Source organism: Pinus tabuliformis, chromosome 7 (genome assembly GCF_031772625.1).
Source record: "Pinus tabuliformis cultivar Carrire ecotype Pingquan chromosome 7, CPIR1, whole genome shotgun sequence".
Taxonomy (NCBI): Eukaryota; Viridiplantae; Streptophyta; class Pinopsida; order Pinales; family Pinaceae; genus Pinus; species Pinus tabuliformis.
The window spans coordinates 539,092,198-539,164,286 of NC_142293.1; the positions used below are offsets into that span (position 1 = coordinate 539,092,198).

Sequence of the window (72,089 nt, forward strand, 5' to 3'; positions counted from 1 at the left end):
CTAACTATTAAACCCCCTCAGCATACAGCATACATTTATTGGGCTCGAGATCTGGTGGTCCGGCCGCAGCCCTTGCAGGCGCCAGCTCATATGTTATTTAAATGACCTTGGTCCACATCAGGACAGGTGGCCATCCGGCCATGTGACATCTCGGGCTCGGGTTCCTTGGCCTTCCCGCTTCATTTTCCCGCTAAGCCTGAACGGACGAGATCTCATCCTGGAAATGGAGGGCGAGGATGAGTCTGAGGGTTAGAGTTATTACATAACCCCTTTGGAGCAAGCTCGGGGTTCATTTGCTTGCATTGGTCTTTCGGCTCCGCCTCGGTGCTTAGACGTTGGTTCAATTCTACCAGGGTTACCTTCACTACTTGCAACCTCACCAGAGGCCGTGAGGTGCCCCGCTCCAAATCTACTCAGGTAAATACTTATGCTCCGCATTTACTGGTTATTGTTTACTGTTCTACTGTAAGGTAGCGGCCACTATTAACATGTGCCTTTTTACTGTTAGCGAATGCAGGTGAAATTGTCAAACCCCTTCTAAGGTGTCGAGGTGACTGGTCTCGGCAGTCCAGCCTGCTCAGCGGTTACAGGTAGGCTCTTATCTAATGCTTGCTTTTTCCTTCATTCGAGAGCTCAGAACCCCTCGTTCCTGAGCTATTATTATTGTATTTTTGTTACAGACCGTCGTCGGTATGCCGGCTCTTTGCTTGGGTTTGCTGAGGTATTCTCTGAAGAGAACCCTCCTGGTTTGCCTTTATGTTTTTATGACTGATATGAGTCAATGACCCGTCTGCTAAGTTGTTGCTCTCAGCGGAATCCATGCATTCGATTTCATAAGCTTCATGGATTAATTTGGGTTTTGTGCTACCCTTGTGACATATCCGGACTTGGGTCTCTGTATTTGATGTAAGGCATACGGTATCGGCCTAGCTGTAACACTCAGTTCCGGGTTAGCGGAACCAGGTTTCTTTTATTAAAGTTGTCTCCATTTTTCGTTGTATGTATACTTGTTTCCTTTCAGAGACACACTGTCGGTATTAATTTTTTTTCCGTGGAAGGATGTATGCACATGCTGCTCTGCTCGAGCCCTCAGGACGGCTTCCGTTTTGCGTCCTTGGTTAATATATATTGATGCTTAGACACAATAATTTGATGCATGTTGAACTGTTTATAAGGTTGTTGCTTATTATCGTTGGTTCTGTATTTGGATATGGATATGTTGTGCGTCTCAGCGACGACAGGACTCACAACCTCCTTAAGATATACTGTGGTTTCGAATCATTCATTTGATATATATATTTATGCATTCGTTCTGTTATATTCATGCATTTATGCTGATATATTCATGCATCTGTCGTTTTCACTAGCTTTTACAATGAATGCTCTCGGTTAGTTATGTAGACAATACCATGCTGTTTTTCTTATTTCACAGTTGTTGGAATATACGAATGTCCCGAGTTTAGTTTTTCTGTAAACTAATTCCTTTGTTATTTTATCGACAACGCTGGGTTTGATAAACCCTGTTTACAATCGATTACAGAATAGTTCTTTCTGTTCACACAGCTGTGAAATTTATCTTTCTGTCTGGACTAGCATGTTATTCTCGCGTTCCAGCTATTCTCTTACAGAGCGCTGTATATTCTTCTATTTCTTATCATTGAAGTTATAATCCGGCTACAGCCGGGGTTTCTACCCGAGCTCTGGGTTTTACAGGCTCGTTTTTGATGGCACATTATATGTATGGTTTAATATGTTCAAGGCATTTTGGTCTGTGTATTTCGGTATTGGCTTCTTCTGCGCTTATAATACCTCTGTCATTCCGCCTGTTTCATGCCATATTTCTCCATCCTTAAGCAGTCATTTAATTATCTACACCTTGGTATTCTTTTTATTAACCGCAAGGTTAACTTTAGATCAGGTCTATCAGCTGATAGCCTGTCCCTTAAATTAATACTACACTTATGCAGTTCTAAGAACAATATAACAGTTCTAAGAAACGAAACACAGTTTTTGTTTAACTACTGTGGGGTCACTGTAAGTTTCCCATTTAATGCAAAAGGACTCTGAGGTTTGAAACTGTACCTGGTTCACCAGATTCATAAATAGATACTCAAGCAAGTCACCTGTGCTTCGAGTCTGCTCGTCCACCCAGCCATGAGATCCATCTCGCAGACGGAATTCTCTCCCCCGAGCTATCTTGCAGGCCTCAAGCCCTCAACAAGATCTGTGCACCTTGTGCCTGGTTATCTGGTCCCTACCAGACTTAACCCATTTTTCTTTTTATTTTCTTTTCCTTTCCTTGGAAAAGATCTCTTCTGTCTATCCCAACAGCACAGAACTTCCTCCCTACATCCAGGACTTTTCCTGTTTGGGAGGGCAGTTCCAATCAGTTATTACAACTGATCTCTTTCTTTGAAATCCACCTCCCAGAAGCTGCCAGCATTTCAAGAAAATATTTAATTTATTCAATAATGTAGTTTATCACAGTTTTGTTTTTTTTTTTAAACATAAACAACAACTACTATATTGTCTTTTACCATAGTAAAATTCACATTTACATTTACTGGGGTCATTATATATTACATAATAAAATATCATGTTTTGATTGTTAAGACCAAAATTGTAATATGAATCCACTTTATCTATTATACTCTATAGATACAATTATTTTTTCATTGGGTTGAGAGGCACACTACAACGTAGTATGGGGTAGATTTCAAGTAAAAATGTAAACATGTAATGTTTAACATTTAACATTTTTAACACTAAAAAAAAGGTATGGTAAATAAATAAAACATTTTTATATATTTACTCTAGAGGTATGATAAATAAATAAAAATATAAATAAACTAGAAGTATGGTAAATAAATAAAAATATAAATAAACTAGAGGTATGATAAATAAAAAAAACTCTTTTTATATTTACCCCATAAACCTCTTTATATTTAAGAAAACTCAAAAAAGAGGTTTTATTTAGGTGAAGCCTATGTGCCAAATACCATGGGACAAATAATTATTAATACCATGGGCCAAACGATAAATAAATAAATATAAAATAGGTATAAAGAGGTATGGTAAATAAATAAAAAATATCAAACAAGATTATAAATCAACATCTAATTATATACCAAGCCTATGGGCCAAATACCATGGTAAATAAAAGAGATATGATAAATAAATAAAAAGTATAAATAAACCAGAGGTATGGTAAATAAACAAAGCCTCTTTTTATATTCACTCCATAAACCTCTTTATACTTACTAACACTCAAAAAATAGGTTTTATTTAGGTAAAGCCTATGAGCCAAATACCATGGGCCAAATAATAATAATAATAATAATAATAATAATATCCATTTTTAAGGCCAGAGCCAAGCCAGACACCAAATTTGTGTATGAGACCCCCTTGTTTGTGGGACAAGCGACCCACCTCCGCGCAACTATTTGACTGCTAAGTCTACGAAGGCATACATACTCTACCCCCCTCTGGTTTTGAACCTGTGACCTCTTAGGAGGAAACACATGCTCTTAACATTAATACCATGAAAAAAAAAACATTATTAACCCTAATATTAATATTAAAAGATTAATAATAATAATACTATTAAATATAATATTCATATTAATATATTATAATATTAATATTATTAAATTTAATAACTTTGGATTAATACAATATTAAATTTGTTATATTATAATATATATTAATATATCATGATATATATTAACTCTAGATATATATGGGAGGGAAGAACAAAGACATAGAGTGATAGAGGTGGAGAGATAGGGGGAGTGACAAGGGAGAGATGAAGATAAACTGAAGGAAAGGGGAGAGGAGGAATGAAGAGAGAGAGAGAGGGAGAGGAGTGAGAGAGGTAGAGAAGGAGAGAGAGACACAAAGATGGAGGGGGGAGAGAGAGAGAAGGAAAGAGGGAGGGAGATAGTGAGAGGATTGGAGGGCAGAGAGAGAGAGAGAGAAATGGGGGAAGAGAGAGGGAGGTAGGAGAAAAAGGGAGAGATAGGAAGGATGAGAGAGAGGAGGAGAGAGGGAGGGATAGAGAGATGGAGTTGGACGGGGAGAGAGGGATGGAAGAAGAAAGACATAGAGAGTGAGAAGTGGAGAGAGAGAGGGAGTGACAAGAGAGAGATGAAGAGAGAGAGTGTATGTTTAGGGGTGAGATAAAGAGACAAATAAGGAGAGATAGAGAGAAAGGGGGAGAGAAGACAAGAGGGAGGGCTATAGTAACATACTGAGAGAGAGAGAGAGAGAGATGGGGGAAGGGAGAGGGAGGTAGGAGAGAAAGGGAGAGAGAGGAAGAACGAGAGACAAAACTTGAGAGAGAGGAGGAGAGAGAGGAAGTACGAGAGAGTGAACTTGAGAGAGAGGAGGAGAGAGGGAGGGAGAGAGGAGGAGAGAGGGAGGGACAGGGAGAGGGAGTTAGAGGGGGAGAGAGGGAGGGAAGAATAAATACATAGAGAGTGAGAAGTGTGTCAAGGGAGAGATGGAGAGAGACTATGTATGTTTGGGGGTGAGATAAAGAGAAAAAGAAAGAGAGATAGAGAGAATGGGGGAGATAAGGAGAGAGGAGAGAGGGAGGGATATAGTAACATAGTTAGAGGGTGAAGAGAGAGAGAGGGGGAGGGGTATAGTAACAGAGTTGGAGGGTGAAGAGAGAGAGATAGAGAGAGAGAGAGATAGGTGGGAGAGAAAGAGAGAGAGGGAGGAAGAGAGAGAGGATGTGAGAGAGTGGAGAGAGGGAGGGAAAGAGAGATGGAGTTAGAGGGGGAGAGAGAGGGAGGTAAGAAGAAAGAAATAGAGAGAGAAAGGTGGAGAGAGAGAGAGGGAGTGATAAGGAATATGGAGAGAGAGGGAGAGAGGAAAACAAGAGGGAAGAGAGATAGAAGCAGGGAGAGGGAGAGAAGGGGAAGAGAGAGAGAGAGAGAGAGGGAGAGGAGGATGGAGGGATATATAGATAAATTAGATAAAGAGAGTGTATGTTTTGAGGGTGATATAGAGAGACAAGGGGAGATATAGATATAGATGGAAAGTGAATAGAGGGAAGAAGAGAAAGATGGAGAGAGGGAGGGAGGGACAAAGAGATTGATAGATATGGAGTGAGAGAGTGTGTGTGTTTAGGGGGGCAAGATAGAGAGACAAAGAAGGAGAGATGGAGGGAGATATAGATATAGATGGAGGGGGGAGAGAGGGAAGAAGATTTCTTGCACTATATGCATTGATTTGAATGTAGATGTTGATTTCTAATGATATTTGATTTCTTGCATTAGATGCATTGATTTTAGTGTAGATGTTGATTTCTAATGATATTTGATTGCTTGCACAAGATGAATTGATTTCAATGTAGATTATTTCTAATCCTATTTGATTGCTTGCACTAAATGCATTGATTTCAATGTAGATGGTGATTTCTAATCCTATTTTATTGCTTGCATTAGATGCATTGATTTCAATGTAGATGTTGATTTCTAATAATTTTTGATTGCTTGCACCAGATGCATTGATTTCAATGTAGATGATTTCCAATCCTATTTGATTGCTTGCACTAAATGCATTGATTTCAATGTAGATGGTGATTTCTAATCCTATTTGATTTCTTGCACTAGATGCATTGATTCAGTGCAGATGTTGGTTTATAATCCTATTTGCTTACTTGCACTAAATATATTCATTTGAGTGTAATGTTGATTTCTAATCCTATTTGCTTTCTTGCATTAGATGCATTAATTTCAATGTAAATGTTGTTTTCTAATATTATTTGATTGCTTGCATTAGATCCATTGATTTCAGTGTAGATGTTGATTTCTGGTTTGATGTAATTGGATGTATGATGGTACATTAATTTTAAGGTGATTGGGTTAACATTGTACATTGATTTCAGTGTAAGCTTAAAAAATTATTGACACTGTACATTGAATTTTGTGTTATAATAATTCAACCTTATTAATATTGGAGAGAAAGAGAGACAAGGTATGTTGTTTACTACAATAGCTCAAGTTAAAGATTTAAATGGTTTATGATTTAATCTTTCATTTTCATATAACCGATATGAAAAGATGACAAAAGTAACAAGGGTGATAATAAGAATAGTAGAAGAAAATAGTTTGAGATTAATCACAATGAAGACTATTTGTAATTGACTATATTATTATTATTCACATTTTCTATCATTCAACACCATTACGTGGTCACTTTACATTCAAATTTTTTATTTCATCATTAAAGTTATTAACAATATTTATCATGTCAACAAACTGAGGTAACTAAGAAAATTTACAATTAAATTGACCACATTAATCTCAAACATATTTAGCATATTTAAAATGATTATATTAATATTAGCTGAATTTACATATTATCAATAAAATTAATCATGTGTTCGTTAGATTTTCTTTGGTTGCACACGGCTGAAACCAACCTAGATCCATCTTATCTCTGGATCTATCAAGCGCTAAGAGGGATCAAATCTCTCGAGGTGCAAACCTTTCCTGAAGTTTTGCACTAAAAAAAGAGGTTTACACGTCGAGAGATTTAATCCCTCTCGGCACTTGATAGATTCAGAGTTAAGATGGATCTAGGCTGATGTATAAAGTATTTGTACATGAAAGGGAGGAGCAAGAAAGTTTTTAATGGTTTTTTTTGGGGTAAGTAATGATATTTTGAAATAATATTATTAATATATTCTCTTCTATAAGATCAAATCTCTTTATATGATTTTCAAAATGAAAATTTTCAATCACTTGGTATATAATATTCCATAATAAAATATCAAGTTATCATTATTAAAACCAAAATTGAAGTATGAACCCACTTCATTTATCATACTCCATAGCTATAATTATTTTTTCATGTATAAAGTATATGAAGGGGAGGAATAAAGAAAGTTTTTAATGTTCATTTTTTAAATAATGGTATTTTGAAATTAATATTATTAATGTTAAGTAATTTATAGATAAAATGGTGAGAATATAAGTTTTATATTATCTTCCATAGGATCAAATCTCACTATAACATCAAGAATACATTTAGCTACTACAAACCAAGTATACTAATAACTTATGATTGCGTTAAAAACACAAAAAAAATTATTTAGAACTTTAGGATGGATCACATAATGTTTCTTTGGTAGAGTTTTCGGGTCAACAAGTGTGGCTCATCATCAGCGAATGATGAGCCACATGTGTTGGCCTGAAATGTGGACTAAGCAACATTATGTGATGGATATGGAAGTTCTAACTTAAAATTTCTCACTTCACAAAAGACACAACTCTTTAGCCCATGGATATTTCCCATGGAATTCTTCTCTAATGTGGCCTATTTAAAGGCTAACCATTAAACCAACCTAGATCCATTTTAACTCTAGATCTACCAAAGCGCCTAGAGGGATAAAATCTCTTTTCACTCTAAAAGAGTTTGTATTTTCAAGAGAAAAATTTGATCGAATCTAGAGTTAAGATAAACCTAAACTGATTTAGTAAGAACCAAAATGTGAGATAAATAAGTTGAAAGACCTACTCTTAAAACCTTATTACAATTCTTCAATTTCCAAAAACTCATTTTAATAAAATTAAATTAATAAACATCTCCTTAAATAAAGTTCTTTGATGTCTCGACTCTTATTAAATTAAAATAAAAATCACTCTGACCCATTCCCAACTCTATGATTAAAAAATAGTAATATGATGATGATTTAAGCATATTGAACAAAACATAATAATAAAATGATGATGTATTAAGCATATTGAACAAGAAATTTGATTGAAAAAAAATAGGGGTGAAGAAATAATTAAATAACTCTTCCATCTCACCAAGGCACCGTAATCCCGATGCCATAAGTAACTTCAACCATACAATCTCTGCAATTACACACAAGCTACTTTGTATACTTTGATCGAATTTCTCAGTTGGTCAGAGGATCGATTCCTCCTACGTTTTCGTTAAATAACAATGATAAACACTGGTCATGCCTTCGAACTGTGGGGCCTGTGGTTTCGTAGGATATGATAACTTTTTACATTTTTGCATACAATTGTTAAGTGAAATTTAAACTTATTTCGATCGCAAATTTAAACAAGGGACGCTGTCCCTGCCTTGAGAACTACGCTGGATTGGATTCGACTGACTCAAAATTGGTTACAAAAATTGGGAAAGTCTCATTCATTTGCATAGATGCTTGTTGTCTTGTTTGTGTTCAAGATCCAATTTACTCTGAAAAGAAAGTATTTGTTGCCATAGTTGCCTCCAAGAAGTGAAAACAACACCTATTACGAGACTTGACACTTACATATCCATAGAAAGAAAAAGGTAAGATTTAACTTTGTCTCTTATTAGTATAGAACTATTCTTAGGTAAGATTTAACTTTGTCTTTTATTAGTATAGAACTATTCTTTCTGCCTGATTCTGTTTCTAACTAGATTTTTTATTGTCTCAGTTCAATGGAAATGAGATTTATTATTGTAAGTTAACCTCAACATTAGTGATAAGAAATAGAAGTTATATCTAGATTGAAAACTCATAGTGATTATTCTCTCTATCCTACTATTCATAGGTAGATCTCTGTAGGAAAGAACACAATCTACACAATATCTATTAATTAGAATTGTTTGAGTTTAAGAAGGGAATATGTCAACCTGTGTAATAGATTTGGAAAATGAAATCTATGTTTGTGTTATAAATTATCTAACCAAATTCCTTTTACTACAATAACATAAAATAAAATAAAAATTCCATGAAAAAAGTTCGAACCTCAATGGAGTTGTTGTTATTGTAATCAAAATAATTGAAACTTGAAAGAGTGAAAGTGTGGGTATGGCTCTTCCCAGCATGCATGGACTGCATCGAATGATATTGAAATAGAACATTGAACATGGTTGCAATATTGAAAATCCATTTTCAATAATTGAAAAATTGTTCAAATGGCCAACTATGAGTTTCAGGCCTTAGCTTCCTTGCTTACCTAAGCAGCCTTTTGCTTACCTGAGCGGACGAAGTTTACTTGAGAACTTGAAGTGGAATAGTGACAGAACCATTTTCTTTATTAGTGGGGGAATCCATAAGTCCATAATGGAGTGTAGGAATAAACAAAGGAAGTACAACGAAACCAAAAACCAAAGAATTACAAATCTGCAAGATGTAGTCTGAGATGAAAGGTCTCTACGAAGGGGCATTGGAGTTGCACTAGGTAGAACATGTCACAGCTTGTAGGGCAAAGCGCATAGAATCGGATGTCAAGTTGGAGAAATTTAATGATGTCAAGATGGAGAGGATAAGTTTTCTAAACATCAAGTTAGAGAGGAGAATTTTAATAAACATCAAGCAAGGTAGTTATAACAAATATTAAATGTTAGTGATGTAATGCTAGCATTACTTCACTCAAAAATAATGTCATGCTCATATCCTAATGTTGATATTGTAATGCCAATTCCAATGTGTGCCTAAATACATGTTCAATGTGGGTCTCTTCTAGCTGACCTCAGGAAGAGGCAAAATAAGATGGTGACCTAAAATCTTGGCTATCAATAAAATGTGGCAAACACAGACTTTCATTAAAAGTAAAATGTCATTGAAACCTTAACTTGAAACAAAGTTTTGATCATCGATTTTTGTGTAGAGACTAATGGAAAATCTTCAACTGATTACTATAGTCCCTGCTAGCCTTGAGGGTAGGGACTAAAAATAATTGAATGGCCAGGTCAATTGGAACAAGAAACGGGGAAAAAATAACCTCACTTATATACAAAATTCTTAAATATTCCCAAAATAAATACAAAAATCCATAATACAAATAAGATCTCTAGGGTGCCCCAATGAACACCTAAAACTGTGGAACTAAACAATTAAAACTTCAACCTAGATTGGAGAAACCGATAGCTACAATCAGATTGGGGAATCCATCATACTATTTAATTAAGCTTAGTTTTCCTAAGCAACTACTTCATTTTGTTCCTTGTTGTAACTGAAAAACAAAATGTAATAAAACTAATATAATGTATTGGAGATCTTTTAAGATAGGAACAATAAATAGGGAATGTATCTTTAAAATTTAAATCAAATTTGTGTTAAATATTTTATTTTATGTTACTATAATTAGGTTTTCTTAAGATTTTTCCAGAAGAAGAAAAATCATCCTTTCATTAATATAAAGGAGTACATACATATGTTAGTGCCTATACACAAACATAGCATAAATACACACAAAAAGTTCTATAGTAGCTCATTAGAGTGTTGTTTTTTTTGTTTTCTATTTTTTTTTTTCAAATTGTTCAATGTTGTGTCAATTACTTTAGCCCAATTACTTTTTCATTAACAATGCATCCAATTATTAGCAATGTAACCAATCATAAATTATAACTGAAGATAGAACGATATATGAAATGACAAAGAAGACAACAACACAAACATAAGAGACAATAGATTGGTCCAAGACCAGGGAAAAGCTCCAAAATGGGGAAAACCTTTCAAATATTCTTCTTTAATAGTTCGTCATAAAAAATTTTCAGCAGAGAGTATAATGAGCTCAATACGGATCTACAAAACAACAGAGAGAAACCCTTTATCCATCAGATCACTGAAGCCAACTGAAGGTAATTTTCAAACCCTAGGTCAAAACCGTGTATGCTCTCAGAAAAATTCACTGTGTATGTCTGAAACTCCTTGGACGCTCTCTCAACCACTATGTGAGGGCATTTGTGGCTACTTGGATGCTCTCAAGAAGACTCTGTGTGTGTGTCCAGGGTCAAACTCACCCAAATCTCCTCCAAAACCCTAGACGCTCTCTTCCAGTTACTATGCATGTTTCTGGGACTGCTTGGATGCTCTCAGGACCACCTTGTATGAGCGTCCGGGGACCAATACTACCTGATCTACCTCTGAGACCCTGGACGCTCCCTTAGGCTTCTAGGCCAATGTTTAAGGCTTCTTGGATGCTCTCAGAGTGGGTGTGCGCTAGTGTTTAGGGATGAAAATACCCAGTTACATGCTTGCATTCGAGAAACAAAAAATCCTAGATATGTGAGAGCTTCACGACTGTCATTTCAGACCCTTGCACAAACTCCTTCTGTTAGACCTGTGCGAACCAAGATAAAAGAGAAGAATAGAATATGACTTAATCAATATGTAAAAATGAGCTTGAGGTCACTTCTATTCATAGGATTTCATGAGGGCCCAATTTGGGTTGAGGCTGACCTAACCAATTTCACATGTGCTTAGGGCTGACTCATTCCATTATACATGAATGAATAAATAATTCAACAATCAACTTTCACTTGACCAAATAGGGTGATCTTTAGGTCAATTTTGGACCTCTCGAAAAGAGGAATTTAATGCAAGCATCATCTTGGTCATATGAGTTGTACAAGGTTGAATTTGACCTGAGTTTAAAAAATTAACACTCCCTGTCAACTAGGAAGAATTCCACCTGTCAATATTTGTCAGTTGATTATCACATCATCCTACCATGTTGTCATTGTGCTTTGGCTGTCTCTGTTCAACTCTATTTGCTAAAACTTTCTTGAATCTAAAAGAAGAAGCATCAGGGAGCAATATATTCCACCCAAATCAAGCAATATGATAACTCATCATACAGGGGAGCACATCTTCGACCCTAGAATCTCATCGGGGAGCTCATTCTTAACCTATCTCAAAAGGCGAGAAAATATCAACCTAATCCTATTGCATATCGATCTTCCCAACAGTTACCCTCAATAGTCATGTGGTAGAACACCTACATCATAATCGACTTGGGTTGTACACCCCAAGTACACTCTTAACGCACTGGCCAAATGAAGAGCGGTATTCGCGACAAGCCCTGCTTTTGGGTATGATGCCAATTAGGGTATACTCTGCAAATACCATTCAAGGGAGCAACATTCTCCAATCCTATGAAGATAGGGGAGAAACATCTCTAACCCTATGGGTAACAAATAGGGGAGTACCCTATTTTCCACAGATCCCTCAACCCCAGGAGCTTTATATCTCAATTTCTCACCCTGGGAGATCATAAAGGGTAGGAAGAGTTGGCTCAGTGTCCTTAATTAGCACTGCCCCTTATCTAGAGAGGCCACATCCATTGGTCCAAGCTTCTCTCTGGAGACCAAGAACATTCCTTTCGGTAATGCCTTGGTGAGAATATCTACAATCTTCTCATCTGCCGAAATTTGACGATGTTTAACAACTCCTCTTTGCACCATGTCTTGAATAAAGTGATATCGAATCTCAATGTGATTGGACTTGGATTGAAATAAGATATTCTCTTTCAAGAGGATCCCACTCTTGTTGTTGCAATATATCATTGTGGTGTCTAACAACTACAGTTTTACTCCATAGTGTTATAGAAATTTTTGGGCCCTACAACCCCAAGCATGAAATGTCCATAAACCAAGGGCTCCTAAGTCCCTAAAAGTGTTGTTCTAACCCCTAAAGGAAAAAGGTCAATAGATTACAACTTCTCCCAGAAGTTCTCCATGAGAAACTGCTCAGAATTGGTCAAAACAGGATCATTGCAGCTGCTCCACTGGCTAGGTGCGTTGCATCTCACCCAAATACACTGTGAGGGTGCGTTGCATTTCAAAAGGCCCTTCTGTGGGGTGCGATGGGCAAGAAATGACAAATGGCAGTGTCATTCCGCGAGGTGGAGAGGCAATGGAAGCTTCCAGAATCTTCTCCTGTGACACTTGCCTCACTGAATTCGACCAAGGATGAGTAAGAGGCCATCAGTCTCCAAGTGGAAGCAAGAACTATCAGAGAGAAGACACTAATCAAATCACAAGCTGACTCATCCCCCTTACAGATATCTATATATGGATCCCTCATCCCAGAGATCCAGAGGCTGGAATTTTGCATATTGTAAGGAATTGCTGTTGGTTTCTTGAGACAAACATCAGATTATTGGGTGATCTAAGATTTTTTTGAGGTGAAGAGGGGCTTCTTTGCTAGGAGGTTGATGCTGGGTCGGAACAACTGGTTGTAACTCCTCTCGGCTCTTTTCTTGTTTATCAATAAAATCTATTTGAGTTTTCCTCCATGCTTTTGTGTTATTGATGCTTGTTACATTTGTATGGTCAATTTACATCTTATCCTAGATTGTTTATGATTATAGATCCATGTCTTTGTATAGTGCTATGCTTCTGTGATCTTACAGGTACTTTGTGAAGCTGGGTTTGCAAGGGAGCAGGTAGTTGAGGACTATCAAAGAAGAGAGGGATCAAATCAGGAGATTAGCGCAAGACAAAGGTTGGTCTTTCTGTTCCTCTCTATCTATAATTCATAAAGGAAAAACAAAAGTAGCTTTTCTCTGTTTGTTTCTAAGGCAGCTGTCACACCTTAGTGGGATAGAGCAGTTCTATATAGACAATTTTCCCTGTAACAAAATGGCGACTCCGCTGGGGAGCTAATTAGTTAGTTTGTTTATCATTCTTTGTTGTTTGTTTCATAAACTTACAAGTAGCATTCGAACTGCATTTGCCATAACAAATGCAAAGTAGACAACTGCTACTTTAATCCATCTACTGGATCTGTTTATGATTTAAACGACTGATTCACAAACTATCTGATTGCCCTTGTGATAGCTCTTAGATCCTTCTTAGATCTACCCCTGATTGTTGCGTTACTGATTGCTTTTTGCTCGGCCAAAACCCAAGAACTGAACTACAAACTGTGACCTGGAACCCGAACAGAGTCTCGTTTCTGGCCCAGCGCAGGTACTGTTCAGAGATTGTTAAGTTATGGTATGTTCTATGCTTATAACAGTTTACTTCTTTTCTTATTATATTCCACCGATTAGCAATCACATGTACATAAAGTAAAGTGCAGATAGAACATTAAACGATCGACAGAAAACAAGCCAAGACAAGAGACACAAGATGTGGCGGCTAGCCAGGGACAAACCCCACAATGTGTGGGGAAACCCTTTGATCAAATCCTCTTTTATCTTCAATAATCCAGCAGAGAGAAATAGTACAATAAATCTGATTCATATCAGCAGTAGCAAACCCTAGATCAGTGGCATCAGCATTAGCAGCTTCATTATCAAACTAGGGAAGACCATATCTCACAAACCGACAGTCGGATTGACTTCATTCCACCACCAAAAGTTTCGGCTTCCAGAGGAGGTTCAGATGAACCTACAGTGCAGTTCGGATGAGGAGATCTTCTAGGCCACGCAAGTCAATCTTTACTTCTGCAGTTGCAACTTCAGTTTCAGCAGTTTCCGGCTTCAAACTAAGGCAGTCGATATCTTGCAAACCATTCGTCGGATTGACTTCATTCCACCACCAAAAGTTGCGGATTTCAAAGGAGGTTCAGATGAACCTACAGCGCAGTTGCAAAGAGGAGATATTCTAGGCCATGCAAGTCAATCTTTACTTCTGCAGTTGCAGCTTCAAATTCAACAGCTTCCGGCTTCACATGTGTGAGAGAGAGAGACCCATTTCAGCGCAGTAGAGAAGAGACTCATATCTGCGCAGTAGAGAGAGAGAGATGTGATGAGATGAGTGATTCCAAATGAGGAAGAGTCCTCTTATATTTATACACAACGTTGGTGGGTGAATAGATGCGACTGTTGGGCTTCTGAGCCTACATGAGTTGTAGATCGGCTTGATAATAATTCCATAATCAAAATAAATTCATATCTCCATGAATACTTATTGGAATTGGATGATCTTTATATCAATCCTACACCTCTCGACGAGAGGAATCTAATAAAAATATTATTAGCCATGAATAAGATGACCCACATGAAGTTTTGCCCTGGTTTCCAATTTTAACACTCCCTCTCAACCATGGAGAACTTCATCTGCAATTTGTCTATCGGTCGTTACTATTCATCCATCAAATGCACTGCCTTGTACAACCTGACCCTTGCCCTGCTCTGCTCTATTTTGCCTGTTCTGCTTTGTCTTGTTCTACCCTGCACTGATTGTTGAGTCTTGAAAATGTCATTCATTTGTATTATACTTTCACTATTATGACCATTATATCACCTCCATTTCATCTCCATTTCACTACTATGTCACCACATTCATCCCACTTTCATTATCATTGGGCCACCTTTATGTTTTTCCAATATTTATTATTTCTAAGCCTTTTAAGTGAATTTGTGGTTAAACATTAGAAAATAATGTGCATATGCTTATACCTAACAAATGGGTTGAGGTTGTTGACATGTGTAGGTTGAAAGGAGGCTTCTAGAAGACCCTTATGTGGCACCCCAAGGCCAAATTCGAATTTGGTTGGAAAGAATCATGGGATCATGAGGATATGTGTCACATCTCCTAATTGTAGTGTAACTCTAAGAAGACATGTGTCTTATCAGTTCCTATTTTGATTAGGACTCTAGAGGAAGAGGGAGAGATTCATGGATTCTCACTAATGAGATGGCTCTCATCTTTTTGTATAAATAGGAGATCTCTCTCCTTCATTAGTTAGTCTTTTCTTAGTCCTTTTAGCTTGTTAGTCCCATGGCTTTTGAAAGCTTTTGTACTTTGTACTTTTGAAGAAATTGAATAAAGCTTTGATGTTCTCAACATGGAAGGAGATGTGAAGTAGATGTCATGGAGCATATTAGGATGTAAGTAGAGTAGATTTCATTTTGTAAATATTGCTTTGTAGAATGTAAGGTAGATTAGATTTTTCATTCATGCAATTTTAATTCATGCAAGTGTGTTTAATTTTGCTTTGATTTCATGACTAATGGCATATGTGATCATCTTGTCTATGTTGCTGACCTTTATTTTTCTAGTTTGATTTTCATTAGTATCATTTCTTTAACTTGCACTTTACTTTCTGTTCTTAGATATCAAGTTGTTCATCTATTGATGGTTATTTTTCCATAATCAAATAACTTTATTGGAGCCAAAATATCACTTAGTACAGCTTGGTTTAGTTTGCTTTAAGACTCACATTGCTGACTTGTTCATAACTGTTATCACATGATAAATCTAGCTGAAAGGCAAAAAGGTTAAGAAAAGGTTAAAGTAGTGTGATTTGTCTCCTTTATGTAGTGTCACTTAGATTTCACATTTCATTTTCATTTTAAATCAGCAGCATAGATACTGGGCCGATGTCATTAGTTCTTTATTTGATGTCTTTATTTTCCTTTAAGCATTTGATTTCATAGGTGGTAGGGGGCCCCTGCCTTGTATAGTTGTCACTTTAATTTCTTGTATTTCTTTTTCTGATTTTCATGTATATTAATGTACAGTTTGAATTACTGCATTTTATTTTCTTTTTAACATGTATATTATTGTACATAAATTGCTTTCAAGTTGATTGTAGATTAGTGATGCACATAGCCTTTTAATGAACTAATGACGTGATAGAATCATCTTGTCCTTTTGCTGAAGCAGCAAGGATACTGGGTCTCATAGTCATTCTCTCATTATTTGATTATTGCATTTTATTTTGATTGAACTAGTTGTATATTTACACTTTTGTTTAAATACTAACTCCATCAATAACATGTTTTAAGTTCTTTTGAAGTGCTAAGTTTTGGAAGTTACCATTAAGGACATAGGCATTGTCTTGAAATCTTTATCCATACTTGTCCTTTAAAAGTATTTTTAAGACCTTAGAAAACCAACAAGAACAAAACCCCAAAAACAAAATAAACTATAAAACAACGAAGTAAGAGAAAGGTTAACTAAGCACATATAGTGCACCACACTTCATCAGTTTACGATACCCGGATTGATAATTTATGTAGAGCAATTTAAGACATTAAATTGACTAGACATTTTGGCGCCGTTGCCGGGGAAGTTTAATTAGGAGACCTTATTTCTTACATCTGAAAAAAAAGGTTAATAATTCTTGAGTATGCTCTTCTCTTGCACTTTGTTTGATCTAGAGGATCAGAAAAATGATTGTTAAGTAAAAAAAGGAAAAATAATAATTCTTGAGTATGCTCTCCTCCTGCACTTTGTGTGATCTGGAGGATCAGAAAAAGAATTGTTAAAAAAAAAATAGGAGACAAAATAACTTCATCACTTCAATTGATTCAAGAAAAAAAAAGAGAAGAGAAAAAATAAACTTCATTTCATTTCCATTTTCACTCCATACCATCCATTTCATCAATAAAAGTTATTTCCCCATGATCATTTCCATTAAGATTGCCTAACTATCTCTATCTAGCTAAGTGGTTGCTGTGATACCGGTTTCCGCAGCTGACACCGGTTTCCGCAGCCACCACTCTGTTTTTCATATTTACAGTCAAGATGTTAGTGCAATAAAATGAAAATGCAGGAATGACTAAACAATATAAAAATTCACAATTTCAGAGAAAAAAAAGAACTTCAAGTTGGACTATGCTCATCGAAATGTAAATCAACGTCTGAAGTTGTGTAATGAGTATAGGTTCCAGAAAGCTGAATGAGTATTGTGTCCTTCCTGAAGGCCGAATGTGTATTGGTGGGTGTTGTTATTCTGTGCCCGAATGAGCGAGCAATGATGATTCCTCCGACCCCATAAAAAAGAGGTTTAGCTCAATAAAAACAGCGAACTATTTACCCTGCTTAGGCCTTTGCCCCCACTACTGGTGATGCCCTTACCTCCGTAGGTTATGCATCTGGATTTGGATATTTATATGGAACGGGGCGAGAATCTTCTTCTCAATCTCGATCTACTGAACCAACTGAAGAACCATTTGCTGGATCAACGGCTTAGTGAACGGAATAATCTGCTCCATCAACCGAATCCAAAGCGGTAAACTCCATTAAGCCCGCTGAAGAGTCTCACCTTCACCAACTCCGTAGATTGAGAATTAACTCGCTGATCAGAGAGATTGATAAAAAGTGTCTCTCTGGCTTTCTTATAGGAAAGGTTGACCTTCGGCACATACATGATAGATGGAGCGGCACGAGTCAATGGTGTAATGAGAATGAATGACGAATTGGAAAGATCTTCACAGGCCGAAGGCAGAACAGTGAGAACAGTAAAACTCAGAAAAACGTAACAGCAGAAAAAACATCAAACTTCAAACGTTCGATTTGACCAAACAGAGACGAATTTAGAAAAACTAAAACATGGGTTTTCTTTCCAGGTGGGTTAATTAGATAACCCAGAAACCGTTTGAGGAAATTCGTGGCGGTCTGGGAGAAATCTTCGGTTCTTTGGAGCCTCTTTTTTGCCGCCGCGTGAAGAAAAACGTGAGTTAACTGATAGTTTGATGTGTTCGGCGTACCTGAAGAAGGGGAATTCAAATTCGGTTCTATGCTGCCACCTCTACCACGTTCTTTGCCCATATGCCACCCATTGCAATTCATTTAAAACCGCTAAACAACAGTTTCAATTGAACACGACTCCCCGTTAAACAACAGTTTCAATTGAACACGACTCTCTGTCGCTGCCACCGCATAACTCCCGATACCTATTATAGTTTTAACCATTGTTGCAGGGTTTTCATCTACAAACATATTCTAAAGCCCGATATCGGTGTACATGTTTAGCTTGCTTGGTTGATGGTGAAGGGCATCCAGAACTCTGAGACGCTGGACCAAGGTTATGGTTCCAACAAAAGTAGCTGAGAAGTTCAAGACGCCTGATATGAGTCATGTAATGCTAAAGGAACATCTACAGCTGCACAGGAGGAAGATGAGGAAGTAGATGACACTGGAGTGGAGCCCAAAGACATTAAACTGGTAATGACCCAAGCTGGAGTATCGAGAGTTAAGGCAGTTAAACCTCTAAAAGCTGCTAGTGGAGATATTGTTAGTGTGATCATGGACCTTACAACATAGGTGTATAAACTGATATAGGCAACGAGAATGGAAAAGGCTATTATATGGAAGATCAGTTTGTTTACACCTTAACTTTCTTTTGGCAGAGTTACTACTTGCAGACAAAAAAAAAAAAAAAAAAAAAAATATTCAAAATTGATGATAAACTTTTTTAGTCACTTTCCGCAGCCAGCACAGGGTTTCCGCAGCTCACACAGGGTTTCCGCAGCCAATCCCAGATTCCGCAGCTATTTTGTTAAACTCTAGGTTGCAGGTGTCATCAAGAAAAACAAGTCACATGGGTAGCTGGGGAAATGTTGGTACATGGATGGTGTCCTATTCATTCGACCAAATTTGATGAAAAAGACCCCGGTCAAAGGGAAGTCAAAATGTGTGTTATCCCAAAGTCGCCACACTAAGTCGCTGCATGTCAAGAAAAAATAATAATTTTGAATCAATGAAATGAACAAGTTATTTTCTCACTTTTCTGAAGGTATTGATTAATTTTGGACTGATAATGAAAGATGAATGGCTAAATTTTTATTCAAGATTTTTAGCTACAGAGCTGTTCCCCAATTCCGCAGCCAGAAAAACCTCATTGTTCAAATCAGCCTATCTTTCTCATACAAAATCAGATTTTGATGATTTAAGTACCATTGGAAAGATCTCAACAAGATCTATACAATGAGAAATATATCATTAGAATTTGAAATGGCAAATAATGAAATAAATTGCTGAAAAGAAGCAACATCAACTTGAGGCACTAATTCCAAAGCAGGTATAAATTCTTTTGATTTTTCCTTTGAGAACTTGTTTCATTAATACAAATTCTTAGTTTTGTGTGTAAATATCATAACTAGAGAGATTGATCACCTCTCTCCTTTGATAATCTTACATTCCATTGCAGAAGAAGTATCAGTTTTTTGCAGGTTTCAGGAGGAAGGACAAATGACTACAAGAGAATGGTGTCTCTCTAAGAGACCAATTTGTTTCATAAGAGGATGATCAGCAACAAAGAGGAAATATGCTGATGTAAAATCAGATCCAAACACTTGAAAAACTTTCAGATACTATTGTCTCCATCACATCCATCCATCACATCCATACTTCATAATAAACCATTCACCTTATTCCACTCCATACTTTTCATTTACATTCACATACACTTTCCATCTCTTTTTGTCCATTCATAACCCACAAATAAAAGAAAGAGGCTCATTCACATGCTTATTTCCATTGCCATTTCTGTTCTCCATTTCCATTTTCCATTTTCATTTTCCATTCCTTGTCATTTTCATTCCGCAAATAAGCCCTGTTCAATGCAAATTATTGAGTCCATAGTCCTTTGAGTCTAAGTTCTTTGTAAAAACACCTTGAGGCTTGCATGCCTTAATGGCAAGTCCTCATGTTGACAAACAATGGGAATACATTAATGTCCCTTGTTCGTTAGATCTTCTAGGTGACTCGACATCAGCAAATTCATTCGTACCTAGCAAGATGTGTTTGGGCATCTTGACTCTCATTGTCATCAATGGTGAGAGTTCTCGTGTTGACTAGTGGCATCCATTAATGGCCACTAAGCCAACAATTTCCTACTATGTTCGACATCAAAACATCTTTTCACATAGTAGGAATTGTGCCAATGAGTTTTGAAGACATGAAGACTATTATTTTCAGCATTTTGGAGCAGATTCAGCAAGTTTTAGTAGAAGCAATAAAAAGTCATCTTATCTCTCTATCCATGACTCCTCTTGTTCAGCCACTTGAAGAAGAATATGATCAGAATTTTTCAGCCACCACACATACAACTCATCCACTCCAAAGGGTAAGTGAAGGTACGTCATTTTCTAACTTTTGACCATAGAATTCCATAAAAAGCTAGAATGATAATTGTTGGAAAAACATTTCTCTTCCTCATTTCATAAAATTGCCAATACCATCAGTTGGGGGGGGATACATTCATATTCATATCTTGCCATGTCCATATCATATTCAAGAGCTCACATACTTCCAACATATATTAATTATTACATTGCTATTATGAGCATACAATGGCTTTTGAAAAAGTTCTTAAAGGATAAATTGGACACAAACAAAATCATGGTTGTCACACAAGAACCAACCATCATGCAATCCAATAAAGATATACTTTGCAACAATAGTCAAAATATCATTATGCAAAGTTCAAAGATCAAAATAGAAGGCAACAAAAAAAAAATAAAAAAAAAAAATGGTTGTAGCACAAGAACCAACCATGTTGCAATTCAAGTGAAACACTTTGCAGAAATATGAAGTTATCAAATGATATCATGCAAAGTTAAGCCAAAGCTCAAGGATCAAAAGAGTTAATGTAATATATATTGCATGAGGACATGCAATAGCTTCAGTTGGGGGGTATGTTGAGTCTTGAAAATGTCATTCATTTGTATTATACTTTCACTATTATGACCATTATATCACCTCCATTTCATCTCCATTTCACTACTATGTCACCACATTCATCCCACTTTCATTATCATTGAGCCACCTTTATGTTTTTCCAATATTTATTATTTCTAAGCCTTTTAAGTGAATTTGTGGTTAAACATTAGAAAATAATGTGCATATGCTTATACCTAACAAATGGGTTGAGGTTGTTGACATGTGTAGGTTGAAAAGAGACTTCTAGAAGACCCTTATGTGGCACCCCAAGGCCAAATTCGAATTTGGTTGGAAAGAATCATGGGATCATGAGGATATGTGTCACATCTCCTAATTGTATTGTAACTCTAAGAAGACATGTGTCTTATCAGTTCTTATTTTGATTAGGACTCTAGAGGAAGAGGGAGAGATTCATGGATTCTCATTAATGAGATGGCTCTCATCTTTTTGTATAAATAGGAGATCTCTCTCCTTCATTAGTTAGTCTTTTCTTAGTCCTTTTAGCTTGTTAGTCCCATGGCTTTTGAAAGCTTTTGTACTTTGTACTTTTGAAGAAATTGAATAAAGCTTTGATGTTCTCAACATGGAAGGAGATGTGAAGTAGATGTCATGGAGCATATTAGGATGTAAGTAGAGTAGATTTCATTTTGTAAATATTGCTTTGTAGAATGTAAGGTAGATTAGATTTTTCATTCATGCAATTTTAATTCATGCAAGTGTGTTTAATTTTGCTTTGATTTCATGACTAATGGCATATGTGATCATCTTGTCTATGTTGCTGACCTTTATTTTTCTAGTTTGATTTTCATTAGTATCATTTCTTTAACTTGCACTTTACTTTCTGTTCTTAGATATCAAGTTGTTCATCTATTGATGGTTCTTTTTCCATAATCAAATAACTTTATTGGAGCCAAAATATCACTTAGTACAGCTTGGTTTAGTTTGCTTTAAGACTCACATTGCTGACTTGTTCATAACTGTTATCACATGATAAATCTAGCTGAAAGGCAAAAAGGTTAAGAAAAGGTTAAAGTAGTGTGATTTGTCTCCTTTATGTAGTGTCACTTAGATTTCACATTTCATTTTCATTTTAAATCAGCAGCATAGATACTGGGCCGATGTCATTAGTTCTTTATTTGATGTCTTTATTTTCCTTTAAGCATTTGATTTCATAGGTGGTAGGGGGCCCCTGCCTTGTATAGTTGTCACTTTAATTTCTTGTATTTCTTTTTCTGATTTTCATGTATATTAATGTACAGTTTGAATTACTGCATTTTATTTTCTTTTTAACATGTATATTATTGTACATAAATTGCTTTCAAGTTGATTGTAGATTAGTGATGCACATAGCCTTTTAATGAACTAATGACGAGATAGAATCATCTTTTCCTTTTGCTGAAGCAGCAAGGATATTGGGTCTCATAGTCATTCTCTCATTATTTGATTATTGCATTTTATTTTGATTGAACTAGTTGTATATTTACACTTTTGTTTAAATACTAACTCCATCAATAACATGTTTTAAGTTCTTTTGAAGTGCTAAGTTTTGGAAGTTACCATTAAGGACATAGACCTTGTCTTGAAATCTTTATCCATACTTGTCCTTTAAAAGTATTCTTAAGACCTTAGAAAACCAACAAGAACAAAACCCCAAAAACAAAATAAACTATAAAACAACGAAGTAAGAGAAAGGTTAACTAAGCACATATAGTGCACCACACTTCATCAGTTTACGATACTCGGATTGATAATTTATGTAGAGCAATTTAAGACATTAAATTGACTAGACACTGATCTGTATTGTTTTGTTCTGTTCTGCTCTGCTCTTGCATTGTTCTGTTCTACTCTGCTTTTGTCCGAATTATGAAGAAGAAGAAATGATCGAGGATGTATCATACTGACTCAAAGTCAGTCTTAGAGTATGTACCACTGGTCCCAGACCAGTCTCAACCAACCCAAAGTCAGCATCATAGTGAGTACAACTCCAATGGTCCCAGACCAATATCATCCTCCACTGACTCAAAATTAGTCTCAGAGTATGTACCACTGATCCCAGACCAGTCTCAACCGACCCGAAGTCAGCGTCATAGTATGGTACAACTCCTACCACTAGTCCCAGACCAGTATCATTGATCCCAGATCAATGGAGGTCATCCTAGCGTAGGGAGTACGGTAGTTACAACAATGCGTCCATCGGTACTACTATGGTCCCTAACTTCATTTCCCTGCTCATTGATCAGATGAGAGGTACTTCCCATGAGTCCCAGACTGCATGGGTAGGATGCCTCGACAGGAGAACTAATCAATCCTGTCCTCACAGGAGAACACATCAATCCTGCTACAATTGCCATGGAGAACACATCAATCCAGGCTGCCATGGAGAACACATCAATCCAGGCCTCACAGGAGAACACATCAATCCTGCTACAATGTCGCCACGGGGTGTACATGTATACCACCAGGGGATAGTGAATAATCCTGTGGTCATATGCTGCTCCAAGAAGCACCCCGCACCCCCCTGGAGCTCTCAGAGCTCAATGCATCATACATGACCCTCATTGGAGGGTCTTTGAACAACTCCAAGTTGTTCACGGAAAGTCAGAAATTTTACTTTCCCAAGGGGTTTTGTCAGAATGTCGGCGACCTGTTCATCTGTACCGATATGATGGAGCCTTATAGCTCCCCGTTGCACCATATCTCGAATATAATGGTATCTGATATCAATATGCTTGGAGCAATCATGGAATACGGGATTCTCTGACAAACGAATCCCACTTTGGTTGTCACAAAGGATCACAGTGGTATCCAATGTGAATCCAAACAACTCACTGAAGAGCTTTCGCAACCAAACTGCCTCACAAGAAGCCATGCTAGCAGCAATATACTCTGCTTCGGCAGTGCTCAAAGCCACCGAATTTTGTTTCCTGCTCATCCAGGATATCAAAGCAGATCCCAAGGAGAAACAACACCCGGAAGTGCTCTTACGGTCCTCCACATTGCCTGCCCAGTCAGCATCTGTGTATCCAAATAGTCTCACATCTCTGGCAATGTATCTTAACCCATAAGTGATAGTGCCACGAAGATATCTCAGCAGATTCTTGGCACCAATCCAGTGTATGTGGTGGGGTTCAATCATATGCTGGCTCAACGTGTTGACTGCAAAGCATATATCTGGACGGGAGTTCACTAAGAACATTAATGCTCCGACGAGTTGCCGATACTCGGTAGCATTTCATAAAACAGGTCCAGCAGCACTACTACTTAACTTCTTGACGTCAAGCTCCATCGGAGTAGTTACAGGCTTGCAGTCCACCATTCCGAATCTTTCCAATATCTTCACCACATATTTTCCTTGAGATAGGAAAATTTCTCCTGGCTTTTGCCACACTTCAAGTCCTAGGAAGTAGTGCATCAGTCCTAGGTCTTTCATTTCAAATTCAGAGGCCAGCTCCCTCTTACATTTGTGAATGAGAGGGTCTGCACCTGTTAGAAAGAGGTCATCCACATACAACACCAGTATGAGAGGCTTGTCATCTTCAACCTTAAAGTAAAGGTTAGGATCGGCTTCACTCCTAGTGAATCCCAGCTTCATCAAGTGGCTATCGATCCTCTCATACCATGCTCGGGGTGCTTGCTTCAGCCCATAGAGAGCTTTCTTCAACCTGCATACATGAGATTTTTGATCATAAATCTCAAATCCTTCGGGTTGCTCCATGTAGACCTCTTCTTTGATCGAGCCATGCAAGAATGCAGTCTTGACATCCATCTGATGTAGGTTCCATCCTTGTGAAGCGGCAAGGGCTATGATCGAGCGGATGGTCGTATATCTGGCAACAGGTGCAAATATCTCATCATAGTCTATACCTTCCTTTTGGGAGAAACCTCGAGCAACAAAACGAGCCTTATACTTTTTCGTGCTTCCATCTGCTGCATGCTTTATCTTGTAAAGCCATATGGAAGTAACAACAGTCTTGTCCTGGGGTCTGGGAACTACTTCCCAAACATCATTCTTTATGATAGAATCATATTCTTCAGTCATAGCATCCTTCCATACTTGATGCTTGACGGCATCTGAGAATGACAAAGGATCATTTTGTATGATCGTGCTCATGATGGTCGGTATCCTTGATACCTATTAGGTTTCTTACTTTCACGAAAGGTTCCTCGGGGTGCAGCATGTCCTTCAGCATCATCAAGTAACCCCTTAAGCCATGAAGGCCTCTTCCTAGAAGAGGAAGGCTCATATGGAGGAGGATCAATCGGATCCATGGGTTCTTCTACATCATGAATTGATTCATCATCCTTTTCTTTCGGTTCCCTGGTGTCAGCTTCTTGAGAGCTCCTCAAAGTCGGAAGATTGATCACCTTACGGTGAATTTTTCTTCAGGAGTCTTGGAACCCAATGCTTGATGAGGGCATCGATTTTGTACATATACGGCAGTGTTTGCAGCTTCATCCCATAGAAAGTTAGGAATACTTTGATCATGTAGCATGGCCCGGACAGCTTCCATAATTATGTGGTTCTTCCTTTCTGCCACACCATTTTGTTCAGGAGTATATGGTGTAGTAGTCTCCCTCTTGATGCCAGACTCTTTACAAAAATCATGGAACTCATTAGATTCATATTTAGTCCCATTGTCAGTTCTTAAGATCTTGATCTTCTTTTCGGTTTGATTCTCGATTAGGGCTTTGAAGTGTCGGAACCAAGGGAACACTTCATCCTTCTTTTTCAAGAAGTATATCCAGGTCTTTCGATAATGGTCATCTGTAAAAGTGAGATAATATGAGTATCCTCCCAAGGAGTTCACATGCATCATACCTGATATGTCTGAGTGAACTAGTTGTAATATATCGGAGGTCTTGCTTTGACTTGAAGGGAATGGTCCCCTTTTGAGCTTTCCTTTGGCACATCCCAGACATACAACTTCTTTCTCTACATGGAATTCAGGCATCCCTCTTACCATTTGTCTTACATCGGGTAGAGCTTTGTAATGAAGGTGGGCAAACCTCCGATGCCAAAGTTCGGACTGAAGCGCTGTGTCACAAGACATGACACCTAGCAGACTTCCACCGACTTGATATAAAGAATCAACTTGAAACCCAAGAGTGAAAGCATCTTTAACATTATTTTTCCATATGCGTACCTTACCATCACTGAAGGTTACCTTATAGCCTTTGTCTTCCATTGCCGAGATGGATACCAGGTTCTTTTTGAGATCAGGTACATATAATACATCTTGCATACTATCAATGAGCCAAATTCCCATTGAGTCCGAAGGAGCGGAGGTAGATAGAGCAGCTGGTAGATAATATTCAGCCTGCTTATCGTCAACAGTGTTAGATTCATACCTGGAATTTCTAGCCTTCTTGAATGGTTGCCCTCTTCCTTGATTTCCCGCATTCCTTTTTCCTTTGTTTTTGAATTTTTCATTCCTTCGATTATCATGAGAGGGATTTTGATCATCGTCACGGTGAGAGTCCTTTCTATCAAGGCATTCCCTTGCATAGTGACCTGCTTTATTGCAAATGAAACATCATCCTTTTCTTCCACCCTTAGATCCAGCCTTTCTTTTCGATTTAGACCCAAAATTATTTCTTTTCTTAACATGAGAAGAAAAAGCAGCAGGCGGACCTTTAGGCAAGGGCATTTCCTGCTCTTCTACCCTTGTTTGTTCTTGAATGCATCTAGCCATTAATTCCTCGAAACTAGGAATTACATTATTGTTCAGAAGAGTAGTCCTGAACACATACCATTCAGATGGTAATCCTCCGAGAGTTGTGAGTGCCAATTCTCTGTCAGTAATGGTTTCCCCAATAGATAGGAGATCGTTCTTGATCTCGGTGATTCTTAAGAAGTATGCTTGCATACTTTCATCTTTACCCTTCTTGATTTCCCTCAACTTATTTCTAAGAAACAAAACTTGATTTGCATCATTAACTTTAAATAAACTCACCAGTCTGTCGTAGATTTCCTTGGAGGTGTCTAGATCAGAGATGTAGGCCACCAAGCGCTTGTCGATAGAGTCCCGGATGATCTTCTTTGTTTTGACTTCTCCATTTTTCCATTTGTTCCAAGCAGCAGCAGATGCATTTGATGAAGGCTCAACAATATTGCCTCTTACATGGTCCAACACTCCTTGATCTTCAAGGGTTGGATCGATAGACATCTGCCATCCGTGATAGTCAGCTTTCTCACGGAGCTTGTCTTCGGTAGGAAAGAGTGTTGAGGACCCCATAGTTCTTTTAGGATAGCCTTGCCAATCTTCTCTTCAATGATTGCTTTTGCTCTTGCTCGGGCTTTGTCTTCACCTCAGCTCTGATACCATGTTAAGTTATGGTATGTTCTATGCTTATAACAATTTACTTCTTTTTCTTATTATATTCCATTGATTAGCAATCACATGTACATAAAGTAAAGTGTAGATAGAACATTAAACGATCGACAGAAAACAAGCCAAGACAAGAGACACAAGATGTGGCGGCTAGCCAGGGACAAACCCCACAATGTGTGGGGAAACCCTTTGATCAAATCTTCTTTTATCTTCAATAATTCAGCAGAGAGAAATAGTACAATAAATCTGATTCATATCAGCAATAGCAAATCCTAGATCAGTAGCATCAGCATTAGCAGCTTCATTATCAAACTAGGGCAGACCATATCTCACAAACCGACAGTCGGATTGACTTCATTCCACCACCAAACGTTTTGGCTTCCAGAGGAGGTTCAGATGAACCTACAACACAATTAGATGAGGAGATATTCTAGGCCACGCAAGTCAATCTTTACTTCTGCAGTTGCAGCTTCAGTTTCAGCAGTTTCCGGCTTCAAACTAGGGCAGTCGATATCCTTCAAACCGTTCGTCGGATTGACTTCATTCCACCACCAAAAGTTGCGGCTTTCAAAGGAGGTTCAGATGAACCTACAACGCAGTTCCAAAGAGGAGATCTTCTATGCCATGCAAGTCAATCTTTACATCTGCAGTTGCAGCTTCAAATTCAACAGCTTCCGGCTTCACATGTGTGAGAGAGAGAGACCCATTTCAGCGCAGTAGAGAAGAGACTCATATCTGCGGATTAGAGAGAGAGAGATGTGATGAGATGAGTGAGTCCAAATGAGGAAAATTCCTCTTATATTTATACACAACGTTGGTGGGTGAATAGATGCGACTGTTGGGCTTCTGAGCCTACATGAGTTGTAGGTCGGCTTGATAATAATTCCATAATCAAAATAAATTCATATCTCCATGAATACTTATCGGAATTGGATGATCTTTATATCAATCCTACACCTCTCGACGAGAGGAATCTAATAAAAATATTATTAGCCATGAATAAGATGACCCACATGAAGTTTTTCCCTGGTTGCCAATTTTAACAGAGATTCTGGATTTCAGCTCACTTCCCGAGTGGACAACCTGTGCTGCATTTCAGATTCTCTATGTTACAGGTGCGCTGATCAGACTAGCTCTGTGCAGTTGTGGCTTCTGTGGTTCATTCTTTCCAGTTCTATTCTTGAATTTTCCTGCCTGTGATCAGTATATGTCTGTTTGAAACCCCTTTTCCTTGCTGTTATTCCGCCTCCTTTGTACAAAAGAACTGTAGATGTTTTTGTGTGTTTGTTGAGTCGTTTACAGTTCTCCTTTGCAAAAGTAGCATAATCGTACTGTCTTCCTTTGATTTGAATCTGTCGCAAGTGTCGATTTCAATCGTAGGAAAGAGTTTGATTGCTGTTGATGGTCGATTATCCTCTTACTATTGCTTTTGGTCTGAATTTGTAATTTTCTAGTGTCGAGAACAAGTATTCATTTCAAAATTGTAAGGTGTTGTGATCGTCTCCATTTTTGATTTCGAAAAGAAACTTGTTGATATTTGTCGCTTGAAAAGAAATTCAAATGTGTACATCAACTTTCTTTTTAGCATTCATATACTAAGAAAGTCGAAAACAAATACATGCATGTGCATTTGCATATAGACAGTCTGATTGGCTTGATTTAGGAAAGTGCATTTAGAGTGTGCTCTTTGCTCTTTGCGAAAAGATTCTGTCTTTCTTTTCCCTAGTAGCTAGGATTTTCATTGCATAAAGGAGATAAAAAGTTTGTTTATCATCTTAGATTGCATTTTAGGAATTACATCTACATCTCGTGATGAACCTGAAAGGCAAACTTCATAAACAAGATCAACTTAAAATAAATTCAATGAATCTAACAACGCTTTGGAACCTAACGCACAACATTTAGAAGTCTAGGCTAGAGACATATTCCGGCGTCGTAAAGCCTGGTAACTGATGTTCTCACTGATGGTTGGGTGATTCCTCCACTTTGAGACGATAAGTACCAGTATGGACTTGTGCTCCCACGTACCGTCGAGTATATTTTGGGATACCCCAATAGGCTTAATCCTTTATCCATAGGAAGCCGTGTCTGCCACCCTATCGATCGCAATGCACTGAACACAGCATTCGGGAAGATTGACTGCCGTACCGTAAAAAGTATTCTGCAGTTTTGCGTTTGGTTTGGTAATCCCTCTACCTAGATTTCTAGAGCAGTCCCTTTCATTCCTTTTCAGACTCTTTAACAGAAAAGGTCCATCTGAGAACTTGTCACTTCAGGCTCATTAAAAATCGAAGGAGACTAGAGTCATCTTTTGTTTTTTCTCGACTCTTAAAAATTCAAAAAACAAGTTGTGTCAAAGCGTCTAAAATTTATTTTAAACGGAATAATCATCACCTTTCCCTCATTGGTCTTCGAAATTAGTCTCCCTTCATCGCAAGTTCTTGTAGAATCGCTAGGAAATCTTTTGGATAGGCTAGATATGTCTGAACAACCGTCGACATCTAGGATTGTGTCATCCGACACGGCAGCAGTAGAACCTCCTGCTGCTACTCCAACAATGTTCGCCGGTATACCATCTGTCCCGGAAAGTTATTAACAACAAGCCGAAGTCCGATCAGGGACTGTTTTGACGACATGGTCTGTTCCTATTTCTTCATCCGAATTATCATATGGTATTTCTTATGTTGAAACTCAACAAATTGATCCAATGTGTCTTCAAAGGAAAATTTACCCTTTAAGTACTGGATGCCACCATATGGAGGGCAGTATGCCTTTTCATTGTTCCCTCCCGGAGAACAACTATATGGGAGTTTACAACAAAGTTCAGGTCAAACTGGAATTACATCCAACGGTTGGGTACCAATACCGCCTCAGCAACCAAGAGTTGTATATTCAATGCAACCAGTCCTCCCTATGTTGAATATTCCCACTATACCTGCTGTGGTGACTGCGTCGCAAGTACAAGCGCTACCTGTTGTATGTCAACCCCAAGTTTCTCGGGTTGCAATACAACAGGCTCTTGTCTCGACAACTCAATCACAACCTCAGGTTAGTGCCTCCTTATCTAGAGCGACCCAGGCTCAAACAAGTACTATGACTCCTCATCTTGGTCAATCATCCAGTATTGGGCAACAACAAATGGTCCAACAACCATGGCGAGTTCAATCTCAACAACCGCCATTCCAGCAATCATATCAAGGACCTGAGCAACAAGTCTTTGTAAGTAATGGGCAACCGCATTTCCAAAGCGGTTATCAACAACCATATTATAATGGTTATGCCCATCAACCTTATCAAAGTTACCAGCATCAAATACATTATGCTGGTATGCAAAGACCCACTGCTCAGGCGATTCCATCTTATCCTGGGTATGCTTCGCCTAACCTGAATCAATAGTTGCCCTTTGTAGCAACTCTAGAATTACTAGATCTAAACTGGCTGACGAATGATCCAATTGCTTATGCCCCTTGGTGGCCGGTGATTCCGCATAAACTTCCGTCAGATATTCCTAAATTTAATGGAAATCCGGGTGAAGACCCGTCGAATCATGTGATGACCTTTCATCTGTGGTGTTCATCTAACACTCTAAATGATGATTTGATTAGGCTTCGCCTTTTTCAGCGAACGTTAACTGGTCCAGCAACAAAATGGTATATCGAATTGCCTAGAGCTTCATTCGATAACTTCAGCACCCTAGCCACAACCTTTTTAACCCATTTTCAGTTACCAATAAGGTACGAAACAAGAACAGAGCTTCTTACCAATTTCAAACAGACAACGGCCACTCACATATCCGATCATATTCATGAGTGGCGACGTCGTCGTAGAATGGTAAAAACGTACATTCCTGATCAGCTTTTAGCTGAATGGTTTATTAAGTCATTATTACCTTCCATTACAGAAGATGTGGCAAAGGGAGGAGTCATCACTGAAGAGCAAGTTATTGCTCGTGCGCAATATTTAGACTTGATTTATACTCAGTCTGGCACGCTCTACGATAAAATCCCTGACGCTCCCAGACCAGAATTTTCCGTTCCACCTCCTCCTAAATCAAACAATGACTCTCATGCCGGCGATGGCGTGATTGGCGCAACAGACACGAAATCGACAAAGGCTACATCTAAAAAGGCCCGTAAGATTTCTAGTCAAAATGCAAATGAGGAACTTCTTGCCTCGGAAGTAAATGCCGTGTCGACCGACAAGGGCAAACAACTGAAGCAACCAGGGGGCAAGAAGAAAAAGAAAGGGAGAAAAAAGAAGCAGGATGAGTCATCTCCTGAAAAACCTTCTACAAACCCTTCTGGGCAAAGGAAACCCCCTACGGGGTGTCATATATGCGATGAGGATCATTGGACGAGAGATTGTCCACATAAAGCTGAAGTTAAGAAACTCTTTAAGAGTTCAAAAACCTCAATAGTATTGACTGATCCGTTTCCAAACCCGGGAACCAAACTGGTTGCTAATCAAAATGCTTCCCGATCCCAAGTGCTTATGTTGTCTATCTCAAAGCAGCAAAATGATGCTTTGACAAGGAATAAAGATTACGGGAATCCACAGCTGTCGAATAACAAGGCTAATGAACAACCTAGTAGTTCGACAACAACTTTGACCGAAGTTGTGCCACCCATCATTCCTGAACAAATGATAAAGTTGCCAAAGGGAGTAGTACACAAATCGACATTTAATCCTCATGCAAAAATAGCACAGAATTATAATATAATAGAGGACCTGGCCCAATCGCCGTCCGCTATGTCGACACTTGAAGTACCGCAAAATTGCCTCTCCCAAGAGCAAGCTTTATTATCAGCAATAGGTGGGATTGACCCAATGGATTCCAATCTTGTGGCCTTTGATCATAAAGGATATGATCCTCAGTTACCAGCTCAACTAGCTTTCCTTATTCAAGTGAAAGCCCTCAACAAAACTGTTCATCGAACAATTATTGATGAGGGGGCATCCACATGTATTATGTCGATGAGTTGCTGGAAAAATTTAGGCTCACCACCCTTGTCGCGATCGTCAACAATGTTAAAATCATTTGATGGATGATTATACACTCCATACGGGATTTTTAGTAACTTGCAAGTTGAACTGGGGGGTAAAACAGTAGAAATTGATGTTGAAGTAATCGACGGAAACCTCGATTACAACATCCTACTGGGAAGTCCCTGGATATATGCCATGGCCGCAGTTGTGTCGACCTACTTCAAGAAGATTTCATTTCCCTTCCAAGGAGGAATTACAATCGTCGACCAACAAACATTTCTCCCCAACAATTCACAAGTTACGGAAAGCATTCCAATGATCCATGGAAGCAATCATTCGCTCCAAAATATCGGAGTAGGTATCCTAAAAGACCTTGCCTTAATGGGTACTTTTGCCCTACCGCCTCCGAGTAATCTGGCAGAAGTGGCCACAGTGGAATATGAAATCTTCTATATCTAATGGATTCAGAAGATTCCTAAACATTTTGTCAGCATGGATCATCGCCATTTTAGAAATATCGTAGCAATCAATTTTCTTGGCCTGGGGGGCAAACCCAATTCAATGCTCATCAAGTGTTTGGATAGATAGGTCTAAGGAATATGGCACCTCTTCAAATCCTTCATCGCATGTACATTCAATAGACAAAGGAATCATTCATTCAATGATAGGAGAGGCACCATGGGAAGATTACCACCATTGCTCCCGTCTTCCAAATTACCATGAAGATTATTCCAGCAACCTTAATCATCCTTCAGTTTTTGATTCTCTATCAAATACTGTAAATATGGTGGATTTCGAGGATGGTTCTTATCTCGTGTAGACCTCGTTAAAAAATGAAACAAGGAGTCTTGAGGATGGTTCTTTTACTGTGTCAACCTCATTAAAAAATGAAACAAATCCCCTTTCCAAATATCAAAGATAAACCTTCATTCCAGCAAGAGTTGAATGCAATGAAGCTTGGGGGGCATGCACCTCGATTTGCGTTATTATGCTGGGGGCATGCAAACTTATCACGAGCAGTGTTACCACAAGGTTCAAGCTCGTTAAAAAATAAACCCGCCACGAGCAGTGTTACTGCAGGGTTCAAGCTCGTTAAAAAATAAACCCGCCACGAGCAGTGTTACTGCAGGGTTCAAGCTCGTTAAAAAATAAACCCGCATCGAGCAGTTTTAGCGCATAGTTCAAGCTCGTTAAAAAATAAACATAAGCCATGAGCAAATGTTTCCCCCCGCGTTTAAGCTCATTAAAAAATGAACTATTTCCTGGTAAATCATCATCGTGAATGTAGTACTTCAGCCTTTAAAAGCCTTGGTCGTGTTCTCACCATCACCTCCACTCTGTATTGGCCGATCATTCACCTCCATTTGATTGTTTACCCCTTTTGAGGAACAACTACGAAGAGTGATCTCACTAGCCATCCTTGTAACACTACCATGATTGGAACATTCCAAACCTTACCTGGAATCAGCTGCTACCCCATTTTATCACTCGTTCCTCAAAAGACGAGTCCCCTTTAAGCTCTTTTCAACTGACTCGTAAAATATGAAAAGATTGCCGAGCCATTGGCCTCTCCAGCTCGTTAAAGGGACAGGAAGTGCTATCCTTCCTCTAGATTTTAATCTTTTTGGACCTGAGGGATTATTACACAAAAAGATCGAGTGCTTGTTTTGTTCGGCTCGTTAAAAGTATCGAAAATTCATCCCTTCTGTATTGTTTTATACTTTTTCAGACTTAAGGGATTAGATGACGAAAAAGGAATTTTGGAGTTACCTTTACGTTCCTTTCTAGACTCTCTAAAATTGAAAAGGACCGAGTTATCTTTGTCGTTAAACTCGTTAAAAAGATTAATAGCGACAAACTTGTCTATAGACGAGAACGAGTTTCACTATCGCTAGGCTTGTTAAAACATAGCGATGGGTTTGCCCGAAGGGAAAATTATAGAACAAGCATATGTTATCCTCCTCAAGCTTGAAAAAAATAAAGAGGTACTGGTCAGCAATGACTGGGGAAAATTGGGATGAAAACTTAAAGAAACTTTGTTGGTAGCAAGTCGCTCTTGAACATGACACTTCCACTCTGTGTCCGAGTCAGGTTGGGTTGTTTCATTCACCGGTCACATCACCATGGTCACGCCATACCATCCACATTTGGGTTTAATGCTACCAATCCATCACATCAGTGTCGCCGATATGTTCAAGAGAAGTCATTAAGAGAGTTCACCTGTGTCTCACCCACTACTATACATTATACTCCATTCTTTCATGACCACCACCCTGAACCTTATATCACCAGATCGTTTTCACCTCCATTAAAATCATTTGCTCCGTTCCATGTCATTGATGTGGGATTCATTAAGGCCCTCCTGTGACATATCACTTCTTGTCGACATCATCTCATTATCCAAGAAGTTGATCTAGGAACACCCCATTCAGTACTTTGAAGCTTGCATGCCTCAATGGCAAGTTTCTCACTTCCGGCGACAGGTTTACATCAATGGCCTTCGACCGAACGATTTTGCGTGGTGTTCGACGCCAAGTCCTTTATTCACACCACGTGAATTGTACTGCAATACCTTGAGGTCATTATCATTATCGGTGATTCCTCTCGCGCTTGTTAACAGTTTACATCATTGACTGGTAATCAAGCGATGTCTTTCCATGTTCGACTTCAGAACATTTCTCACATGGATCGACTTGTACTTCGAGCGAAGATCGGACGAGATTGAAGACCCCAGATCTAGTTTCATCCATCCGGGCTGTGATATATATTCAGGGAAATAAATACATTAAATGTACATCATTGCTGCACAGATAATCATCCACTCAAAAGGATGATGGCTCTATCAGAATCATTAGTCTACACTCAGACGATTGTCTGTCCTATGTACATGAAAATGAATTTATAAAGCTGAGCATGGGAATGCCCGCCTCAGCCGGATCATGAAAATAATGTATTGTATTGTATCTTATTACAGGTCTCCTCCCCAGCATTGAAATAACTTCGGATCCTCATAATAAAGCATTTCACCCGACATCAAAAGATTAACGGCCTCATGCTTTAGGGGGAAACTGTTATAGACATTTTTGGGCCCTACAACCCCAAGCATGAAATGTCCATAAACCAAGGGCTCCTAAGTCCCTCAAAGTGTTGTTCTAACCCCCAAAGGAACAAGGTCAACAGATTACAGCTTCTCCCAGAAGTTCTCCATGAGAAACTGCTCAGAATTGGTCAAAACAGGATCATTGCAGCTGCTCCACTGGCTAGGTGCATTGCATCTCACCCAAATACACTGTGAGGGTGCGTTGCATTTCAAAAGTCCCTTCTGTGGGGTGCGATGGGCGAGAAATGACAAATGGAAGTGTCATTCCATGAGGTGGAGAGGCAATGGAAGCTTCCAGAATCTTCTCCTATGACACTTGCCTCACTGAATTCGACCAAGGATGAGTAAGAGGCCATCAGTCTCCAAGTGGAAGCAAGAACTATAAGAGAGAAGACACTAATCAAATCACAAGCTGACTCATCCCCCTTACAGATATCTATATATGGATCCCTCATCCCAGAGATCCAGAGGCTGGAATTTTGCATATTGTAAGGAATTGCTGTTGGTTTCTTGAGACAAACATCAGATTGTTGGGTGATCTAAGCTTTGTTTGAGGTGAAGAGGGGCTTCTTTGCTAGGAGGTTGATGCTAGGTCGGAACAACTAGTTGTAACTCCTCTCGACTCTTTTCTTGTTTATCAATAAAAGCTATTTGAGTTTTCCTCCATGCTTTTGTGTCATTGATGCTTGTTACATTTGTATGGTCAATTTACATCTGATCCTAGATTGTTTATGATTATAGATCCATGTCTTTGTATAGTGCTATGCTTCTGTGATCTTACAGGTACTTTATGAAGCTGGGTGTGCAAGGGAGCAGGTAGCTGAGGACTATCAAAGAAGAGAGGGATCAAATCAGGAGATTAGCGCAAGACAAAGGTTGGTCTTTCTGTTCCTCTTTATCTATAATTCATAAAGGAAAAACAAAAGTAGCTTTTCTCTGTTTGTTTCTAAGGCAGCTGTCACACCTTAGTGGGATAGAGAAGTTCTATATAGACACTTTTCCCTGTAACACATAGACATTCTGAAGAACTGGGTACAGGAGCCGGCTAGATTCAGGATGACACCCAACTAGATTTATAAGATGAAGATAATGTGGAAGGAGTATCAATACATGGTCATATTTTAATGTCAACTATGTGGCCAAGAAAGCACAGAAACCTTCCCACAGATCTGGGTGATCGTGTTGGACCAACTGGCCAGAGAGGGGTAAACCATGTAACTGGTCTGACATGTTGGCTCATCAGCTAAAGGAATAGGTAATGAAGGCTCGACAGTCACCTGGAGGTATGCAAGCATAGATCTACATGTACGCCTACATCTTAGATGCAATCTGTGCCCAACAAGAGTTCCCAGGCTTAGAGTGGACATGGTCACCGACGGAGACTATTGTGAACACATATTGTAAGTTTAATTTTTCAAATGTAGCTTCAGAGGAGTAATCACATAGTTGTCTGATCATTTTATCACCCCAGTTTACAAGATGATATTTGAACAAGATCCACCCTACATGTCGAAGGAAGTAATGGAGGCATTGATAGACATTGCTGATTGGTATGCCTCATGCCCAACACTTTCATATGAATGTTCAGTGTGGAGAAGCCTCCACATGTTCTATCAAAGTTTTCCTTGGACATACTCATCATACAGGAAGTAGCATATCACATCTTTATAGGATTGACAACTAGATTACATCGGAAGAAGAAGGCAAATTGGCTCGCTCTTCCGTTGTGGATTGGGTTATATGAGATCCAGAGTTTCAAGCAAGTAGATGTGAAAGCCGAACAGATGAAGAAGTATCCATTCGACCTTCAAAGTTACAATCCATACAACCCACAATGTATTCTGAAAGATCACTGCACGAGATTACAGTTCAATTGGATCCATGGGGAATTTCATTGGGCGAAGGAGGACCCATGGAGATATTTTTGCAATTTCTCCAAATCCAATGAACAGGTCAGCTTCGTTGTCGAAGCAACATGAAGCACCATCCCAGACAGCACCAACACCACCAACAATAGTAGCAGAGGCAAGTATAACATTGCACGACAAGGGTAAGAGGAAGATTGTTGATCGCATGGAGGAAGAGCAAAGCTGCAAGTTTCGAGTAGATCCACTTGTGGAGAAAGTAGCTATGGCTATAGAGGCAAAGAGGACACAATGTGAAAAATGAATTGTGCAAAGTCAGAGAGATAAGAGAAGAATGGAGGAAGCAGAGAAGGAGTTTCATGAGTTGAAGGAGGAACTCTAGAAGGAACAAGAGCTGCACAAACAGGATAGGGAACCACAATAGTAACAGGACAACAGGGGATGCAACATGGGAAAACAGATGAATAAACACCCATACAAGTAGTGGATTCATCAGAATAACTGGCATCAGGTAGATAGGGTGAAACATCGCAGGTGCAGGACTTCACTAGTGAGATAGAGAAAACACTTCAACAGTTGGATACATATATGGAGTAGCAGGAATTGGAATAGGACACTGACCTCATGCCTCATCACCAAGAGGTTGACTTACCTGCTTCACTACATCCAGATGATGAGCAAGTCTCAAGTGATTGAGGAGACACTAATATCCTTGGAGATCAGCCGGAAGGAGAGACGCACAACATCTCATTTGACGAGTCTCAACATAAAGTTGTGTAGTCTCATAGAGTGTTGACTCCGGATGATCATACATATCCTGCACAAGTTGAGGAACGAGTGATCATGTTTGACATGTAGAAACATCCAACAGCCTTGGCCAATGCAACTAGAGTGTATACCGAAGCTACTAGCTCAAGTATTTGCTTTATGATAGTTGAAAATGAGTGAATGGATAAGGAAATTCAGACGGCCAAGCAAGGATGAGAGTTGGTGATAATGTCCACCCGAGATGAATTGAAGAAGGAAATACTAGATGCAGTGTTATCCCTTGACATAGTTATGTGAGTGTTGTACTCCAAGTTTGGTACCATGCATAAGGTAGTCATCCATCTCAACGGGTGGCAATAGCGATGTGCTAGAAGAGCACGTATCATGATGAACTTGCATGCTGTTGTTGATTACATGCAAACATGGAAGATGAGATACAAGGGAGCCCCACTACACTTGCCTAAGATGGTGAAGGCTAGTGTAGTTGAGCTGAAGACATGTATCCAAAGTCAGATCCAGAACTATGAAGATCTCCCATAGCTCATCACTAGTATACAGGCTTCCCATGCACGTGTATTCAAGAGTATGGATGTTTTGTTGTGCGCACAAGTGATCCCATCTATTGGGACTCTCTCCCAGGCAAGGAAAAAGGCACATGCCCTACTAGAGCTTGAATTGTACCTTGACGAGTTGATGCGCATTGCCACCAACCCAGAATTACCCATCAGTGTAGATATCATGCACAAGTATGTTGTTGGTCTGACAGCATTGAAGACAATGATGTGCATGCTTACAAAAAATTTGGACAGAGGAGCCCGAGCATTGTACTCGAATGATATGGAGGAAAGAGTCAAATTCCAGAGAGATGTCACCTTGGAGCACACAGACACCATTGCGTACTACTGATCTTGGCATCAGTACTTTACTGTTGATCAGTGCGAGGATGTTGAGGAGTTGGACTTCCATGGTTGTCTAAGTCATAGTGATGTCTAGTATGGCTTTCTCAAGCCATTTCTCTCACATGGGTACATGTGCATTTTAATGTAACGTCATGTCAAGTGTAAGTCAAGTGTTGATAGTTGGATGTAACAATCATAGAGTAGATGAAGAGTCATGAGGGTAGATGAACTGTCACAAAGGGGAATGTCATGGGTCACCCTACCCTTTTCTATAAATAGTATCTCATAACTCATTGTATAGGCTTTTGGTTAGCCAAGCTTCTAATAAGACTATCTTGGAGAGAGCTTGGAAAGTATTGTAACGATCCTTGGCTTCTCCAGAGCGCAAAGCTAGTACATCTCTTTGGATGAGCAAGCGATTGTGGCTGTAACGTTCTACTATTAGAACTAGTGGTTGGACATGGAAGTATTGTATGACTAGAACTTACACTTCTTAATATAACAAAAGCCAGCGCGTTTCATGCATATGTTGTATTGTATTCTATGCTATCTAGTTTACTCTAAATGATACATGTATTGGTTTGCTTACGCATGCATGTATAGCTATCTTTGTATGTATGTATGTATGAATATTTCTAAAATGTGATGTTGATCTAACGATCACTTTGGATTGCTTGCTAACTTGCCTTCCATGTTGTGATACATCTTCGCTCGTGTGTTCCCTTATTAACTGCGTGTTATCATAGGTTTCCAAGGGATGCACTTATCTCAACCCCCGTGTGTTAGAACCTCTCATACACCTTCCTTGGCTCATTGCAGCGATCACACCCTTGCTACCAAAAAATTTATCTTACTTGCCTTTGTGTGAAATCACGGTCAAGTAATTATCGTACGACCCACTGTAAGGACTCTGACACCAAATGGTCTGAGGTCTAATTGGGACCTCTTATCAGGGAGATCCCTTGACATGCTGGCGGGTCCAACACCATTAACATTTATGGCACTAGAAGGAGGAATAGATGACAAGATATGTCCTATCATCCTATTTTGAACTTGTGTATATCTATCATGGATTCATGCACTCTTCTCCCTCCGCGATGTTTTTTGAATCATGAAGATGTCACCATCACGAGGGAGTTTTTCGATCACTTGTCAACTTACACGTATGATGGTGAAGGTGAAGTGGCCTAGCCTGAGTTCTTACATAACTTTATTTCCATGCTTCATGAGGAAGATGGGTGTTCTGACGAACAGGCCAACTTGTTGCTTGCATACGCACTTCGCGAATCTCCACATTGATGGTTGTGCAACCTACTGGCTAACATCATGCACTCATTTGAACACTTCTGTGATCTCATTGAAGACACTTTCCATCATTTTCATTCATACCATCTTGACCAAAAACTATTTCGAAAACGGAAGGCTCTGCATGAATCAACTATGGATTTTTGGCAGCGCTTCCGTGACTTGCAGTTTCAAGCTCCGAAGAGCCAGATGAAAATTTTCTATCTTTGGGACTGATTCAAGTATTGTATTAAGACATCTGCTCACCCCAAGAAGAAGTTTGAAATCAATCCTTGCTTTGTATTCTTCAATGATGGAGTTGCGCAATCCTAAACGAATGTGGGCACTTTCACAAGTGATTGTCCGTCATCCCCTCATAAAACAACTCCACCACTGCAGAGTGATGTTGAGGATCATGCTCACACACCTATTCAGCTGTCACATCCTCCCAACATCACTTCGCTTAATTTTTGTGCAAATATGGTTGTTAGTCCATCAAGTTGTCACAAATGTGCTTGGACTTGGCATGAAATAAGAGATTCTCTACCAAGAGGATCCCATTCTTAGTACTTGACTGTTCCACAACCTCCGTCTTCGCATTCAGCTGTTCCCCAGACGTTGGGACACAGTGGCTTTGAGAGCATCTAGGAATACTTAGACGTTGTCACATAAGCCTAAGGGGGCGTCCATGGTCTCAGAGGCAGATCAGAAAGTATTAGTCCCCGGACACTCACACAAAGTGGTCCTGGGAGTGTCTAGGTAGTCTTGGATGCACACACAGTAACTGGAAGAGAGTGTATGGGGGCTTGGAGCAGATCTATGTGAGTTTGACCCCAAACAAATACATAGAGTCCTTCTGAGAGCATCCGAGCACACACATAAACCTTCACACAGTGGTTGAGAGAGCGTCCAGGGAGTTTCAGATGCACATGGTCAGTTTTGTTGAGAGCATCTAGGGTTTTGACCTAGGGTTTGATAGTTGGCTTCAATGATCTAATGGATCAAGGGTTTATCTCTGTTGTTCTGTAGATCTGTTCTATAAATCTCCACTACAAATTTATGTATTGGGATCAATATACTCTCTTGCTGAATTTTTTTGTGACAAACTACTAAAGAAGAAGATTTGAAAATGTTTCCCCCTTCTAGGGTTTTTCCCTAGTCTTGAACCAATCTATTGCCACTTATGTTTGTGTTGTTGTCTTCTTTGTAATTACATATATTTTTCTATCTTCAGTTACAGTTTATGATTGGTTAAATTGCTAATAATTGGATGCAATGTTAATGAAGTAGTAAATTGGGCTAAAGTGATTGATACAACATAGAACAATCTGAAAAATTAACATGGTATCGGAGTTGAGGTGAAGGACAAGCCCAAAATAACACAAGCATTGAAGCCCTCATTATTATAAAGAAGATTTCCTAACCAAGGTCAAGATGTCTTCCTCTACCTTCAAGGAGCATGAAAAGTTGGGTGATGCATCAAACTTTGTTGCACGAAAAGTGAAGTTGGAGATTATAGCTGACAACAATGATGTGCTAAAATACATTCAGGGAAGGATGCCTGAACCTCCAGAAAATGCTTCCACTTCCCTCAAAAATAGGTACAAGAAAGGTGAGTCCAAAGTAAAGTGAATTATAGCTGATGGTTTACAAGAACATTTACTTGCATATGTTGGGAATTTAGGAAAGTATAAATACATGTATGAAAAGATAGTCGGTATGTATGAAATCAATAATTTGAATGAGATCATCACGTTGAAAAATCAACTCAAGGAAACCAAGATGAACAAAGGAAAACTTGTTCAATCCTACATTATGAGGATATCACGCCTTTGAGATCAATTACAAAGAGTTGGAGAAAATGTGACTGATAGGGAACTAGTAGTTGTGACTCTTAGAGGTCTCCCTCCTATTTGGGAAACCTTCATTACTACAATCTGCGACAACAATGTCCTTCCAAAATTTGATGAAATTGTTTGGAAACTTAATCAGTAATAATCAAGGATGATAGCAACAGGAAGGATTCAAAAGCATGAAGATGGAGAGCTCGCTGCATATATCACTCATGACAAAAGGAAGAAGGAAAAATGAAGCCCATCAAGGAAGCCTCCTTCTCAAAATAAAAAAGGAATGATATATCTTTATCTCATATTGAATGCTACAGTTTCCATAAGAAAGGTCATTATGCACAAGACTGTCTTGAGAAGAGAAAAAGGCCACATTACAACACCAAAAGCAAAAACAATAATAAAAGAAGAAAAGACAATCAAAGGAATAACCATGATAGAAGATATGAAAGAATAATAAGAGATTCCTCAAGTGATCGTGAAGAATATCATCCTCCTCAAAAGAAGTCAAGGGCTCCCAGGTATGAAAGTAATGTTGTAAATAAATCTGAATACATTCTTATTTTTTCCCTTACTAGTTCTTCTCCACTGGATTCGTGGGATAGTTGGTTGGTTGATATTGGGGCCACTCATCATTTCTCTGGATACAAGGAAGTCCTCTCTAATATGGTAGAGAGGGAGACTAGGCTGAAGATAATTCTTGGAGATAACTCCACTCATCCCATGAAAGCCTCTCAGTTCGTCAAATTTTAGTTGAATTCTGGGGAATCAGTTTTTCTGCCTGATATTAATGAAGAATTTGGTATCTATATCCACATTGGAAGATAAATGGATGAGGGTTTCATTCATCAAGGAAAATTGTTTACTTGGCCTGCTGTTTCAACTATGAGAGATGCATTCACATTAAGATCTAGATTCGTAGGACTCTATAGAGTCATTAGAAGGCCAATTCTATCATTGGTTCATAATACCAATCATTTGAGCGAGTTGTGGCACCGCATACTAGCTCATCTACATTATGATGTTATTTTGAAATTGAAGAAATTGGTCTTAGGTATTCCCTATGTTCAAGATCAAAATGATGGAGTTTATCCAGGTTGTGCAAATGGAAAGAAAGAAGGGGGACCATTTCTCTCTAGTGAGAACAAGACAAATGACATCCTTCATCTCATTCATTCTGATATATGTGGTTTGATGCCTGTACATTCCATTGGTGGTCATCTCTACTACATCACCTTCATTTATGACTTCTCAAGAAAGACATGGATATACTACCTTAAGCACAAGGATGAATCCTTTGAAATGTTCAAGGAATTCAAAGCCTTGATCGAAAATCAAACAGGAAAGAGAATCAAAGTACTCAGGTTTGACAATGAAGGGGAATACATGTCAAACGAATTCATAGATTTCTGCAAGAAAGAAGGGATCAAGAAGGAAACAAGTGTGCCATATACACTCAAACATAATGGTTTAGCTAAAAGGAAGAACAGATCTATATTATAAGTTTCCCATGACATTCTCCATGATAAAAAGGTGCCAAAGTTCCTTTGGGCTGAAGCCACACATAATGTTATATATGTTCAAAATAGGGTGCCTCATCAAGCATTAGAAAACAAGACGCTCAAAGAAATATTCACAGGCTTCAAGCCCGATATTAGCCATCTTTGTGTATTTGGATTCTGTAGAAAATCCTATAGATTCACAAGCTAATCCAATTTTCTAAAGCAAGAGACAAGAATCTACTTATACTCTTTACAACGAAAGCCCATAAACATCGAGCAAATAATAATAAATAGAGGAAGAGAATCAAAGGCACATAACATAATAAATATCACGTATAAGCCACAACTCAAAACCCCACTATCTATTTTGTATTAATCCAGAAAATCAAGATGAAATACAATGCTTGTTCTCTCAAGAACAATCCCAACACTCAGCAAATTCAATATCCAACTCATAAGCAAGCTCAAGTCTAAAGCTTAGCCTCTTCACAAGCTCTCCAAGTCTCTATTCCAATGTGTAATTCCTATGAAGGATAGCTTGTATTTAAATGAAAATAAAGGCTCTAAAAATAGTGCATCCCTTAAGGATCAATTCCTAATTGCATGCACTATCAATGCAACTCAGAAAAATCTAAAACAAATAGTACACTATCCCTTCACTCTAGTCTCAACTGGGTCTTTCACAGAATCAACATGCATGAGTTTTTTATGAGTAAATATTCAATTAATTAGAGTATCACTGGTGGAGTTCATTAGTGTCACCATTGGCTATTAACTCACTATTAGTTCTCTCAATCAGTTTGAGAACTAATTTAACTAAACTGACTCATGAAACTGAGTCTTCTATTTTACAACTCACAATTAACTCATACTGGACATGTACAAAGTAGGGAGAACATATATATGACTTCCAAAAGACTTCCAACTCAAATTTCATAAGTTAAGTAAGTTTAATAAACTTAATTTAACTATTTTAGGTTGCTATGAGAATAGAATTCGAATTTAATTCAAAGTTTAATTCAAGGACAAATTAAACTGGAATTTCTTGTTGCCATTTCTCAACACTTCCTATCAACAAGAAAGGGATTATCAACTACCTCGATCCTATCTCTGTGAAACTCAAATTTACATCTTGACAATGCCTTTGTCAAGATGTGATCATCTTGCTCCTCCATGAGAATGTAATCTAACAACATGATCTACCTCAATACACAGTCCCTGAGATGATGATATTGGATATCAATATGCTTGGACCAATCATGAAAGGCTGGATTTTCAGAGAGTTTGACACAACTCTGATTATCACAATAAATCACTATCTATTGACCAAACAAACCAACCATGATCTTCCTCATCTAGATAGCCTCACATGTTGCTTGACTTACAGCCATGTACTCTGCCTCTGCTGAACTGAGTACAAACGATCTCTGTTTCTTATTGTACCAAGAAACTGCCGCTGACCCAATACTATAGATCCCTCCTGTTGTGCTCTTCCTATTGGATGGACTCCCTGCCCAATCTACATCCGTGAAGCCTTGAAGATTCACTCCCTCTATCCATTTATACCATAACCCAAACTGAGTAGTGCCTATGAGGTATCTCAATACATGCTTTGTCGCCTTCCAATACATCTTGGTAAGCCTAACCATTGCTTGACTAAGCTAGTTAACTGCATAGCACATATCCGGTCGTGCATTCACCAAGTACATGAGTGAACCCACAAGATGCATGTAAATAGTAGCTTCCACTACTTCCCCTGAAGTAGCATCCTCCTTCCTCCAATTACCAGCTAGAGGAGTCTCCATGGGTTTACTTCTCTCCATGTGGAATCTCCTAAGTATCTCGTTGGCATACTTTCCCTGAGATACAAACAACTCCCCATCTCCCTGCCATACCTCCATGCCAAGAAAGTAATGCATGAGCCCCATGTCCTTCATCTCAAACTCTCTTGCAAGGTCCTCCTTGCAAGATTTGATGAGCTTCTCATCACCTGTCAGTATGAGATCATCTACATAAAGTACAATGATCAACATCTTACCTTCCACCACTATGTGATATAGGTTCACATCTACTTCACTCTTCATGAATCCCAACCCAGTGAAGTAGCTATCTATCCTAGTGTACCAAGCACAGGGTGCTTGCTTCAGCCCATACAATGCTCTCTTGAGTCAGCACACATGCGACTCACGGTCCAAGGTTTCAAAACCTTTGGTCTGCTCTATGTACACCTCTTCCTCAATCATTCCATTAAGGAAGGTAGTCTTCACATCCATCTGATGGATCTTCCAACCCATCTATGCTGATATTGCCAAAATAGATTTGATTGAGAAGTACCTTACAAAAGGAGAAAAGGTCTCATCATAGTCAATACCCTCTACCTGTGAAATGCCACGAGCCACAAATCTGGCCATATGCTTCTCCACACTACCATCTGTAGCTTGCTTTACCTTGTAAAAACAACGAGAGCTCACAAATGACTTAACCTCTGGTCTCGGGACCACATCCCAAACACTATTTTGTACTATGGATTCAAAATCCTCTACCATCACATCAACCCAAATCGGTTGCTACATTGCTTCCTAAAAGGAAGATGGCTCTGTCACAACACATGCACCCATAAGTGCCATTTATCTATCGTACCTCTTTGGTGATCTCCTCTGTTTGCGCTGAGAAGAGGATGCTCCCACATTCTCCCGTGCATCATCCAACAATATGTCAACCTCTCTCGTGTGCTTTATTCCCTCTCTGGAAGACCCTGATTGAGTGGATGTCTCCACTCTTTGAACCTATACATGTGGATGCTCCACATCAATCTGAGGCCCCTCAACCTTAGGAGCTAAAATCCCCTCATTTGCATGTAGCTCAAGCTCCCTCTCAAGGGATACTCGCATGGCCTTCTCCTCATCGAACCTGATATCCCTGTGAACCACTTTCATCTGACTGGTCAACATGTGCACCTGATAGTTGTGGGGTATATCAGTGTACCCTACAAATATCCCCAACTCTAATGTTGGATCAAGCTTCTTCCATGCATCTTTGGTCACATGGCAATAAAATGATGACCCAAAAATCCTGAAGAGCCCAACATTTGGCCTCTTACGGGATTAAGCCTCCTCTGGTGTCTTCATCTCAAGTATCCGATGTGGGCTATGGTTCTAAACATAAACCATTGTATTGCATGCGTTAGCCCACAAGTGTAGTGGTAGGCCCTGATCATGCAACATCGCCCCTATTGCCCCTACTATGCTCTTGTTCTTCGTCTCGACAACCCCATTTCTTTGAGGGTTATGGGGTGTCGTCAACTCTCGTTTAATCTTGTACATTGCACAGAAGTTCTTAAACTCGTTGGAGACTCTCACTACCGTTATCACTCCATAGAGATTTAACCTTCTTGCCATACTCTTTATCTACCAATGTTTTGAACCCACAAAACTTTGTGAAAGTTTGATCATTTTTTTTTCATAAAAAATACCCAGCATTTGTGAGAATATTCATCAACAAATATAACATAATACCTGTGTTTGGCCATGGATTATGTCGAGAATGTCCACACACATCTGAATGGGCTCTCTCCATAATAGAATTTATTCAACTGTCTCTGTGTCCAAAGGAAGACTTGGTGTATTTTCCCAAAGTACAACCCTTGCATATATCAACTTTCTCAAGCATACCTTTGGGAAGACCGGTAGATATTTGCTGCAATATCTTCAAAGCCCCATGATGCAAGTGGCCCAATTTCCTGTGCCACAACTCAATGACGTCTCAACTCAGCATCTTTTCCGCTTTTGAACTCAAAGCAGCACAATCCTCTACCTCTATCTTATAGAGGTTCTGAACTCGAATCCTTATCTTCTTTACTTGACCCATGACAATGTGTCAAAGGAACGCCTTTCCTTTCAAAAAGATCACATCATAGCCTCTATCCTCAAGAATGGAAATGGATACCAAGTTCTTCATCAGTTCGGGTACATGCATAACATTCTTCAAGGTGAGTGGAGTCGCATGATCCCTATGAAAAGTAATAGTGCCCATACCAGTAACACTATACTTACCATCATCACCCATCTCGATATGCATCTTGAGATCTTTCTCCTCCAATTCATCGAACGACACTTTGTCGCCAATCATGTGGAATGAAGCTCCATTGTCTAAGTACCAGACACTTCCCATCATTGAAGACACCATGCATGCAATGAGGGAAAAGTCCAATTCGAATTGGGAGGTCAAAGCCTCACTTGACGCTCCTCTTGAGGACTTCTTGTTAGACATCTTCAATTGACAATTTGTAGCAAAGTGTCCCATCTTGCAAGAATGAAAGCTTTTAACTTTCGTCGTGTCCTTCTTCTTACCTCCATGATAAGAATTTGATTTGGAATGGGAAATTTTACCTTTGCCCTTCCTTGCCTTAATCACTAAGGCATAATTCTCTTCATCATCAGTCTTTGATGAAAAGCCATCCTTGGTGTTCCTCCTGATCTCATCCTACATCAAATCCGACCATAGTCATTCCCAATCTGGCAGCTTCTCCCGACCATTGACAAAGTCCTTATAACTATGCCAACTATTTAGGAGTCCAAGAAGAGCGAGACTCACCGTATCCTCCTTGGAAACTGTGATTCCAACACTTCCAAGTTCATCCCAACATTGAATGAACTTGTTCAAGTACTTTGGAATCATCTCACCTTTCTCCATCTTGATTTTATGAAGTTTATCCTTCAGTGCCAACTTCCTTTGATCACTGCTATTCTGATACAAGTCCGTTAATGTTTTCAACATAACATGAAGAGTTTCCTTTCCATGGAGACTCGAGACAACATGATCTCAAACTCCCTCAAGGATTGTCCTCCTTGCTTTCACCACACACTTCTTCCACTCGACCAAGTTCTAAGCATCAGTAGTTATTGGCTTAGGAATTTCTTGTTCAACAAATTCCTTCAAACCATTATCCTCTAGCACAGCCTTCATCTTGTCCCTCCAAACTATGAAATTCGAGCTGCCTTCCAAGGCATACTCAAGCCTCAACCCATGGAATGTCATCTGCCAATCCTAAAGTATGTATTGGAAATTCGATTTTCACCTGTACTCAGAAACTCAAAACTTCGAAATCTCCTCTTGAGAGCTGATTTTAAATTAGCGATCTCTCCTTCATCCGAACTCTGATTCAGCCAATTTTTTTTTTTTGAATTTGGGTATCTTTTCCCAAGGAATCCATATCTGCAATTTATTTCTAAAAATTTTGCACATAAATTCTCAGATCTTCTCTACAAACTCTCATCCCAAAAAAAAAATCTTTCTTTGATGCCATGTAGAAAATCTTGTAGATTCACAAGCTAATGCAATTTGCTAAAGAAAGAGACAAGAATCTACTTCTACTCTTTACATCGGAATCCCATAAACATCAAGAAAAAAATAATCAATAGAGGAAGAGAATCAAAGGCACATAACACAATAAATATCTGAGGAAAGCCACAGCTCAAAACTCCACTAACTGTTTTTTTATTAATCCAGAAAATCAAGATGAAATTACAATGCTTGTTCTCTCAAGAACAATCCCAACACTCAGCAAATTCAATCTCCAACTCATAAGCAAACTCAAGGCAAAATCTTAGCTTCTTCACAAGCTCTCCAAGTCTCTATTCCAATGTGTAATTCCTATGAAGGATAGCTTGTATTTAAATGGAAAAAAAGCCTTTAAAAATGGCGCAATCCCTTAAGGATCAATTCCTAATTGCATGCACTATTAGTGCAACTTAGAAAAATCTAAAACAAATAGTACATTATCCATGCACTCTAGTCTCAACTGGGTCTTTCTCAGAATCAACATGCATGAATTTCTGATGAGTAAATATTTAGTTAACTAGAGTAGCATTGGTGGAGTTCATTAGTGTCACCACTAACTGTTAACTCACTATTAGTTTTCTCAATCAGTTTGAGAACTAATTTAACTAAATTGACTCGTGAAACTGAGTCTTCCATTTTACAACTCACAATTAACTCACACTGGACTCCTACAAAGTAGGGAGAACATATACATGACTTCCAAAATACTTCCAACTCGAATTTCCTAAGTTAAGTAAGTTTAAAAAACTTAATTTAACTATGTTAAGTTGCTATGAGAATAGAATTCGAATTTAATTCACAGTTTAATTCAAGGACAAATTAAACTAGAATTTCTTGTTGCCATTTCTCAACGGATGCCACATATATTTTCATGTGTTAAAGGACAAAAGAAACAAGTTGGAAGCTACATGAAGAAAGGGTCTGTTTGTAGGTTTTTGTGAAAACTCTAAAGCTTATAGAATATATATTCTTGGTCAAAGGAAGGTCGAAATTAATAGGAACATAACATTCGATGAAGATGAAACTCTTGGAAAAGTGAGAGACCTTCCTCCACCTACTCCTCCCAAGAAGGAGAATGATGACTGGGATATTCTATATGGTCCTTCCGTGCCCACATTTGATATTGATGATGATCCCATGGAGCCTATGGATCCTTAGATCCTCCTCCAAGTGATCCTCCTAGTAGGAAGAGACCACTTTGGCTCTGCGATACTCTACAAAATGATCAAAGAAATGTTCCCATTCATAGATCATTTAGAGAAAGGAGGCAACCACGTAGCTATCAGGGATATGATCCAACCATGAGCACTGTGATTCAAGTCGAATCGTCCTCATTCAAAGAAGAAGTAAAAGAACAAGTTTGGAAGGATGTTATGGCTGAAGAATATGTATCGATTGTGAAAAGTGATATGTATGGGGTGTTGTACCAAGACCAAATGGGAAATATGTTGTGACTTCAAAGTGGTTATTCAAGACTAAACATGGAATTGATGGCATCATTGAGAATTACAAAGCAAGGTTCATACCTCGTGGATTCTCTCAGAAAGAGGGAGAATATTATGATGACATATTTGCTCCTGTGGCTCGATACACAACAATTTGCTCGATAATTTCCCTTGCTGCTAGTCAAGGATGGACTCTTCATCAGATGGACGTAAAGGTCACTTTCCTTCATAGCATGTTATCGGAAGTAGTATATGTGGCACAACCATAGGGATTTGAAGTGGAAGATTGAAGAACGCATGTTTGTCGGTTGAAGAAGGCATTGTATTATTTCAAGCAAGCTCCTCGAGCTTGGTAAGCACGCATTGACAGTTATTTAATGAATTTGGGATTCACAAGAAGCAATTTCGATCCCAACCTCTACTTCAAGGTAGCCCAAGGTATGCCATTAATTTTGGTTTTATATGTTGAAGATCTGTTCTTGACAGGTAGTGAGCCTCTGATGATCGAGTGTAAGAGGGATCTAGCCTCTGAATTCTGTTGAGATTGCAACAAGATGATGGAGCTTAGTGAAAAGAGTCGCCTTCACTAAGTGGGCCCGCAGGCTATTTTTGGCGCAAGCCTATTTTTAGACTATGTCTATTTTTAGACATATGGATCATGTCTATGTTTATGGATGATTGATCAAGTTGGGAAAAATAGATGGACTTCTATTTTTGATGAAAGTGTGAGTGATCACAGTGTGAGTGATCAAGTCTATTTTTAGACTGGCTGTCAAAAATAGAAAAGTCAAATATTATTATCTCACAATAATATTTGGACTATAAACTTAATCTTATTCTCTTGGAGCACTTCAGTTTGAGCTACGGAAGTGGCACATGCAGCTGTCAGAAGGAAATTCATTTTTCTTATGAGTCAGTTGAGTTTTTGCATGCATGACTTCAGTTAGAACTCAAGTGAGTTGAGTTTAGTGGACTGGAGGTACAGTTGATGGAGTTGTGTTCAGTTTAACTTAGTTAAACTGGTTGTAGTTAGTCTAACTGCAGATAGACTAATGATGAGTTGTTAAACTAATTATTAACTCATAATACAACTAAAGAATACATCAGTTAACTCAGTTGCATGTCAGTGCATGTTCAGTTCAACAGGGACAGGTGGTAGAGAATCAGATTGCTATCAGTTGTGACTATAGTTGTGCACCAGATCTTGCACAATCAAAGGATTGAATATGCCAATGAGTTTGCTCACGTATTTGGCCCGCATTTTAGCCTTTGCTCACGTCCACAAAGAGTGAGTGACTATTTTGCAGGTGAAAATCGAGTTTGGGAAGCAATTCTCATCAGTTCTTGAGCAGGTATTGAGCAGTGGAGGCAGGCAAGCAGTGGAAGAGATTTGGAGATCAGATCTGAGCTGTATTGTGTGTAACAGAGGTGGAGATACTTGTGAGAAGTATTATGCTGTGTAATGTTACATGACTCAATCATTAATATACAGATAGTGTGGGGTTTTTTAGCGAGATGCTTTCCCCGTGATACATACTGTGTTAATGTGTGAATGCTCTTGATGTTTTATTGTTATTGATGCTGCTATATTCTTGATCAACGTAGAGGAGCTTATGTATTGTGTATGTTTTCCGCATTAGTACATGATAAGGATAATCTCCATTGAATATGTGTTAAATTATTCAAAATTTCTACATGGTATCAGAGCTAGATAATTGTAGAAAAAGTTTCTACATGGTATCAGAGCTAGATGATTTGTAGAAAAAATTTCTACATGGTATCAGAGCAGCTTGATTTGTAGAAGAGATTTTTACAGGATATCAAGCGAGGGTTGATCGGAAGCAGTTGAGTTGGTTGCTGGTGGAATTCGAATTTGCAGCAGTGTTGTTGAAAATGTCTTTCAACGGATTGCAAATGTTATTCCAAAGCAAGAGCGACTTGGCGCTCAAGGATAAACTCAGTAACAATAAAGGTGAGAATGGATCTTCATCAAAGGTATCTGATGAAGAGAATTGCGCTTTGGCTACCAAAGCAAAGAAAGGGAAGAATGAGAAAGCTTCTCAGTCTGGTGCGAAAGGCAAGAAGCAGGACATGTCCAAGGTGAAGTGCTTTCACTGTCACCAGCACGGACACTATGCCACAAATTGTCCGCAGAAGAAGAAGAACAAGCAAGCTGCTGGATCTGCAGGGGGAGAGGCTTTAGCTTCTCAGTTTGAGCTTGATTTTTCATTGATCGCATGCTTGGTTTCAAGTGTGATGGGATCAGTGTGGTTCCTGGACAGTGGTGCGTCTTTTCACATGACGGGAGATAGAGATTTGTTCTCTGATCTGGAGGACAAAGATCTTGGAGTGCACATCGAGATGGGCGATGATGGTAGATACAGTGCGACCGGTATCGGTACCATTTCCTTTGAGAGGGAGTCTGGTAAACCCTTTGTATTGAAGGAAGTCATGCATGTTCCAGGATTGAAGAAGAATCTCATCTCAGTGGCGATGTTAGAAGACAAGGGGTATGATGTTGTTTTCAGCGAGGGAAAGGCCTTCCTGCGCAACAAGACAACTGGTGAGACCCGGAAGATAGGGGTTTGAGTGAGGAACCTTTATCAGTTGCATGTAGATGGATGCGCAGCAATGGCAGGCAAGGCAGAAGGATTGGTGAGCCGGGATGATGGCGAGTTGTGGCACAGGAGATTGGGTCACCTTCACCATGGAGCCTTGAAGATACTGCAACAGATCACTACAGGGCTTCCTAAAGGCACACTTGCGCAGTCAGATCAATGCAAGGGGTGTACTTTGGGGAAGTTTGTGAAAGCCACCTTTCACGAGAAGGATAGTCGTGCCACGACGATCCTTGAGAGAATTCACACAGACGTGTGTGGACCTTTCTCAGTTGCTTCGACAGCAAAACACAGGTATTATGTGATTTTTGTTGATGATTTCTCTCGTAAGTGCTGGATCTTCTTCATGCAGAAGAAGAGCGAGACATATTCAAAGTTATGTGAATTCAAAGCACTGGTCGAGAAGGAGTCGGGGAAGAAGGTGAAGGCTCTTAGGAGCGATAATGGTGGTGAATACATCTCGGACGAGTTCAAGGATTTCTGCAAGGCAGAAGGGATTCGTAGAGAGCTCATAGCTCCCCATAACCCACAGCAGAACGGGGTAGCTGAGCGGAAGAACAGAACGATTGTGGGTGCTGCACGAGCAATGTTGCATGATCAGGGCCTACCCCTTCACTTGTGGGCGGAAGCATGCAATACAGCAGTTTATGTGCAGAACTGTTGTCCTCATAGGATACTTGGCATGAGTACACCCGAGGAGGCTTATTCTGGTAAGAAGCCTGATCTTTCTCATTTGAGGATCTTTGGTGCTAACGTTTACATACATGTGATGAAGGATGCCAGAAAGAAGTTGGAGCCGACTGCAGAGGTTGGGATATTTGTGGGGTACACTGATACAACCCACAACTATCGTGTGTATTTGCCAGACAGTGGTAAAACTGTTGTGCGACGGGATATAAAATTTCAGGAGGAGAAAGCCATGAAGTGTTCGCTTGAGAGGGAGCTACACTTGCATGCAGATGAGGAGCTATTAGTTCCTAAGGATGAGCTTCAGGACGTGGATCAGCCACAGGACGAGGTTCATGGAGTGGAAGAGACCACTCATGCAGCGCCAACCATCAGAGGGCGAAAGCGCTTGACAGAAGCTGAGCGACTGGCTCAAGATGCAGAGAAAGTTGTAGGACCACCTACAGCCCAACGCAGGCAGAGACAGTCACCTGATCGGTACACTGGATACATGGCTCTTATGAGCAAGTGTGTTGTGACTGAGCCATCCTCTTTCGAGGAAGCTGTGGAGGATCCCGCATGGGTAGACGCCATGGTGGAAGAGTATGATTCTATTGTCAGAAACAGTGCATGGGAGATTGTTCCTAGACCGGAAGGGAAATCAGTGGTAGGTTCGAGATGGATCTACAAAGTTAAGCAGGCAGCTGACGGGAGTGTGGAGAAGTACAAGGCAAGATTTGTTGCCCGAGCCTTTTCACAGATTGAGGAGATCGATTATGAGGAGACCTTTGCACCTGTCGCAAGGTATTCTTCCATACGGACGATTCTTGCTCTCTCAGCGCAGATGGGATGGCACATTCATCAGATGGATGTGAAGACTGCGTTCCTCAACGAAGTCATTGAGGAGGAGGTGTACATTGAGCAACCCGAAGGCTTTGAAGTCTTCAGCAGCGAGTCGCATGTGTGCAGGCTCAAGAGAGCGTTGTATGGGTTGAAGCAAGCACCACGTGCTTGGTACACACGGATAGACAGCTATTTCACAGGACTTGGATTCTCCAAGAGCGAGGCGGATCCGAACCTATACCAGATTGTGGTGGAGGGTAAGTTGCTTATCATTGTCCTGTATGTTGATGATTTGATTCTAATGGGTGATGAGCTGTTGATACTGTCATGCAAGAAGGATCTTGCTACAGAGTTTGAGATGAAGGATTTGGGCCTCCTTCACTATTTCCTAGGATTGGAAATATGGCAGCGCAGTGGTGGACTGTTTGTTTCTCAGGGCAAGTATGCTCGGGAGATACTGGAGAAGTTCAACATGCATGGCTGCAAGCCTGTTGATACTCCTCTTCCTGGAGGTTGGAGGAAGGAGGATGCCACTTCGGGAGAAGAAGTGGATGCCACTGTTTATCGACAGTTGGTGGGGTCGCTGATGTATTTGGTCAATACACGACCTGATATATGCTATGCAGTTAACCAGCTTTCACAAGCTATGGTTAAGCCTACCAAGCTCTTCTGGAAGGCGGGCAAGCATGTATTGCGCTACTTGAGAGGCACATCGAGATATGGTTTGTGGTACAGACAGGAGGATGAGGTGAAGCTATGTGGCTTCACGGATGCAGATTGGGCAGGGAGCCCAACAGACAGAAAGAGCACATCAGGAGGGGTCTTCAGTATCGGATCGACAGCAGTTTCTTGGTACAGCAGGAAGTAGAGATCCGTGGCACTCAGTTCAGCGGAGGCCGAGTATATGGCAGCAAGTTTGGCTGCATGCGAGGCTATATGGATGAGGAAGATCCTGGTTGGTTTGTTCAGTTCTCATTTGGATCCTACTGTGATTTACTGTGATAACCAGAGTTGCATTAAACTCTCGGCTAATCCTGTATTTCATGATAGATCTAAACATATTGACATCAGGTACCATCATATCAGAGATTGTGTGCAGCGGAGGATCATGTTACTTTCGTACATTCCAACGGAGGATCAGGATGCTGATATTCTGACGAAGGCTCTCACTAGGAGCAAATTCGAGTACCACCGAGGCAGGATAGGGGTTGCTGATAATCCATATCTTGTCGAGAGGGAGTGTTGAGATTGCAACAAGATGATGGAGCTTAGTGAAAAGAGTCGCCTTCACTAAGTGGGCCCGCAGGCTATTTTTGGCGCAAGTCTATTTTTAGACTATGTCTATTTTTAGACATATGGATCATGTCTATGTTTATGGATGATTGATCAAGTTGGGAAAAATAGATGGACTTCTATTTTTGATGAAAGTGTGAGTGATCACAGTGTGAGTGATCAAGTCTATTTTTAGACTGGCTGTCAAAAATAGAAAAGTCAAATATTATTATCTCACAATAATATTTGGACTATAAACTTAATCTTATTCTCTTGGAGCACTTCAGTTTGAGCTACGGAAGTGGCACATGTAGCTGTCAGAAGGAAATTCGTTTTTCTTATGAGTCAGTTGAGTTGTTGCATGCATGACTTCAGTTAGAACTCAAGTGAGTTGAGTTTAGTGGACTGGAGGTACAGTTGATGGAGTTGTGTTCAGTTTAACTTAGTTAAACTGGTTGTAGTTAGTCTAACTGCAGATAGACTAATGATGAGTTGTTAAACTAATTATTAACTCATAATACAACTAAAGAATACATCAGTTAACTCAGTTGCATGTCAGTGCATGTTCAGTTCAACAGGGACAGGTGGTAGAGAATCAGATTGCTATCAGTTGTGACTATAGTTGTGCACCAGATCTTGCACAATCAAAGGATTGAGTATGCCAATGAGTTTGCTCACGTATTTGGCCCGCATTTTAGCCTTTGCTCACGTCCACAAAGAGTGAGTGACTATTTTGCAGGTGAAAATCGAGTTTGGGAAGCAATTCTCATCAGTTCTTGAGCAGGTATTGAGCAGTGGAGGCAGGCAAGCAGTGGAAGAGATTTGGAGATCAGATCTGAGTTGTATTGTGTGTAACAGAGGTGGAGATACTTGTGAGAAGTATTATGCTGTGTAATGTTACATGACTCAATCATTAATATACAGATAGTGTGGGGTTTTTTAGCGAGATGCTTTCCCCATGATACATACTGTGTTAATGTGTGAATGCTCTTGATGTTTTATTGTTATTGATGCTGCTATATTCTTGATCAACGTAGAGGAGCTTATGTATTGTGTATGTTTTCCGCATTAGTACATGATAAGGATAATCTCCATTGAATATGTGTTAAATTATTCAAAATTTCTACAAATTCAAGATGAAGGACTTTTGTCTCATGCACTACTTTCTAGGCCTTGAGGTGTGGCAAAGACCTAGTGAGATTTTCCTTTCACAAGGAAAATATGTTGTGAATCTGTTAGAAAAAACTAGAATGATTGAATGAAAATCCAAGGCTACAATGATGGAATTTAACTTCAAGAAGTTATATGGAGAAGCTGTAGGACTCGATTTGGAAAATCCATCCAAGTATAGACAACCGATTGGGGTTCTAATGTTCCTTGTGAACACCTATCCAGACATGTGCTATATAGTAAACACATTGAGTCAATTCATGACCGAGGCCCTCCATGTATATTGGATCGCTTCTGTTATCTCAAAATCAGGCCCTGGAAGGCTGCTGACCAGGAAGACTTCAAGTAACTATTTCAAACCTACTTTAGGCTGAGGCTTAGCCTCCTCAACCTGAGAGGGCTCTCTCTAGATGGGTTAATGATTTTGATTAAGATAAGATGGCTAACTCTTGTAGAATAACTATGACAAATATGACTGCTGGAAATACATTAAACAAGTATCCATTGGGCCTATGGAGTCAACAACACCTTAATAAACAATGGTACTGCCTTTACATAGAAGTCAGGGAACTTAGCATTTGAATATTCAGAACACAACACATATGGAACCACAGCTCATAAATGCACACAGGAAATCAGAGCACAATCAGTGAATTCTGAGTGATTGTACACCTATGCAACTGTAAAAGACATTAAGGAAAAGATAAAATCATACATTCTGAACATAGAAATCCTTCATGAATCCTGAGAAGAAAAGCAGCCAAATTATATTACTGAACTCTGTCTTTACATAAGCCAAAACAGTCCTCTGTTATAAAATTTCCAACCCCTATTACATTTCTGTTACAGCTATATATAGAACTCTTATTCTAACTGATCGATATTCCTCCTCCAGCATGAGGGGAATTCGATTCTGCCTATGATGACACCTACTAACATTTGAAACTAACTAATAAATACAACTGACTGTTGACTGGAGTTTTAAGAGATCTAAATCAAGTAGGACTCTAACACCGTGTTATGCATGATGGCTTTAATTACAATGGTTCTCGTTCTTTGACATCTGCTCTCCTTCTGGCGGTGGCTGTGATGGGTCTTCAAGGTTCCATGTTTTCCAATCCCCTGAAACATAGGAAACTGCCACCTGTGTACCGGTCTTTAGTTTGCCTTAACTGACAGCTCCCCTTTGGACTGAAACCCATTCAAGCATTTAAAGTTTATGGCGTTTTCTTGAGTTTTCTTGGCTTTCATCAACAGAATCACACTGATCCTTACAAACCTCACGCCATTCAACATTAGCCCGGAATTATTTCTAAGTTTCTGCAGGGCTTTTCTACTGAGTATATCGTGCTGTCCGCAACATTTCTAGCATCGATTAATGCCTTCTTTTCCTGATCTTTTTGCGCATGCATCACAACCTCTCTCACCATTTTCTGTATCTTGTCTTCTGTCAGTCCTCCAGACGACCGGATAGTGATATTCTGCTCCTTATTCGTGGGTTTACCTGCCCAGAATTTTACGATTGTGCCAACGTAGAGTTTTGGGATGATTGGGCAGGTGCGATTGTATTTAAAAGAGCTACACCAACATGAGCTTGTTACCTATATTACAAACCAATAACTCTAGTAACACTAGAATGAGAAAACTATTCTCAGAAGTTCTCCCATTCATAAGCCAATATTTATGCCAAAAGGAACTTGAGGTATTACATTAAAATAATACCGTGAACCAAAAACTTGTAAAAGAATTTGATGCTTAATGCATACACTACGAACCATCTGAAGGATTTGCCACACCATGATCTCTGTAAATCTCAAACTCATCAGGACTCCACCGGCATACAAGGTTGAGGTGGAATGTAGCCATTGAACACCCATTAAATGTAGTATGCGAGATGCTTCGGGTGATATTGGCTCTTCTTCTCAGCAAACTACATGATCTGCCACTAATTCTATCACACCTTTATTTAATCGAACTGGCATCCCCTGCTTCCGCAGAAATGGTTCCATCTCATGCGTGAATTGTTCCAAAGGACCTTCATTCAACTCAACCGTTTTCTCAACGGCTGCTCTGTTGCAAGTGATCCATTCTTTGCAAAATCACGCTCTTCAAAAGTTTCAAAAATTCTCATAACCTCTTCTTTTGGTAGATTGGTAAAGAATAGACCACATTCACCATGTAACATCTCACTAGCTTTATGAATACCATCCTTGACTTCATCAGCAGCTGTGCGACCCCAATGCAATCTGTAATACTTTGTTTGATCCTGGAAAGAACCTGCTGCTACCCTTTAATCGGTCTCTGAGATCTTTGAACTTCACAAATTTCACCATTGGCCACCATGCAACCAAATTTGAAATATGGGCAAACTTCAAATAACATTTGCGTGGCAGATAAAGTATCAGTGCTTGGTGGCTCTTTACAATTCAAAGCTTTGTATATTCCGTTTCCTGAAGATTCTATTCGTGCAGCAAGACCCTCCACCATGTAAGCTGCAAGTCTTTCCATTGGGTCTCCTTGAATTTAGACTGTCTCTCTCAATTTTGTGATTATATGTGATGCCATTTCTTCTTTACCTTCAGATATTGCAGTCTCTAGAGAAAATGTATACTCGGGCCAGCGGCAAACAATGATTGCATATTCATTTAAAGTCTCTTTAATGCGTTCATACATCTTCTCGACAAATGGTGTTGTTGAATGTTGTGTTGTGACACCTGTCCAACGGACCTTATCAAGCTTACAGGAATCAAGCAATGAAAGCCGTTTGCCCTGAATCCACAGGATTATGTATAAGTGAAACAACTCCTTTGCATCAACCCCTCCCTTTACCGGACAGATATTCCAGTTAGCTAGATCTCTCTGAAAGTCCGCTGTTGCAATAACAAGATCTGCCACAGGCGGAGAAGGGCCTGATGGTGGGCATGCAACAAGAAATGCCCGTAGTCGATTGCAAAGATCCACACTGTATATGGAAGCACAAATATTTGGAAGATCTAGAGAGCTTGGGAGTATATGTTGATTGTGGATCTCAATATCAGTGCGTAGTTCATTACAAATATTCATGCACAATGCCTTCATTTTCAAATACGCTGTTGAAACAGTTAATGCATCCATCAAAACACCTTCATTGCTATTTGTCACAAACTCATCTGTCTCTGCCATGTGTCTTTTTGATCTCTTCCTAGCAGCAGTCTGGAAATAGCTGCACAATGTTAACTGTGCCTTGGGAGATAGTATATCATGAAGAAGAGAGTATATCTTTACAGCAGGAGCAAGAGCTGGATGTTTAATACTCCATATTGACCTTGAACGCTGAATCTTTTAACTGCTCAGAAGTATTAGGAGATTTCCCTTCAGATTCAGAACTGATGACAAGCATACACGCAGGAGCTTGAGAGCATGCCTCGTGTAAAATGCATCCACCCCAGAGCTATTTTGCATGACAGTTGCTATGGATTCGAACAAATCCCCAATTTTGTAGCGCAGCCTAAAACATGTTGCGCTGCGAAACTACAAAAAGGCTTTATGCGCATCAAACTAATGTGAGCGGTTTTGAAATTTTGACATTAGAATTTTCAGTGATAACAGCTTCCAAACACGTATTGAGATATTTTCATGGGTATATCACACTTGGTCTGAGATATTCTATTGAAGATGTTCAAATTCATGGATACATTGATGCTAGCTAGGAAGGAAATGTGATCGACAGAAAAAGTACATCTAGAAGTTTCTTTAGCCTTGGATCTACCATGATATCCTGGATGGGCAGGAAAAAAAGTATGTAGCATTGAGCACCACCGAAGCAGAGTACATTGCCGCTAGCATGGCTAGCTGCAAAGTAGTTTGGTTGAGGAATCTCTTTGGAGAGCTATTTGAGTAGATCCTAGACAATAAAGTGATATATTGTGATAATAAGAGTGGGATCTGCTTTGTAGAGAATCTTGTGTTTCGTGACAAGTCCAAGCACATTGAGATTTGATATCAATTTATTCGAGACATGGTGCAAAGAGGAGTTGTTAGATTCCATCAAATTTCGACAGATGAGTAGATTGCATATATTCTCACCAAGGCATTACCAAAAGGAAAGTTCTTGGTCTTCACAAAGTAGCTTAGACTGATGGGTGTGGCCCCTCCAAATAAGGGGCAGCGCTGATCAAGGACACTGAGCCAACTCTTCCTACCTTGTTTGAGCTCCTAGGGTGAGGAATTGAGATAGAGAGCTCATGGGGTTGAGGGATCTCTGGACAATAGGGTACTCCCCTATTTGTTACCCATAGGGTTAGAGATGTTGCTTCCCTATATTCATAGGGTCAGATAATGTTGCTCCCTTATCTGGTATTTGCAGAGTATACCCTAGGTGGCATCATACCCACAAGCAGGGTTTGTCAGGAATAAGCTCCTCGTTTGGCCAACGAGTTGAGAGTGTACTTGGGGTGTACAACCCAAGTCGATTATGATGTAGGTATTCTGCCACATGACTATTGAGGGTCATTGTTGGGAATATCAATAGGAAATAGGATTGGGTTGATATTTTCTCTCCTTTTGAGATTTCGAGTTAAGAATGAGCTCCCCAATGAGATTCCAGGGTCAAAGATGTGCTCCCTATATGATGAGTTATCCTATTGCTTGATATGGGTGGATGTTATTGCTCCCTGATTCTTCTTCTTTTAGATTTGAGATAGTTTCAATAGATATAATTGAGTAGAGACAACGAAATCATGATGACAACACAACATGATGCTGTGATAATCAACTAACAGATATTGGAAGGTGGAATTCTCCCTAGTTGAGAGGGAGTGTTAATTTTTTTTAACTAGGGTCAAATTCCACCTTGGACAGCTCAGATGATTGAGAGGATTCTTGCATTAAATTTCTCTTTTCGAGAGGACCAAAATTCACCTAAATATCACCCTATTTGGTCAAGCAAAAGTTGATTTTTGAATTATTTTAGTCATTCATGTATAATGGAATGGGTCGGCCCTAAGCATATCTGAAATCGGTTAGGCCGGTCTCAACCCCAAGTGGACCCTCATGAAAGGATATAAATAGAAGCAACCTCAAGATAATTTCTATACATTGATCAAGCCATCTTCTATTCTTCTCTTTTTTCTTAGTTTGCATAGGTCTGATGGAAATATTTCACGCAAGGGTATGAAATCGCAGGCATGAAGCTCACACGATTCTAGGGGTTTTTTGTTTGTCATACATAGGTATGTAACTGGGTATTTTTGTCCTTAGACGCTGGCACACAATGGCTCCAAAAGCATCCAATAATCCTTAGGTTCTGACATAGAAGACTAAGGGAGTGTCTAGGGTCTCAGAGGTAGATCAGGCAGTATTAATCCCTGAACCCTCACACAGAGTGGTCCTGAGAGCGTCCATGCAGTCTCGGATGCACGCACAGTAATTGGAAGAGAGCGTCTTAGGGTTTAGAGCATATATGGGTGATTTTTACCCTAGATACATGCACAGACTCTTCTTGAGAGCGTCCGAGAAGACACACATGCCCTCACACAATAGCCAAGAGAGCATCCAAGCAGACACAGATGCCCTCACATAGTGGTCGAGAGAGCTTCCAGGGAGTTTTAGATGCACACAGTGAATTTTTTTGAGAGCATCCAAGGTTTTGTCCTAGAGTTTGATAGTTATCTTTAGTTGGCTTGAACAATCTGATGGATCAAGGGTTTCTCTCTATTGTTCTCTAGAAATATAGATTTGTTCTGTAAATCTTTGTTGCAAATTTATGTATTAGGCTCATTATACTCTCCGCTGAAAACTTATTATGACAAACTATTAAAGAAAAATATTTGAATGTTTCCCCCTTGTTGGGTTTTTCCTTGATCTTTGACCAACATGTCGTCTCTTATGGTTGTGTTGTTTTTTTTCCCTGGGGAAAATCACAATTTCCATTAATTTAGAAAATTACATGTAGTAGATGCTTATATGGCACATGCTATAAAGTTGGCCATAGCCATAAAAAATATAAGTTAGTACATAATTACCATGCAGGGTATACTGTAATTGTTCATAGAAAAAACATTTACAATGTATAAACCAAGTACTGATAGTAATCACTGCTATATACTAATAAAATTAGGGCATATTGTCCCACTGGTAAAAATGATCTATATAAAGCCGATGATAATATTGGAAGTGATCAGCTCCCTACTACTCTTGTATTATCCACAATCCTCTAGGCTGGACCGTGGCCGCCTTAGAAAGTTGGTCAGCAACCATATTACACTCCCTGTAAATATGTTGACAAGATATAAGTAAATTGTGCTTTAAAGAGCATGACTTCATCCAAAATCTTTCTAAGAGAGTGCATATGACATGTAGATGAGTTATTGAAAAAGTTTATCATTGTTTTAGAGTCTCCAAAAATTTGAATATGTCTGCATTCATGTGTAAGAGAAAAATGGAAGAGATGTCTAAGAGAGATCAATTCAACATAATTGTTTTTACCAATCGCCAAGCCCATCTAGATTCGAAAGATATGATTTTCATATTTATGCAAAATAATACCCCCACTACATCATTTTTCTTGAGCTGCACCATCAAAGTATGCCAAGAGAGATTATGATCAATGACTTCTAGTGTCACAACGTAGCCAGTAGGTGTGGGATCATCTTCTGAGATGTCATGATAGGCAGTAACAGTTTGGGCAATAGATGCTGGCCATGGAGCCACTATGTCTCTGAAGATGGAACCATTCCTATTTAGCCAGTTTGTCCAGCTTATTATCAGAGGAAGACATTGAATTTTTTGGTTCGAGGACCCCTCCCTCCATCGATAACAGGCCTCCAAAACATTTTTCCTGTGCCATCTGTTGGAAATGGATAATGTTGTTAGAACTTGTTACCATATGTGGATCATCGAAGGGAAAAGTAGAAAAAGGTGGTCATTTGTTTCCTTTGCTTGATGACAAAGTACACACCAAGTGGGGCCGAAGAAGGATCGTTTCATCAAGTTACCCCTGGTTGGTGTCTTATTCATTAAGATGTTCCACATAAATAGTTTGGTTTGAGGAGGAGCTTTAAGCTTCCAAAGAGTATGCCACCAATCCATAAGCACAGGCAACATATGGGCAACATGTATGATGGTATATCCATCTTTGGGAGTGTGCACACCATGCCCAGCAAGGGCCCAAATGAGTTCATCAGTTCCCTCAATGTGAACATGAGATTTTGATAGGGCATTCATATATCCATCCCAAACTTGCTACCACTGAATAGGTATACCCAGTTGATCAGCTGATTTCCATGCTTGAGCGAATAGGGAGGTATTCTCTGGGTCAGCAATGTTGGTGATCATGAGGATATCTCTATTCTTGAAAAATTGAGTGAGGTCGGGTGGGAGTCAATACATGTTTCCACATCCCGTCCAGGGATCAATGCCAATACGCACTGATGAGCCATCTCTAATTCGCCAAGTAATACCATTTCTGATGGTGTGCAGAGTATGTAAGACAGCTTGCCAAATCATGGATATCCTAGATCTTTGACATGTAGGTAGGAGGCTAAGGCCAAATATATTTATAGTGTATCACCTCGGTCCAAAGACTATGGGAGGTAAGAATAAGCCACCCAATCTTTGCAGCAAGTGCATGAGCGAAAGAGGGGAGGTATTTTAAGCCCCATCCTCCTCATTTCTTTGGAATTGCAATGTGTCTCCATCCCATCCAAGCAAATGGTTTCCCTTCCTTGTAACCATTCCTAAGGAATCTGCAGCGAATTTTTTGTATCCGAGAAAAAATTCCTTTGGGAATCCATGCCAGATACATCTAATACACTGGTGTAGCCTCCAAGACCGATTTGATAGGAACTAATCGTCTTGCTCTGGATAAAAACCTATGATTCTAGTTGTGTAGTCTCTTTTCCACCTTGGCCACAAGCCATGTATAGTCCGCAATTTTGTAACAGTGGGGTTTGATTCAGAACCCAAGATATTTGAGCCCATCATCCAAATTAAGACTCTGAAATGGAAATTTCTATTGTGCAATTTGAGCTTCCTATGGAGTGCAGGCTGAGAGAGTGATAGTGGATTTCAATCGGTTAGGTTCCATACCAGTGGCTATTGAAAATAACAATGATATGTCATAGAATACAGTGGTGTCCCAAATGCCTCCATTGAGAAATATCAACACGTCATCAACAAATACGAGGTGGGTAAGAATGCACTAGTCTGTAATTTTGAGAGCCTGCAATTGCCCCTCTCTTTTAGCCATGGCTAATAATCTGTAAGTCCTTCCATGACAAGGAGAAAGAGGAGTGCGAAAAGAGGGAAGCCTTATCTGAGACCTCATTCTGCATGAAAAAAATTGGAGGTAGAACAATTGATCAGGACACTGAAAGAGACAGTAGTGATGCAACACATAATCCATTTGATGAAGGGGAGGGGGAAGCCTAAATGGGTTAGGAGCATTCTTAAGTAAAGCTAGCTAACCCGATCAAAAGCTTTGGAAAGATCAATTTTGAGGATGGCACCTTTAAGCTACTTAATCTTGATGGAATGGAGGGCTTCCTGTACTATGCCACTAGCCTCATGAATTTGTCTGTTATGATGGAAAGAAAATTGTTCAGGTGAGATAAGATTTGATAAAATAGGCTTAAGGCAGTTGGCTATAATCTTGGCAATGACCTTGTAGAGGCAGTTGTAGAGAGACATAGGTCTGAAATCATTGAATGAGAGAGGAGAGTATACATTGGGAATGAGTGTGATGAAGGTAGAGTTGATAGCTTCGTACATACGCCGAGTGAGACTGCAATCCTCCTCCACCTTAAGAAGATCATGTCCAATGGTATCAAAAAACACTGAGTAAAATTCAATAGGCCAACCATCTGGTCCCAGAATTTTGTCTTTCTGGAACCATTTTAGCGTACTTTCCAATTCTCCCATAGTAACAGGATTTTTGAGCTCCTCTACCTCATCTGGGTCAACAAACCGAGGGAAGAGTCTAGTAAATCGAACAATTTCGGCAAGTGTGGCACCCCGGGGGGGCTTGAAAAGTTACTGAAAATGTGAATTTCCCAAGTGTTCCAATTGATGAAAATATTTGGTGAGGTGGTCATGCTCAGATGGCATGTGCCAAATGGTGTTGCTAGCCCTTCTTCCCTTCACATAATTGTGAAAAAATTTGGTGTACTCATCTCCAGCCTATAACCAAATAGCCCAAATCCTGAGGCACCACGTTTCTTCCCAGTCTTTGAGTATTTTGGATCTCTAAGTCTCCAAGTCAATAAGTATTGATTTGCCTCTTCAGATGAAAACCCTCATCCCTGCTCATCCAAGAGATCTTCCAACTTGGTTTCAATGATACTGAGAGCCTAATCATCGTGGTCTTGCTTATCCTTAGCCCATTTGATAGATAATCTCTTTATTTCTAGTAGGTTATGACAGAAACCTTCTGCAATGGATCTTCCCTGAGCAGGTGGATGGTTACACTAGTAATCATTGACCAAATTGATGTAATTGGGGTCCTTCAACCAAGTAGAATTGAATTTGAATGGTGCCCTAGGCTTTTGGAAGGGACCCTAAAGCTCCAGGAAGATAGGAGAATTATCAATTATGCCACCAGATCCCATCCACTGTCTGTAATTAGACAAGGCTCTTACCAGATGTTCCATGATGAGGAATCAATCCAAACACCTGGCCAGAGTTGCATCCCCTGTTCTTTTGTTGCGCCAGGTAGGTTGTGATTTATTCATGGGTATATCAATAAAGTGGTGTTACTCCAGAAGGTGTTCTATAGTGTTTGATAAAGGATCCAATTGAGAATTTCTTCCCTAAGATTCCCCATATCCAATGGATAAATTCAAGTCCCCACCCAGAGTAAGATTATCGGGATTGGCTAGAGTTAAGTTGAGGAGATGGTTCCAAAACTCAACTCTATTATGAAAGGGGGCATATACATTGATAATTCTAAAGTCCATGTCAAGCTCCGAGGACTAGATATCCATATCAATGAAACCAAACCCTCTCCAAGAAGCATTGAGTTTGATAGTGTAGGGATTAATGCCTAGGGCAATGCCCCCAGATCTACCAATGACATCTAGTGCATGGAAGGTCCCGCCTAGTTTCAAAGATTGCAAGACAGGGATAACCTGGTCAGCCAAATCAAGGGTTTCTTGTAGGAAAATGATATCGATAGGCTCAGGGTCTAATAGTATTTTGAGGGCTAGTTTTTTGGGAGGCCTAGCCAACCCTCTGCAATTAAAGGAGATCCACTTCATGGGAGTGATCGAGGAAGGGTGTTCAATGCTCTAAGAACCCTGCCAAGTGTGGATTGTCTTCTATGAGCCACTTCCACCCCAACCTACATGATATATTTTGAAATGAGAGAGTGTTGACCCCTAATGTTCTTGGAAATTTGAGCGGAGGTCAACCGAATCCCGACATGCTCATGTAGGTGTGACACTTGGGATCAAATATTGTATGAATGAGAATGCCCAGAGGTGGTCGAAAGATCCGAGGGAGAGAATGAGAGAACCAACCGAGGAATAGATGGTGGAGTGGTCAAGATAGATGGTTGGTGGAGTCCCAGTAGGCAGGTCATGGCAGAAGAAGATATGTCTAGTATGGATGCATATGCAGTATGCAAGTGTTCTGCAGTACAATTTAAAGAAATAGAAGATATAGAGCAGAGGGGAGGGGGAGTACCCGATGAGCGAGTGGCCACAGTTGTGGCCCTACTTCTCGTCAAAGGCAAGGAGGGAGGACGAGGGGGGGGGGGGGGAAGGTCGAAGTTGGCACTTGAGTCGATCCGCACTCCATTACCAGAGGACCTTTTGACCGAGGTATCTGACCTTCAGCATATGAAGGTGTAATAGGATCAACTTCATCCACATCTTTGGAAGGAGAGATGGTAGGGTGAACCAGAGGGCATTCTTTATAGAGGTGTCCAACCTTATGACACCTTCTACATCTGAATGGAACCCCCTAGTAGTCCAGAATTTGTATATGCATGAATATTTTCCGATGCAGTGTAATCTTCTTCTCCAAACCTTCTCGAGTATCTAGGTATACCAAAATGCGAGCCATTGATTTATTTCCTGAAGTAGTGTAAGTCTTGTCGTAGTCCAAAAATATGCCAAGCGCATTCCCAATGCGAGTGAAGATGTCCTCAGATTAGAAGTGGAGGGGTAGCCTAGGCAGCCTGACCCAAAGCAGTCTTGCTCCTATTTGTTTCCGCTCAGGATCGAATAATGGGCTCCATCACTTGAGTAATACAAGATCCATCTCTATATGCCAATACCTCGAGAGTGCCCAAGAGATATATTCCTCCCTTTGAAAGCGAAGCTCAAACCAACCCCAATCTAGGGTAGTAACTTCCGAGAGTTCCTTGAATATATTCCCCCATAATTCCATGACCTAGAGGCATAGACGAGAAGCTAAATATGTTCTACCTCTAACTCTACCCACTAAAACCTTGCTTGCCGTATCTACAACTTCCCCCATTTGTACCCCCTCTTCAAAACTAAGAGACAGATCCTTTTGGGAGGCCTTAAGACACTTCAATTTTTTGACCTTACTAAAGTAAGGCGCTATCGAGTGGTCCTGCAGGGGATCCTGAGTACCCTGATACTCCTGTTGAGGTATAGGGTTATTGTCTCGAGGGTTTACCGTTAGTGTGTTGAAGCATCTAGAAGGGGAGGTAGATGGACCAAGCCCCACCGTGAAGTGAGGGATGGGGAGGGAATCCCGCTGGAGTGAAAAGAAACCCAATGTTGAAACAAACCCTACAGAGGTGGGGAATGCAGTGGAGACCTGATGGGGCAATGAAACTGGTGGCAATGAGTCATATGAGGGGGAGGGTGGGATGCAAGTGGCGAGAAGGTGAAGCGTAGCCGGAGAGAGGGGTGGGTAGTCAAGGCTCAGAGAGGCAATAGAGAGTGCGGTGAATGACAAACTGGGCACAGAAGGGTCGGGGTCAGAATGAGTATGCGGAAAATCAAAGTACAATGGAAATGGCGTTCCCAAGGACTAAGCAACCGATACCTCTGACAAATCGTTAGGGCTCGTCCAGATAGGCTTGTAGGGATTAGGGTCTACCAAGTAATCTACCACGTCTTCATCCATATCCGACATCCAATAGAAAATCCTAGAGACAATAAAAGAATCGGTCCGTTGAGGCAACAAATTATGGACCTATGCTCCAAACAGGTTTCCCCATCAGGTTCTAGTAATAGTTATTGTTTACGCTTCTAGAATCTAGTAATAGGTGTTTTTTTCACTTCTCGGAGACAATTATGGCAACAAATTCTTTCTTTTCAAATCTACTAGTAGGTGTTGTTTTCACTTTTTGGAGACAATTATGACAACAAATTCTTTCTTTTGATATTGAACACAAACAAGACAACAAGTAGTTATGCAGATGAATTAGACCTACCCAATTTTTGTAACCAATAAAAATCCCCATCTCATAAAAAAAAACAAAAGAAAGTATGGGACCTATGCTTCAACCTCTTATCGGCGGCATTTTGAAGCATCCAGAAGGGGAGGTAGATGGACCAGGCTCTGCCACGAAGTGAGGGAAGGGGAGGGAATCCGGCTAGAGTGAAGAGAAACCCGATGCTAAAACAAACCCTATAGAGGTGGGGAATGCAATGGAGACCTGATGAGAAGATAAAATTGGTGGCAATGAGTCATATGAGGGGGAGGGTGGGATGAAAGTGGCGAGGAGGTGAAGCATAAACAGAAAGAGGGGTGGGTAGTCAAGGCATAGAGAGGCAATAAAGAGTGCGGCAAACGACAAATTGGGCACGAAAGGGCTGGGGTCAGAATGAGCAAGTGGAAAATCAGAGTACAATGGAAATGGTGTTCCCGAGTAATCTACCACATGTTCATCCATATCCAACATCCTGCAGACAATCCTGGAGACAACGAAAGAGTTGGTTCGTTGACAGCAAAATCGAAGGGGGTAGCCTGTCAACCGTGATGGTGATGATGACACCACAGCAGAGGGGATGGTAGTAAGCAGTTGCAGTTCTGCAATCGGTGCTGAAGTAAACCCTAGCCAAGCTCGCACCACAGATTAGACCAGAGCTTCATTTTTTCTCCACTTCTCGGTTCTATGGTTGTGATGTTGTCTTCTTTGTCCTTCCATATATTGCTCTATCTCCAGTTATAGTTTATGATTGGTTACATTGCTAATAATTGGATGCATTGTTAATGAAGAAGTAAATTGCGCTAAAGTGATTGATACAACATAGAACCATTTGAAAAATTAACAGTACTCTAATGAACTACTATAGAAATTTTTGCGAGTATTTAAGATATGCCTGTGTATAGGCACTAATAGATGTATGTACTCCTTTTATATTAATGAAAGGATGATTTTTATTCTTCTGGAAAAATATTAAGAAGACCTGATTATAGTAACATAAAATAAATGATTTAACACAAATTTGATTTAAATTTCAAAGATACATGCCCTATTTATTGTTTTTATCTGAAAGATCTCCAATGTATTATATTAGTTTTATTATATTTTGGTTTTTCAATTACAACAAGAAACAAAATGAAGTAGTTGCACAGGAAAATTAAACTTAAATGAATAGTGATGGATTTCCCCAATCTGATAGTAGCTATCGGTTTCTCCAATCTAAGTGACAGTTTTAAGTGTTTAGTTCCACAATTTTCTTATTTGTAATATGGATTCTTGTGTTTATTTTGGGAATATTCAAGAATCTTATATATGAGTGAGGTTAATTTTTCCTAGTTGCTTATGTCAATGGACTTGTCCATTCAATTCTTTTTAGTCCTTACCCTAAAGGGACTATAGTAATTGGTTGAAGCTTTGTCATTAGTCTCTACACAACAATCTATGGCCAAAACTTTGTTTTAAATTAATGTTTCAATGACATTTTACTTTTAATGAATGATATTTTACTTCTAACGAAAGTTTCTGTTTGCCACATTTTATTGATAGCCAAGATTTTAGTTCACCATCTTATTTGGCCTCTTCCGAGGTCAGCCGGAAGAGGCCCACATTGAGCATGTATTTAGGGGCACATTGGAATTGGCATTAAGATATGAGCATGTCATTATTTTCAAGTGAAGTAAAATTTAATGTTTGTTATAATTCCATTGCTTAATGTTTATTAAAATTCTCCTCTAGAGTTTGATGTTTATTAAACTTCTCCTCTCCAGCTTAACATCATTAAACTTCCCCATCTTGACATTTGTGTCTATGTGACATTCAAGATAGAGAGAATAATCACTATGAGTTTTCAATCTAGATATAACTTTTATTTCTTATCACTAATGTTCAGGTTAACTTACAACAATAAAAAAATCTAGTTAGAAACAGAATCAGGGAGAAAGAATAACTCTATACTAATAAGAGACAAAGTTAAATTTTACCTTTTGCTTTCTATGGACTTGTAAGTCTCAAGTCTAGTAATAGTTATTGTTTTCACTTCTAGAATCTAGTAATATGTGTTGTTTTCACTTCTCCGAGACAATTATGGCAACAAATTCTTTCTTTTCAAGACTACTAATAGGGGTTGTTTTCACTTTTTGGAGACAATTATGGCAACAAATTCTTTCTTTTGATATTGAACACAAACAAGAAAACAAGTAGTTATGCAGATGAATTAGACCTACCCAATTTTTGTAACCAACAAAAATCCCCATCTCATCAAAAACAACACGAGAAAGTATGTGACCTATGCTCCAAACAGGTTTCCCCATCAGGTTCGCGACGTGATCGATTCCCAAATAATGAAGCTCGTGAAACATATTACTAAGTATTCCCATCCCTCCACGCTTTGGTTAAGCTCCTCGCTCAGAAAACCGAGAGTCTGGATCGCGCCACGCCACATCCATGTCTGACTTGTGCAGCTCAGATTGGGGACCTCGAAGAACTCCTCGTTTCCCTCAACATTTTTCTGTGGCATGTGGTTAAAAATGAAGAGCATGAGAGACATGTCGAAGGCCCCGATCACATGTCGGCGATGATGCATGTGTGATAATAACTAGAACCAAATAACCAATGAAATTAATGC

The 72,089-nt window shown here is 39.5% G+C and overlaps 1 pseudogene; it reads right to left on the minus strand.

Annotated features, from left to right (window-relative positions):
- Positions 1-17,692: 17,692 nt before the first annotated feature.
- LOC149248442 (uncharacterized) lies at positions 17,693-59,414 on the minus strand (annotated as a pseudogene).
- Positions 59,415-72,089: the final 12,675 nt, after the last annotated feature.